We start from the raw sequence: 72,089 nt of genomic DNA, 5'->3' as shown, positions 1-72,089 counted from the left end.
GAATGGAATGGAACAACAGTATCAGAATACTTAGAAGAAATTTACGTTACTCTTAATAAAAAAGAAAAACTACGTTCAAACTTAATTGTTGTACATAGCTGCTGCGCACACTTTCAAAAACGCATTTCGTCTAGTATTCATAAGAAATTTTCAAAATATGTACAAAATAAAAGTCTTATATTAGAGTGTATGGGTGTATTGATATATTGTAATATTTTGGATGATTTAGATTATTGTTACGAAAAATTTATGACTCTATTATTAACATCTTCTTCGAAAGAGGCTCACAACAGTATTACTGACATCAATAGATTTCATATTTTGAAACATTTTGAGAATAAAATGCACGATATAAACTCAGATTTCGAAAGTAACGCTGACTTCTTGGATGAAAATTATAAACTTGAAGGTCGAATTTTTATTGATTCTCCGTTTTTTAAAAGATACGTATCAAAACTATGTGAACTAAAAAATAATGTTGAAAATAATAGTATAAAAGATAATAAATATTATGCTCCGGAAATAGCAGATTATATTACGAATCATTATATGCCTTTTGCTCCAATGTGGTCAGCGTTACTTTTGAAACTGATTACACCTGATACAGTGGGAGTGTCCCAGATGCGCACAGTAATAAACGGACACAGCAGGCTGAGTGAAACGGACACAGTAACAAACGGACACAGACCAAACGGACACAGTAATAAACGGACACAGTAACAAACGGACACAGTAATAAACGGACACAGACCAAATGCGCACAGAGCGAAACGGACACAGTGCGAAACGGACACAGACCAAATGCGCACAGACCAAATGCACACGGACCAAATGCGCACACTGCACATGCGCACACTGCACGTGTGCAAGGACCAAATGCAATCCATGTACATTGCAAGCAGAGTAAAGTCCACATTGGTTAGCGACTTGGACGGGGTGGGTGCGGGAGGGGGGCCGAAGGCCCTCCTTGCACCCCCCCCGTGTGTGTGTGTGTGTGTGTGTGTGTGTGTGTGTGCGCGCGCGCGCGCGCGCGTGCAAAGCATTCACTGCATCACATGGGTTTGCGACTTTCCGTGTATGCATTTGGTTCGTGCGCATGTGCAGTGTACGCATTTGGTCTGTGTCCGTTTCGCACTGTGTCCGTTTTGCTCTGTGCGCATTTGGTCTGTGTCCGTTTCGCACTGTGTCCGTTTCGCTCTGTGCGCATTTGGTCTGTGTCCGTTTGTTACTGTGTCCGTTTGTTACTGTGTCCGTTTCGCACTGTGTCCGTTTATTACTGTGTCCGTTTGGTCTGTGTCCGTTTGTTACTGTGTCCGTTTCACTTAGCTTGCTGTGTCCGTTTATTACTGTGCGCATCTGGGACTCACTCGATACAGTTAGATTAACTAATGCAAACATCGAAGGTTTTTTTAATATTGTTAAAAAAATGTGTTAAATGATGAAACAAATTTAAAAGTTGGACGGTTTGCTAAAAAAATAAAAGACTATACCGAACAAATATGCGCTGAATTAAAATTAAACATACCTATAAAACGCAGAAAACGTAATATTAAACATCGTAATGTGCAGGACATAAATGACACATTAATAGAAGAAACGTGGCAAAAAAAACAAAAATCTTTGTACAGTCACTTTGAAGGCTGTGTATTAGGACGTATAACTAAAAAATATAAGTTTCATACAAGTACGCCTATATCAAATAAAAGTACAAATATGATAGATTTGTCAGAATTTAATTTAAGCGAAAATTCAACTCATGCAAATGCGCTTGAAAATGGGTTATTTTTGGATATAAAATATTACATGAAATCACCAGATCCTACATTCACAATTGGACAGTATGGATCAATAAAAAGTGCGCCAGTAATAGGATTTGATACATATAATGTTATTGTAGAAGAATTTTGTACTTTAAAAAACACAAAATGGATTGACGGTAAAATTATTGATTGTTTTATAATCACATTATTAAATAGCATATCTGCTAATTTTATATATGTTCCTACTAATTATTCATACTACATGATAGGAGATTTCTATCAAATGTCTAAGAATGCACATTGGCGTATGTTTAATATAACAAATCCTATTGGCGGTATTATGTTAATACCTTATTTGTATACATCGCATTGGTATCTTTTAGTTGTGATTTAAACAAAAATACTATTCTGCACTTAGATCCAAAATTTGCAGAAAGTCCTGATAAGAAACGAGCAATTACAGCATTTAAAAATTATATAAAGGAAACCTCGTTAATAGATACAGATGGTAAAAATATATATCATAAACCATGGCGCGAAATAACATGCGATAATAGGCCTTTTCAGAAGGATTCATTTAACTGTGGGATATATGTAATATATTATATAGACTGTATAATTTGCGATTCGCCATTCGATGAAAACTTTAACTCTGCACAATATCAAATTAAAATTGCCGAAACTTTATTAACGTCATCCAGATGTATGAAGGAAGTTTGTCAATACTGTTTCAGCGATCGCAAAATACCATTAGTGATGTGTAATACTTGTCGACGTTGGGTACATCAACTTTGTCTGAGAAAGAAATTTAATGACATGACAAACTGGCAAGATCCGAATGCCAAGTACAGATGTTTATTGTGTAACAAAGGTTTTCGCCCTTGGATGCAATATGTAAAATAAAGCTTATGTAATCCCATGAAAGTTGAATTTTCGTATCTTTCCTTAATGTATCAATATACAATGCAAAATTCTCTTTTAAAATAGGTAAAAGCACGCGCCAAATACACGCGCAGTGTGCTTTGTTTCTTTGATGACGATTTCAATTTAGTATGCTATACAAATTTATGCTATACAAATTTATATATTAATTTATGCAAACTCTGCATCTATATTTGACAATATGTCGTTGAATATACTTTATTTATTACCAACTTTTTGTCAAAACAATCATATTCAGTATAGACAAAAAGTAATATCTTATTAAAAACATTTTAAAGTTATTGCAATGTGTGATACACGAGATACTTACTATGACACAACAAGCAGTACGCATTCTGCATCTGATCAAATCGACGCTAATATTGATTATATTGGAGAAGAAAACGGGCAATAACAAATTCACGTCTATTCATGATCAATGCAGAATCCAGACTTGAGGAACTTAGCTTGAACGAGAATAAGCAATGGCAGGCACCTAATCGCAGACTCTTTGTCTGCCTTGCTGCTACACTTGCTGCACAATAAAAAATTCTCATCGAATACATGCGTTTTTTTAGCGAAGGCAGAATTTCTTAAGTGATTTCGGGGTAGTTTTTTGAATATAAGGGTGTCTTTCGCAGGGTGTATTGTGTTCCTGTCTTTTGCATTTCGTGTGGGGCACTCAGAAGGACCTCTGTGTCAAAGGAAAAGTGTGCCAAATTATTTTTAGCAAAAGCAGAATTTCTTAAGTAATCTCGGGGTAAGTTTTTTGAATTTAAGGGTGTCTTCCGCAGGGTGTATCGTGTTCCTGTCTTTTGCATTTCGTGTGGGGCACTCAGAAAGACCTCTGTACCAAAGGAGAAGTATGCCAAATCATTTTTTAATAATCGCTCCAAGAACGTTCCAAACTTCAATCAGCTCGAAAAACGTCTAAGGGATGCTCTAAGGGTGACGTCCCATGGCGCGTATTGCGATACGCGCGTATCGGGCGTATCGAACTCTGCAATCAATCACAGATATTCCGTTGCTTACAGTACGTCGAAATATGTCTCTTATGTCCCATGAAGCGGATTACGCGGAAGCGGAACGAGCGGATCACCAATCATGGGACTGTTTCAACGGAATTTTTGAAAAGGTTCTATTAGAACGATCCCGTGATTAGTGATCCATTGATTCTGCTTCCGCGTAATCCGCTCCATGGGACATAAGAGCCACATTTCGGCGTATCGAACACACACACACACAAGCATGCGTGGCCATTTCTAACCTTTTCGTGCCCATAAGAAGTACACAAGAAGTGACAAGAAGGAGTAGCACGCGTAGTACTCATGAATCTGAAGAGGTTATAGTAAAAATAAATGAATATATACACCGCCCAGTGCACACGCTATGTAACAATATACGACTGTGCATATGTATGTGTGCGATCCGCTCGATTATGAATTTCCGCGGATCGTCAACGTATCAAAAACGGCGGATCGTCTGTTATTGGTCGAAATTTAATACGCACGATACGCGCGTTTCATAATATGCACCATGGGACGTCACCCTAAGAGTTTTATCTATATATACTTATTTGTAAAGTCACGTGATTTTTGAAAAGAATTTTAGAAGAAGGGAAAGCTGAGATTTAATATGTTGCGAGATGTTTAATTGAAAGAAATTTTTTAGGTATAATATTAAACGCAGAGTAGAGTATCCGAATGTTATACTTTTTTTTTATTTTTAAATATTTTTAATGTTTATAAAATCTAGCAGCTTGATATCGGCGCTCGCTAGTAGCCAAAAGGCGCTGCTTATACGATTAGTGTAGTGGGAGAAAAAGCAAACTGTAACTGGGGTAGAATATACCCCACACAGCACACTTTATCTTAGGGATGTCCTTGAGATGTCATTTTGGGATATCGCAATATCGTTAGATATCCATGGACCGTCTGCGATATCCAAGGGATATCCAAGGGATATCCAAGGGATGCACAAATGTCCACCGATTTGACATCCTGTAGATGTCTCAAACGATATCCAGAGAATGTCCAAGGGATTTCCTGAGATATCGTAATATACCCTAGTGAAAAAATTAGTCAGAACTTAAAAAAATTTTTTCAGGATTTCTGATAAATATTCCGATTTTTTATAAGAATTAAAACGTTTCTCGGAAAAACTTTAAAAATGATAAATTTTGATTAATTTAGAAAATTTTTGAATATTTCTAATTATTTTTAGAAGTTTCTAAGAATTGAAAAAAACTTGAACAAAATATAAAAAATTCTAATTATTTTTACGGTAATCTTGTAAAAGGAAGAAGACTATAACAACATGTTTTAGCCAAGTCACAGTCGTACCCGTTAAAGCATGTTTAATCTCTATATCTGAAAAAATGGTCACCCATCCAAGTGTCAACCATCGCCGACGTTGCTTGACTTCGAAGACCGTACGCATCCTAACGCCATGTGATAATCCATGAACACTTCTTGTCTATGCATACATATTTGTTATAGATCATTACAATATATGTTATCAGAAGGATGAAATATGTATAGTTAACTTATATTTTTATGAATAAATATGAAGTTTTAGTTTTTTATTCATTTTTACATATGCGTGCAAAATAGCATGTGGAATAACTTATTAAATAGTTTGTTTTTGCTCTGTTTGTATAAAATTAAAAAAAATTTTTAATGTCATTTTTTTATAATTTTTTAGTATTATTAATATATACCACATTATTTCGATAAGTATACTTTCTTTATGTTCTATTTTAATTTACGTTTCTTAGAGATTTAATTAACGCTTTTGTCACTCTTTTATTATATTATAATTCACTTTTCCTTTACACTTGATTTACGCTCTATTAATTGTAGAGATAAAAGATATGATGGGATTTTATCTGGATGTAATAGGATATGATATAATAGAATATCGTACAATATCTTATAATATTTTAAGATATTTTACGATATTTTAAGATATTTTTGTAGGATATCCCGGGAGCTACTCATTGAGATATCCGTGGGATCGCCTTCGTCTGTCTGGGATAATTTGGGATATCCTCAGGATAAAGTGTGCTGTGTGGGACGTAATATAATTTTTATTATTTAATTATTTATAATTTAAATTAAAATGCATATAAATATATAATCTAACTCAAATTATAAATAATCAAATAAAAATTACATTATATATGCAAAATAATAATAAAGTCTCTTTACCTATGTATGTACCTGAGCGACGGCGGCAACCCCTGAGCAGAAAGGACGTTCGAAAACATGTTGAGACAAGTTTCTCAATTGTTACAAAACAAATAAACAAAAGAATTTTAAAATTTATGACAGGATCAATTGTTAAAAAGAAATAAACAAAAGAATTTTAAAATTTATGACAGGTCATTTGTTATAAAGAAACAATAAATAAAGAAATTTTTTAATTTATGACAAGGTTATTTGTTACAGAGAAACAATAAACAAAGGAATTTTTTAATTTATGACAGGGTCATTTGCTACAAAAGAACAATAAACAAAAGAATTTGGAAATTTATGACAGGGTTATTTGTTACAAATAAACAATAAACAAAATAATTTGGAAATTTATGACAGGGTCATTTGTTACAAATAAACAATAAACAAAAGAATTTTGAAATTTATGACAGGATCAATTGTTACGAAGAACAATAAACAAAAGAAATTTTGAAATTTATTTGATAGGTACATAATTACCCCCACTTCTTCCCGCTTCCGGTGATCCCCCTTTCCCTTTCTCCCATTCTATTGTTTAAGTTAGAACTCGCCTAGTATAACTACTTAACAATTAAGTTGTTTTAATTGATCTAAAAAATTTTCAAATGGAAATGCCGAGAACATATCAAGACCAAATACATTAACATATCATCACAAAGATGTATTAAAATATGTACATTATATACTAAATATTGTTTTCTATATATTCGTTCACAATGAACTTTCTTAATAATTTATTAGCAGTTTTCATCCCAATTTTTTTGATCAAATAGTTAGAACAAAGAATTGAAATTGCACAATGAAATAATAAAAAATTTTCATAAACACTAATATCAAGAATATATTTAAGAACGAGAGGTCCCAAGTACAATAAAAATGTTTGGAACTCAGTGGCTTTCCATCTTGCTAAATCCTTAATAGCTCTGGACTTTCTATTAATTTCTGCAGATATATAACCTCATAATGACAATAATTGATCAGATAATATTTTCACCACTGCTGCTAAATCTAATTTTAAGATTACTCTCAGTCCAAGTGTTAAGAAGTTGTTGTGTTACGTCCGGTGGACTTAACGTTTTTCTTTTTGTTGTCCTTGTAAGGAAAACAATTAAGTAAGAGGAATCGTATTCTAACGGTCGCCAAAACCAAGAAATGTTTGCAGAGGATCGCTCTATCGTCACGCACAAGTTCATGAGATATAGCGACAATTTAAAATTTTATTCTTGAGGAATAATAAATACATAAAACAAAAGAAATAGTCATCAAACAAATGCATAGTTCCCCATTTGTAAACCATTTCGAGAGCGACCGATTAGATATGATTTAATTTTTTGGGGAAGTCTGGGGCAATGTCGAGTCTAGAATAGAAAAATAAATAATAACTTTATTACCGAACCATACTCTAACAATGCTCTGGATCGGTACCCGACGCTAAGCAAAGGAAAAGGGAAATATTAAAACTGAATGAAATTAAAGTCTTCAAACAAGGAACCTCCGGAAACTATAAAAATTTATTATTCAAAGCAAAAACGCTGTCCGCGCTTAATCAATAAAAGTATGTTTCTCACTAAAATCTACAAAAAGACATAAAGACCCTTTTTTTTGCTTGTTTGTTTGAGTGACCTAAAGATAAGAGGAGCGAAAATTATAAAAACCCCTCTCCTATACTCAAAACCCAAACCAAATCGGGCGGAGACGAGAAGAGATGGACCAATAGCTGATCATCTCTACAAAATAATAATTTCGCGAGTTCCCAAAGACAAGCTCCAAATTTGGTGGTTTTGAAAGGGCCCACCAATCCAAGAATGACACCGCCTACACCTCAACCCTTTCCTTCGGAAAATTGAGTATAAAATCGCGATCCCAAAGACCGCGAGCAGCTTTTTACTCTTGACCGCGTGCGAGTCCAAAAATTTTGTCGCGAGTTCGGCAATTCACGATTTTCACGATTGCTTGAGTGCGAGTCGGGACAAACATTAAGTGTCGAACAAAAAGCGAACCGCAAGTGAAGTGAGTGCACTTGTGTACTCCCGTGGCTTATCACTCTCCAGTTCCACCAGCCTGACGGACTGACTTGTTCCGGCCAACCGAGAACCGCCCGAGTACCCTGAGACCGGCACTCCGGATTACGCTCACCCCAGAGGAAACATCCCAGCAAGTAGTAAGTCATCTATTTAATTCATAATCGAGTCACTTCCTTTTTGTTGTTATTTCCTTCGAGTCATTTATCATTTTATTCACTTCGTAGTGAATAACAGACCGATCCGTCCAAAACGGAAACACTGGGCAGCCAGACGTTGGCGTCAAAGTCAGAATCGGCGGGCACGGGAGGAATTGAACCGCGTTTTTCAACAGCATCTCGAGTCGCATCTCCGTCCTCTCCTACCACCCCTTTCGAAGAACTTCGTGTTCCTCGACCCTCCTCTCCTACCACCCCCTTCGAAGAACTTTGTGTTCCTCGACCCTCCTCTCCTACCACCCCCTTCAAAGAACTTCGTGTTCCTCAACTCTCCTCTCTTACCACCCCCTTCGAAGAACTTCGTGTTCCTCGACTCTCCTCTCCTATCACCCCCTTTTAAAAACTTCGTGTTCCTCGACCCTCCCTTCTAACCAGTCTACCTCCTGCTTTTCCTATTTATTCCCCGATCAGCTCCCCCGAACCTGAAGAGATTCCACCTCCACCTTCTCCTGCACCATCAATAGAGTTTATAGACGAATTTGAGCGAGTCCCACCCCGGCCGCGTTACTATCATTATGATGGGACTCAAACATCTCTTATTGAATTATTAGAGCAGTTTCCAACTAAAATAGACCCCCTATTTCAATCTCTCCGCGATTTTACAATTAATCCAAACGCTATAGATCTAGAAGTTTTACTGGACATTTTACCTGCACTCGCTTCCACAGATCCCATTCTCGTTTTTACTCCTCACCATTACGGCCCCTTTGCCGTACCCTCAGATTTTTTTTACAATTTCTTCCCCCCTTCCACCGCTATTACAACGGAAATAGTGTAAATTATATATTAAATCTAAATCATGTCCGAATTATATTAGTTATCAAATATTTACTGTTATCATACTTTAAGTTACTATCGTGTAAAGTCTCTAGCATTTAAAAACCAAGCTTAACCTTGTACAGACACGGATAATCTAAGTGTAATAAATATGTATATACATTTGGACTCCATAAATTTAATACCAAAACCCGATTTTAATTGTAATTCTTTGCGCTGGATATTATAAAAACAAATACTGTCTTTCTTTTTATTTACTAAAATTTGCATTGTAACTTCATGACTAGTACTATGTTAAAATAAATATGATTGTTAAGTTTAAAATAGTTTCATTTATTTAAACTCATAAACGACCTCTATTCTATTCCCGATCAAAGTAAGCACCTGGTCCAGTCCTGAGTTAAAGTGATTAAATTCGCTGACTCAAAATTTGGACCTACGGGGGCACGGCCTGAAAACGGATTATAGCGAGCATTATTGGCACGTTGACCCGCATTTTCGCGTCATAATAATGCGTCCGACCGAGGCACCTTTTCTCGTTTATTGCGTGCCTACGGAACATTTTTAAAGTCCGTTACGTTCTTCCATGCCTTACCTGCGTTTGTTTCTCAAATTTTTCTAATGCATGAACAAAGTCAAATTTAACAAGGCTGGACGTAACAGTTGCATAACCCCTAAGCAAACAACATGCATATAATCAATCGGAAAATTGCTAACTAAGCCAATTTTTAAATCTGTTAAAGGTGAGATACCTAAATAACGAGTTTCATCTGTTTGTTCAGAAAATGTTAAATCAGTTCTTTTACTAGCATTGTTTTTAATTGGCAAAATTATTCGTCCATTTACATAAGATCCGTACTCCGTACACTTGTCACAAGAAGAATATCCATCATATGACTTGTGACATTTTATGTATGCTTTTGCAGGCGCGTCACAAACAAAACTATGAACTTCTCTATAGCAGAAAAATACCTTCATGGCTAATTCCATTATGCAATAAAAAATTTAAATCTGCAATAAAATCTTATAAAAACATTTCTAAAGTATTTAGTTTCGATTTACCACAAAAATTCCAATCACAAATGGCTTTATTTTTTTGTTTTATTTGATCTAAAATAGGCCAAAATTGACTTTTCGAGTTTTTAAACATAAGTAAACCGTTAATGTTAAAATTAATTTTCAAAGAATTATACAAATACCCAGCTAGTAAAATGATGCAAACTTTGCGCAAAGTTTGCCGCAAACTCGAGCAAACCTTTGCAACAAAGTTATAACAAGGTGTGTCCGCATTAATCTTAGCTTTTTCTGGCAAGGCTTGTTGTAAATAGTATGACGCAAATTTTATGCAAATAACAAGGTGAAATTTGCTAGTAAAGCATAACAACAAATTTGCAGCAAGAACAAGACAAACCTTGCTGCACACAATATGATAGTAAATTTATGGCAAGAATAGAGCAAACCTTGCTGTACATAGCATGATAGCAAATTTGTGGCAAAAACAGGACAAATCTTGTCGAAATTAAGATCAACAGAAATGAAATATTGGACTGATTAGTCCAATATCATTTGTGAATGGTGCAATCGTACTTGGTTCTCTATTCTCGACGAGCCCCTTTTATTAATCCAGTAGGTAAATCTTTTTCACGAGAAATGCGCCATCTCGAGATAGATAGTAAAGTCACCCAGAAATAAAGTTTGAAATCTAATAATGCAACCCTGTTATTTGCATAAAATGTGCGTCATATTATTTACGACAAGCCTTGTCAGCAAAAACTAAGCTGTTTACGGATACACATTGTCGCAATTTTGTTGCAAAAGTGTGCTCGGGAAGTTTTATTTTGTTCTTGCTACTAATTTGCCGTTATTCTGTGCTTAACAAGATTTCCTGTTTCTGCCATAAATTTATTGTCATGTCGTGTGGCAAGATTTGCTCTGTTATTTGCTTAAATTTTGCATTTTATCGTGTCGGAACAAATCTTGTAATTTCTTTACGTAATATTTATGTACAAGTCTTTCTCTGTTATTTGCAGCATCGTGTGATGAAAACTTTTGCCGTAAATTTGCTCGAAACTTTTAGAAGACAAAGCAACAGACAATTACTTGTCATAAAATTGTTGTCAAAATTGAAACAATCCTTGCTGTAAAGCTTTCACGATATGTGATTTTAACAGGCCTGGCTAGCTGGGTCACATATCGTGAAAGCTTTACAGGATTGTTTCAATTTTGACAACAATTTTATGACAAGTAATTGTCTGTTGCTTTGTTTTCTAAAAGTTTTGAGCAAATTTACGGCAAAAGTTTTCATTACACGATGCTGCAAATAACAGAGAAAGACTTGTACATAAATATTACGTATAGAAATTACAATTAAGATTTGTTCCGACACGATAAAATGCAAAATTTAAGCAAATAACAGAGCAAACCTTGCTACACGACATGACAATAAATTTATGGCAGAAACAGGAAATCTTGTTAAGCACAGAATAACGGCAAATTAGTAGCAAGAACAAAATAAAACTTGCCGAGCATACTTTCGCAACAAAATTGCGACAAGGTGTGTCCGTAAACAGCTTAGTTTTTGTTGGCAAGGCTTGTCGCAAATAGTATGACGCACATTTTATGCAAATAACAAGGTAAAATTGGCTAGTAAAACATAACAACAAATTTACAACAAGAACAAGGCAAACCTTGCTGTACACAATATGATAGCAAATTTGTGGCAAGAACACGACAAATCTTGTCGAAATTAAGATCAACAAAAATGAAATATTGGACTGATTAGTCCAATATCATATGTGAATGGTGCAATCGTACTTGGTTCTCTATTCTCGACGAGCCCCTTTTATTAATCCAGTAGGTAAATCTTTTTCATGAGAAATGCGCCATCTCAAGATAGATAGTAAAGTCATCCAGAATTAAAGTTTAAAACCCGATAACCCAGCTAGCCAGGTCTGTTAAAATTATATATCGTGAAAGCTTTACAGCAAGGATTGTTTCAATTTTGACAACAATTTTATGACAAGTAATTGTCTGTTGCTTTGTCTTCTAAAAGTTTCGGGCAAATTTACAGCAAAAGTTTTCATCACACGATACTGCAAATAACAGAGAAAGACTTGTACATAAATATTACGTAGAGAAATTACAAGATTTGTCCTGACACGTTAAAATGCAAAATTTAAGCAAATAACAGAGCAAACCTTGCTACACGACATGACAATAAATTTATGGCAGGAACAGGAAATCTTGTTAGGCACTGAATAACGGCAAATTAGTAGCAAGAACAAAATAAAACTTGCCAAGCACACTTTTGCAACAAAATTGCGACAAGGTGTGTCCGTAAACAGCTTAGTTTTTGTTGGCAAGGCTTGTCGCAAATAGTATGACGTATATATATTTTATGCAAATAACAGGGTTGCATTATCGGATTTTAAATTTTATTTCTGGGTGACTTTACTATCTATCTCGAGATGGCGCATTTCTCGTGAAAAAGATTTACCTACTGAATTAATAAAAGGAGCTCGTCGAGATTGTCGAGAACAGAGAACCAAGTACGATTGCACCATTCTCATATGATATTGGACTAATCAGTCCAATATTTCATTTTTGTTGATCTTAATTTCGACAAGATTTGTCCTCTTCTTGCCACAAATTTGCTATCATATTGTGCATGGCAAGGTTTGCCTTGTTTTTGCCACAAATTTGTTATCATGCTGTGTACAGCAAGGTTTGCTCTATTCTTGCCACAAATTTGCTATTATATTGTGTACAGCAAGGTTTGCCTTGTTTTTGTTTCAAATTTGTTGTTATGCTTTACTAGAAAATTTTACCCTGTTATTTGCATAAAATATGCGTCATACTATTTACAACAAGCCTTGCCAGCAAAAGCTAAGCTTAATGCGGACACACCTTGTCGTAATTTTGCTGCAAAGGTTTGTTCGAGTTTGCGGCAAACTTCGCGCAAAGTTTGCGTCATTTTGCTAGCTGGGAATGCAACCCTGTTATTTGCATAAAATGTGCGTAATACTATTTGCGACAAGTCTTGCCAGCAAAAACTAAGCTGTTTACGGACACACCTTATCGCAATTTTGTTGCAAAAGTGTGCTCGGCCAGTTTTATTTTGTTCTTGCTTCTAATTTGCAATTATTCTGTGCTTAACAAAATTTCCTGTTCTTGCCATAAATTTATTGTCATGTCGTGTAGCAAGGTTTGCTCTGTTATTTGCTTAAATTTTGCATTTTATCGGAGCAAACCTTGTAATTTCTCTACGTAATATTTATGTACAAGTCTTTCTGTTATTTGCAGCATCGTGTGATAAAAACTTTTGCCGTAAATTTGCTTGAAAGACTTTTAGAAGACAAAGTAACAGACAATTACTTGTCATAAAATTCCCAAATAGCCAAATGAAAAGGCAACGTGTTGTCATTTTGCTGTCACTTATTCCCTATTAATTTCATCAAACTAAAGCCGAGGTATTTCCTCAAACTGTCTGTTGTTCTGATATTATGTAAAATTTTTTGTTAGAATTCAACAAACTGACGACAAGTTGTCAACATGCACGCACAAATGCTGTCAATGTGATAAGTTTATTATTCCTCAATGCATGCACTTACAATTTTATAAACTCATGAAGGTTATTTGCCCTCCTGGTGCTAACTTTGTTCCACGTTAAATTACAATGACAGCAAATTGTGGGCAAGTTCACAACATACATGCAGTGCATTAATTTGCCCGATATACTCAATCTCGCTTGGCTATCTGGGTTGTTATCAAAATTGAAACAATCCTTGCTATAAAAAGCTCACGATATGTGATTTTAACAGGCCTGGCTAGCTGAGTAGGAGCCAATTTTCGATTTCTGCGAAAGGAGTGGATATAATTTGCCCACATTCAAAGTGGCCACGCGTAAATTTTACCATGTTCGAAATGGCCACGTGAAATATTGCACGGAGTTCAATTTGCCCACGTTCGAAACGGCCACGTTCGGAACGGGTTCGAAATGGCCACGTTCGGAATGGCCACGTTCAAATTGGCCACGTTCGAAACGGCCATGTTTGGAATAATTTTTTTCTTGTTTGCGTGGAAAGTTACAAACCCATATGGTGCATCCCTTTGTAACCGTGAATCCTGTGTGCCTATTGGCTGCGGATAGCCGCGGGATTCAGGGTCCGGGCGGCGGGCTCGAATAAGTGAGAAGACGGTGTGTTCGGTAATACTGGGTGTTTACGATAATGGCTATCCGAGTAATTTTCTCTAGGACCAAAATATATGATAAGCACAACCATCTACTATCATCATGATTCGTGACAACTCAATGCTGTCCGGTATAGCCAAATCATCACGAGCAAGCAGGGGCTGTAATCTCTTATGTATTTTTCGTGACCAGCGTTTGTTGCGCCACCGCTGTAAGCGAACCCGCCGAACCGAACTAAAATGCAATATGGCCGTCTAAAATCAACATGGCCGTAGTAATGAGTTCCGTTCAACAAGCAAAGTAAAGTGAAGCAAAGCTTACGAGCGAAGAAGGAGGTTATTTCTTACGAACGGAATAATTTAAAACTGATGGTATGTAATCGCAATTCCGCTTACAGAAACAGCTTTTTTCTCGCTGCGATTTAATTTGTGGTATGGTATAAAGAGACTTCTTTTTTTAGACACCAGTAGCTGTTCTTATGTGTACACCAGCCTTCGACACCATATAGAATAAAGATGCTGTCAGAGGAGTTAGATGAGGGAGCTACAACCAAGAAAAAGCAATCTGTGATCACATTACTTAGCTTCGACAAACGATGACCTAAGTTCAACTGATTGTAGGCTCTTACGTCCACGTGGAATCAGCTGCTCCTTTGCAACTTGCAACAGGCTAAGGCTGCGTTCCGATATTAATTGTCAGTACTGAAAATCTACAGTATATGTGACATAAACTATAGATTTTCAGTACTGGCAGTGAATATCGAAACGCAGCCTAAGTTACGAAGAAGCAGCTGATTCCACATGAACGTAAGAAAGAGGCTACAATCAGTTGAACTTTGGTCATCGTTTGTCGAAGCTAATGGGTGTCAAGACAAATCACTTGAATGCAAACTACTTTCCAGTATGTTGTAGCATAAGAAAGCAAGAAAATTGTATTGGAGGAGAAACAACGTGATTTAGAGAATAAGGTGCTCTGTCACATAGAATGTAATTCTATTATAAAAACATGTAATGGTTCCATAAAATAAATAAGTTCAAAAAATTTATTAAATATTAATTTGAATGTGTATGTATGTGCATGTGTGTACGTACGGGTCAATGGGCGGGAAGGGGAGTGAGGTGAAAGGGGAAAGAGCGGCCATATTGCATTTTAGTTCGGCTCGGCTGGTTCGCTTGCAGCGGCGGCGCCACAAACCCTGTTCACGAAAAAAGCATGGGAGATTACAGCCTCTGATGTGATGCAGTGAATATTTGGCACGCGCACACACACACACACACACACACACACGGGGGGGGCAAGGGGGGCCTTTGGCCCCCCTCCCGCACTCACCCCGTCCAAGTCGCTAATCTATGTAGACTTTACTCTGCTTGCAATGTACATGGATTGCATTTGGTCCGTGCGCACGTGCAATATGCGCATGTGCAGTGTGCGCATTTGGTCCGTGTGCATTTGGTCCGTGCGCATTTGGTCTGTGTCCGTTTCGCACTGTGTCCGTTTTGCTCTGTGCGCATTTGGTCTGTGTCCGTTTGTTACTGTGTCCGTTTATTACTGTGTCCGTTTGGTCTGTGTCCGTTTGTTACTGTGTCCGTTTCACTCAGCCTGCTGTGTCCGTTTATTACTGTGCGCATCTGGGACGCTCCCAATATTTTTTATTCATGTTTCTAAAAGTAATAATTTAAATTAAATTAAATTCTTTTTAATGCTGCCCAGCAAACACAAAGTAAGAGTAACGTAATATTAATGTTATTATTCCCCACTCAACAATATAACTGCTACGTACAAGGCATGTTACATTGATACGGATAGCCCGCTATCATTCTTGATAGAACATTCTGTTGGGCTCGGTTCAAGCCAAATCTGGATATCCTAGTGATATTTAAGTCAACAAAATTTTCTATATAGTAAATCCCTGTCCCTCTATTGATCCTCTTGAAGAAATCCTTTTCAATTTTATTGTATTCCATCTTCAAAATCCTCAAGACATCCATAAATGTGATTTATCTTCCATATATTCCCCTATCAACGCGCCATCCTTGGCTGTCAAATCTGCTTTTTCATTGCCAACAATGTTTTTGTGAGCCGGGCACCATGAGAAGCGTACTTTACCGCCCTGCTTATGTATGTTATTTATTAAGTCCCTGATGTCCTCCATCCAGTGATTGAGTTTTATAATCGTATTTTTATATATGTCCGAAGTGGAGCTAATTATATCTAAGTTGCTTTTTGAATCTGTACAAATGCTGATATATTTCCAACCGTAAGCTTGTGATATCTCTATGGCCTTGTAAATTGCCACCGATTCTGCTGTAAAAGAGCTAGTAAAATGGTTAAGTTTATATTTATAATATGCGTCGATATGTGGAATATATACTGCGCAGCCAACCAAATAGGTATTATTTTCCAGTTCCGTTCTGGAGCCGTCCGTAAATATCACTATCTCTTCCTCTTCAACTGAATGCTATTAGATTGTTAAAAGCATTATTGAGATTACATCAAAGCTAATCTACCAGATCTGAAATCAATTTCTATTTCCTCTTGAACAAATGGTCGTGAATAATGATACACCGGGTGAATCTTCCATCTATGGAGGTATTTTTCATATGGTTTGATGTATGGCCATCTTTTAACTAAAAACGGTATATATTTCTAACTGCCAAGTGTTTTGTTTGGGTTGCAATGTAGTTTTTGATTTTATTAATGATGATATTACTTTTGAGTTGTATTAGTTTACAAACATATCTGTCCATTTTGGCGTTTATGCGGCCAATTAAACTTTTTTGTTGACTGAATTTCCAGCAGACTCTATTCGGTGTAGACTTAGGCAGACCAATTGCTATTTTAAATGCTTGGCATAGGACTTTTTCTAAGATTTTTACGTAGCAGCATGCGGCACTTATATACCACATGCTTCCCTACTCGATCTGAGCCCCTATAGTCGAATTTACAAACTTTAGACAATATAACGAACGTATGCCCCATGATGGTCCAACTAGCCATTTTAATATGTTAATATATTTCATTGTTTTAGACTTAAGATATTCGATGTTTCTCCATCTTAAACCCGAATCCAGAACCAAGCCCAAATACTTTATCTCATTACTCATTTCAATTGACCTTGAATCCAGTACCAGACAGCCAGTATTCACAGTAGGCTTTTTCCTATTGAAGCTTTTTTCTTACACCAAAGCTTCTAGCTCATTTCTGCAAGCATTTTATTATTCTTTCATGTAATAAGATTAGTGCGTACTAGTTATTTGTACGTACAGAGTCTTTAAAACTTATGTGTTACAAATGAAATATACAAAGCGACTGCACAAAAATATAATTTTCTAGCTTTTTTTGTTTTTTACATAATATTATAAGTAGGCACTATTTGTTATTGTCTTATACTTTAATTCTGGAGAAGGATTTTTAATTCTATGAAATCAGTAAAAAAATAGGCCTAATTAAAAATAATAACGTTCAATCGGTAAAACAGACGACTCCAGCATCCCCTTAAAGATAAATAGAAGTGATTCAATCGCTTTAATAAGCAACATCTTAAGGAGAGCATTACTTATGCAATCCGGCCCCGGAGTACTTTCGATTTTTAAGTTATTAATAATTGTAAGAAGTTTGTACATGTTAAATTGTATTTCAAAATCTTTACGAGAAATTGAAGTTATTGGACTGTCAAAAGGTTGACTAACCCAGTCAGGCGCCATATTGTTTATTGTTCCATAGATTGTCGGTGTCACATGAGCCTTAGAAGGATTAACTGGATTTAGAAATGAACATTTCCTAAAGGAGTTAATGACTTGCCAAAAATTTCTGGTTTCCAGATTGGAGTTCAGATCATTTATTAGATTTCTAAAATTTTGATTTTTTTTTCTTTTATTGGTGAGTTTCCTAGTATCTTCTAAAGTTTTCCTATATTCCTGTAAATTATACCGGGAATGGCACTTTCTTAGATTTTCATAAGCGATTCTTCTTCTCTCCACAGCTTGTCTACACTCCTCGTCCCACCCTGGCTTGTCCTGAGTTTTCCTTTCTTTTCTGTGTGTTGGTGTAAATCTATATCGACACTTCCGTAGATTAAAACTCTTCTTCACGCCACCACCATCTATTAAGACAATTTCAGAACGAATTGCACTTCCAATTATCATTTCCTCCCATTGAGAGTATAACTCAACCCCCTTTCTATGTGTGTCAACCGGGGGAGTCACAGCCTCTGATGTGATTTCCATGAACATGTCTTTGTCCATACGAGAGGTGTCTATAAGCTTCCTTCTAGAATAATTACTGGAGAGGATTCAATGTTAGATTTTTTACTTTGAGAAAAATCACTAATCAAAAACGAAATTGGCATATGATCGCTGCCAGCCGAGTCTGAACCAACCGACCATGATGATACGGATAAAAATTGTCCAGAAACCAAAGTCAGGTCTGACACGCTTTCATAATTCGGATTAGCCGAAATTTTAGTATACGAGCCATCATTCAGAATCATGAATGGAGATCTAATTATAATCTCACTCAAAGATTTACCTACAGAGTTTGTACGAGAAGATCCCCATGCAGTGTTTTGCGCGTTAAAATCTCCGCAGATGCAGACATCGAACTCCGACATCATATTAGACAGAGCCGTAAAGATCTTGTTCCATGTGCTTTTGCTTACGTGATTAGAAGGAGGTCTATACAAAGAAACAAACATTATCTTCTTTCTGGATTTTTTCTTGTCCATGATAGATACCGCAGTGTACTCAATTCCCACATTGAGGGGCAAGTTAATGTTAAGAGATTTGGCATCCAAATTATTCTTGACCAGGATAGCCGTACCACCGCTTAACACATCAACGTTTCTATCCGTCCTAAAAATATTATAATTATTAAAAGAAATTTATTCCTCGGAGAAAGCCAGGTTTCTTGCAGGCATACTAAGTCATATTCTGTAATCAGGTTAGATAGCTCATGTTTTTTGCCGATAATGCCTCTAGAGTTCCACTAAAGGACTTTTATATCCATTTTTAATAATCAATATGTGAACCTTTTGCCCGTTAGTAGACTACAAAAATCTATTAATATTATTGAGTCATCAAAAATTGAGGCGGCAAAGTAAATAAAATTACCATATTTCGCAATTGTTAATGCTCCTGAATTATCCTCAAATATTTTTACAGATTCTTTTATCTCAACATTAAAGATTTCTTTTAACATATTTCTTACAAAATTAACTCAGTAACTGCCTCTGATAACGCTACGTATTCGGCGAAGGTTGATGATTTTGTTACAGAACTTTGTTTGTGCGATTTCCAATATATTACATTGTTGAACATTCTGATAACATATCCGGTTGTAGATTTTCTATCATTACAGTCTCCTGCCCAGTCGGCATCTACCATGCAATCTAGTATTTCAGCATTAATATTTTTGGTGTATATCAACTTTAATTGTTTAGTTTTGTATAAATATTTTAAAACTCGTAGCGCATACTTAAAATGGGTTTCATCATAACAATTTTGATATCTACTTAGATAGTTTACACTATAAGCAATGTCTGGTCTGGTACCCATGCTAACATATAATAGTTCGCCAATCAAATTTCTATACTTTATTTTCACATTTACTTCGTTCGCGGGCTCTAACTTTAAATTAACTTCCATAGGTGTATTGTACAGTTTCGCATGGTCTAAATTGTACTTTTGAGCTAAAGATTCTATGTACTTTTCTTGACTTAGGGTCATTATATTTCGTTCTGTATCAGACTCAATATTTATACCAATATAGTTCCTAACTTTTCCTATATCTTTCATCTTAAAACGATTTGACAATTTTAATTTAACATCATTAATCTTATTCTGATTCTTGCAACATATTAGCAAATCATCAACAAATAATAATACATAAGTTTGTTCTTTATCATTATTTTGTACGTACAAACAGTAGTCATAATTACTTCGCTTAAAATCTAACTTACTCATAAAATCATTAAAGCATTCGTACCATGCTCTTGGACTTTCTCTCAAACCGTATAAAGACTTTAACAACTTGTAGACTTTATTAGTACCACACTTGTATCCTTCTGGCTGATTTACATACACTTCAGAAATGACTTGACCATTTAAGAAAGCTGTCTCTACATCCATTTGATCTATCAATACATTATTTTGACAACAATACGAGAGTAGTATTTTCATTGTTTGCATTTTGGCTACAGGTGAATAAATATTTTCTATCTGATCCTTTTGCTGAAAACCTCTCACAACTAACCTAGCTTTATATGTTTTTTCATCTTTCTTTTTATAAATACATTTTACATCTATTACAGTTTTATCTTGTGGCCTATCAATTAATTTCCATGTTTTATTTTTTTTTAAACTTTCCATTTCAGAATTCATAGCCCTTTTCCAATTTTCAGATTCTTGAGATTCTATTGCCTCCTGAAATGTACTGGGTACAGTAGCATCGCAATAGTTTACATATATAAAATTAGTTACGTAGTCATCATTAAAATATTTACTGTTAGTTTTTTTATTTCGTGTAGAACGTCTGATTTCTGATTTGTCACGCATTGTTTTATAACCTACTTTATTACTTTTACATTTGGAATTTTTATTCTTAGAGTCTTCTGCGATTATTGTTCCTTTAAGTGGATCGAGTTTTTCACTGGAGTCAGATTCTAAACTTTGATAGTCATCTTCATCACTTTCACTGTCGCTCGCTTTATTACTACAATTGCTACTTATATCGTTCTCATCCTCGTCATTATTAGATAGACCTATACATTTTACCCCTTCTTCAATCACATCTACATGCCTTGCATTAATGATTCTGTTATTAATTAGAACTCTATATCCTGTTTCTGTATAGCCTAACAATACTCCTAATCTTGCTTTATCATCCCACTTAGATTTTCTTAATTGCTCTGGTATTCTAACAAATACTCTACTTCCATAGACTTTTAGGTACTTTACATTAGGTTTTTTATTAAAAAATATTTCGTACGGTGATTTTCTATCTATTGTGTTAGCTAAGGTTCGATTTTTTAGATACGCAGCAGCTTTCACAACTTCAGGCCAGAACATTCTATTTACTTTTGCTTCTTTTAGCAAACACCGAGCTGTATTCATAATAGACCTATTATATCGTTCCGCTACTCCATTTAATTCATGAACATAAGGTGGGCATGGAATGATGTAAATCCCCTTTTTTTTAATAAAGTTGTAAACATTAGTATTTAGATACTCTTTACCATTGTCGCAAACTACATTTTTAACTCTTTTTCCTGTCATATTTTCTACTAGGTTTACATAATCAATAAAGCAGTTATACACTTCGGACTTTGTTTTGATGCAATAAATTTTAGTTAACTTGCTGTAGTCATCTATAAACGTTAAAAAATATTTTTCACCGTTATTTCCTACTGTTGGGTAAGGCCCATTTACATCGGTATGTATAACTTCCAAAACAGCTTTTGTTTTACTTCTATTATTTTCAAAAGGTAAATTTGTCATTTTACTTTCTATGCAAATAGCGCATCTTATGTGCTCTGATTCTAATTCTTTAGGTAAACCAATCAATAATTCATTCTTACACAATTTGTTTAAATAGTAGAAATTTACATGGCCCAATGCACGATGCCATTTCTCTTTCAAAGTCATATTAAAATTTTTAACTGTATTGACACTGTTAGGATAAGTAACGTTGGAAAATTAACAAAAGGAAACTGAAAGAAAGAAACAGATTCATTTAACATAGAATTAAGGAGAATTTTAGTGATGATTTGAACATAGATTAACGCTTCGCGTCATACGACAGGTTTCGATGGTGTGTTCAATTAAGTTCAGGAGTTTTTCGGTCTGTTCCGCTGTGATGAAAAAACGTTGTCCGTGCACGTTCTTTTGTCACCAGCCAGGATGGGAGGATCGAGGACTCGGTCAAGGAAAGGGGGAAGAAAAGATGGCCGGCTATCCAAGGAGTTGACTAACATAAGGCCCGAGTGATGAAATTTATGCCGAGCTGGATCTGAAACGGAAACAGAAACTCCTCTCGCTCTTCTAGATCGGACGACAAGGGCGTCCGCGAGTCTCCCTTTATCGGATGTGACACTCGGAGTGTCCGTTCCCCGTCTCCGTTACGAATCGAGCCTCAATGGCCTCTACGAGTCTCCCTTCGTGAAATAATTCTCAACTGGTCCGAAACTTCCCGGACGACAAGACTTACGGATCCGGCGTCGAAATAACCCAAATTCGTTAACCCAAATCTTTAACTCGATCGCTTCGCACAAATGCAAACACAAAGAGGAACAGCACGCACATACGCACACACGACTCAAAAACCGACGAAATCGTATTCAAGCGAGCACCCACCGAGTCAACCGCCTCAATCGACAACAACGTCCACCCACCGCACGTGCGCGGGTATGTTCAGAGATTCATGACAGTCACACCACGCCGACTGCGTGATACTCGCGGTACACTCGACTGTACGCTCTGCTCTCTTCGTAGGTGTGGAGACGAATACAGATACAAGGCTCTTATTCCGTAACAGACACTTACCTCTTTATTTTGATTGTCTTTGATGAAACTTGTCATATGATACAAATTTCCTTCCTTTTTTGCTATAGCTATTAATTTTTTGTATTGATTATAAATTTTTGAATCATTACCATAAGAAACTATTTTGTTCTGTTGTGTAACTTTAGAATAACTAATTAAGTTTTGTTTCATATCCTTAACATAAAATACATTATACAACGTTATTTTGCTACTTTGATCTAAGACTTGAAATATTGCATTTATTCTACCTACTTTTGTCGCTTTTAGTATACGTCCGTCTCCTAATTTCACATCTACGCTTTTTTTTAATACTTCATACTCATCAAAAACAGAATCATCGTTAACTATGTGATCTGTACATCCGCTATCTAAAATCCAATTAATTTGATTTTGCCGGCTTGTGCTTGTTTTTTTGTTATCTAACTGTGAGGTGTTTACTTCCGTGGTGAATGCATTTCCTTGAGTGCTGTGCTGCCCTCGTTGACTCCATGAAGAATTCGATGCTCCTCTGTTGTTGTTTCTTCCTCGACCATAACCTCCTCGCTAATAGCCTCTTCCATAGCCTCGCTGATTGCCTCCTCTTTCTTGAGTGAAACCGCGACCTCGTACATGTCCCCTTAGCGCCGCTCCTTGGCTGCACTCTGCCTGTTTGTGTCCAGTCTTGCCGCACGCGTAACATTTTCCTCTCATGTCTGACGAAAAAACACTAGGGCCGGAATTCATAGTCGAATCTTATTCAAGTTCCAGCTTAAGCACGATCTTGAGACGTCAATGCTGTTATTTCATTGATTAAGTAAGTCTCAAGTCGGCTCGAAGCTAGACTTAAGACAATGCTTGAGCTTAAGATCGGTCTATGAATCCCGTCCTAAAACTTTGCTGGGTCTGATCCTGGTTGTTTTTTTCTTCAATGGATTTTAATTTAATTTTTGATTTTAGATACTCGACTGTTCGTTCTTGATTCGGTAAAACATCAATCAAATCTCCAATGTAACTGTGTGAAGATGGTAACGCTTTCAACATATAACGCAGTTTTTCCTGTTCTGTTATTGTTCCTCCTGCCGCTTTCAGTTCGTTTGTCGCCTTCTCAAACTCGTCGAAGAAAGACGTCACATCCGTAAAATCTTTCAATTTCACTCCTTCCAGCTTGTTTCGGCATACGATTTGCAACGCTGTTGATTCTTTCAAGTACATCTCGTCAAATTTTTTCATTATTTTGTACGCAGAGTTGAGATCTCCGACGTACTCAAGTTGCTTATTTGATATAGAGCTGTATAAAAAATTCGTTGCTTTAATGTCGGCGTGATTCCAATCGTCATCTTTATCCTCTTGCGTTTTTTCTCGCATAACTGGGTCTTTGCACTTCTTTAATTCAAAAAACTTCAGTATTCGCTTCTTCCAGTTAACATAGTCAGCACCATCGAAAATAGGGATTAATATATCATCTACTTTTACGTATGCCATGGTCCTGGTTTGCCTTTGCGTCGTACACGTGCAACAGACTTGAAACTTTTCTTTTACTCAACTTTCTCGATTTATATTAGCTACCTTATTTATTAGCAACCACGCTCTGCTACCATGTTGAGATAGATAAAAGAATGATCAGAATTAATTCCCTTATAATCCTTTATTGTAGCTTACAACATGCTTGAGTACGGACTGAGACAAAAACGACTAACTTAGAAAAGGGACCCGATTAAGACAAAGGGCGGAATTCATAGTCGTTTCTTGAGACTTGTCTTAAGCACAGCTCAGCCAAGATCGACTTGAGACCCAAGTTCATCTTAAGATAGCTTTACATTCATAGACGGATCTTATAAACTCGAGTTTGAACTTAAGATTGCCTTGACGAAGCTTATGCTTGAGCATCCAACTTCGGAAATATTCGGGATTTCTTGTGAATTTCTACAAATATACCAATAGCATTAAAGATACAAGTGCAGATATTTTACGCAGGTAATATGTTAAATAAATAATTGTATTAAAACTTTTTGCTTTTTTGTCAGAGGTTAGTATTTCCAATCTGACCTAAAAATTAATTGTAAAAATAAATCTGAATAAAAATAGAATTCCAATAAACATCAAATAACATTACATCTGATTATCATTTCTAAACAAATTAAGCAATATAACATATGTTGTACATAACATTATATTATATTATTGAGTGAGAAATTATAACATATTGACGTAATGTTGTTGTTATTTGATAATTATGCGAATTTATTTAAATGGAAAAATATAACCTTAAAATATAACCCTGTTTGTGTGAAAATTCTTTGTGATTACATTTTTTTGTTATTTTTATTTATAATAAATAATTCTTTCAGAATGGCAACGCTTAAGAGAACTATATATTCGGATTTAGAAAAGCAAGTATTCTTAGAAATTTTGAAAAAATACAAACACGTAATTGAATCAAAAAATACAAATACGTCTACGCTGAAAGACAAATCAAAAGCTTGGTCGATTATCACAGAACAATATAATAATTCTTCTTTAACTACTAAGGTATTAAAGTTTATTTTACAAATTTATATTTTATAATTTAAGTTCTATCTTTATCTCGACAAGAGATGAGATAGAATTTAAATTATAAAAAATGAGATAGAGATAAAGATAGTAATTTCTAATTAGCTAATTATGTTAGTCAGAGATGGTGAAATTAGCCCTTAGCTTAATAAAGTTTTTGTAATAGTTAATAAATTTATTTTTTATTGCTGCACTGATGAACTAGTTCATATGGCATAAGTTAGAATGAATTCCACCAGTTCATGAGTTCAACCAGTGCAACAATAATGTTTCTTATTGTTAATGTTTACAGAGAGACCCCAGATAGCCAAATAAAAGCAACGTGTTGTTATTTTGCTGTCACTTATTCCCTATTAATTTTATCAAACTAAAGCCAAGGTGTTTCTTCAAACTGTCTGTTGTTCTGACATCATATAAAATTCTACATTAGAATTCAACAAACTGACGGCAAGTTGTCAACATGCATGCACAATTGCTGTCAATGTGACAAGTTTATTATTCCTCAATGCATGCACTTATAATTTTATAAATTCATGAAGGTTATTTGCTCTCCTGATGTTAACTTTGTTCCACGTTAAATTACAATGACAGCAAATTGTGGGCAAGTTCACAACATACATGCAGTGCATTAATTTGCCCGATATGCTTAATCTTGCTTGGCTATCTGGGACGTACAACAGTTGAAAAAGTACTGGTCTAATTTAAAACAACAAACTAGAAATATATTAACTACTGAAAGACAATCACGATTCCTAACTGGAGGAGGACCACAGAAAAATATAAGTGAAGTTGATCCGAATATTCAGGATATTATTTTCAATTTAATGACAACGGCACCAACCATTTCTTCAAGCAATCTTTGCACACAGGAGTCCACAAGTAATTTAAATATCCTTAAATAATATACGTCTTTGTAACAAATTAAAGAAATTGTATTTGACAAAAGCAATAATTACATGGAATGTTTGTTTTTAGATCGACAAGAAAAAGTTTTGAAAGCAATCCAACAGAATTCTAAAAATATTGATGATATGATCATTAACGAAGTACATCCGAAAAACCAAGAAATATTAACTTCACCATCCATCGAAGTAGTATTTGATACAAGTAAGTTTAATAATTAATTTCTACAAATAAAGCTTTTCATATAATAATTGTATCACTAAAATAATTATTGTTGATTACATGTGTATAATTTTTTTTTAATATAGCGGGCGAAGAAATAAACAACAATATAGAAGTTGCATCAGACATTGATTCAACATCTATAGAGAGAGAATCCAACAGTCAGTCTAGTGGTATGTCAAATGATATTTAAATATTATTTTAAATAAAATGTACAGGTGTATGTGTTCTTTTTTAACAATGTATACAAAATTTTACTTTAGATATATTTATTGAAAAAGAAAATGAAGCCTTATTTGATTTAAAGAAAAATAATAAACGTATAAATGACAATTTGTCTTCTAATTTAAAGAAGCAAAAAACGGATAAAGTTACATTAATATGTAAAAAAGAAATAGAATTAGCAAATGTAAAAATCAGTCATAAAATAGAGATGCATAATATTAAGAAAAACCGAGAAGAGTTTATTAATAAAGTAACAAAGGAAAAGTTATTGTTAGAAAAAAAGGAGTTGCAAGAGAAATACAAGCTAGCAAAGTTTCGTGCTCAAAAAGAGATGTAAGTAATTTTTTCAAACAAAATAATTCTATTTTAAAATGTTGTTTAAATTTTAAGGGAGAACATTATGTCTCGGATGATATTTAATACTTAATTGCAAGCACACGCATAAGTGTTATTTAAAGAGATATTAAGTTTTACTTTGTTTTATTATTTTATTTTATTATTAAAATATAAAATTATTAATTACATATTAAGTTGATATGTATATGCTGACATAGATGATCTCGTTTTTTTTTTTAGTGTAATTATGTAATGTCAGTATGATATGTGATATGTAAATCAGTTTGATATGTGATATGTAAACCAGTTTGATATGTGATATGTAAACATAAAACCAAAAATAAGTTACATTGAAATAAATATCGCACAATGACAATTTTCATTTCCCCCACACGTTTAAAACGCATTACACCACTGGCTTCTCATTAAGTCATGTCTCTTTCTTCTTTTCGTCATCGCCACCTTTTAATGCCGCGAGCTTTTAGAATCTTTTCAACTTGCTCGCAATTCAATCTATTGTAAATGACATGTATCCATCTTCTTGATCTCACTGAGACTGAATGTAGTTTTGCAAAATCTTTATATCTTCTCTGTTTGTGTCGTAACTGACAATGGAACATTTTATCCAAGCCTAAATTTTATGAACTCTGCTCTGATTATTTCGTAACATGATAAACAATAAGTATGTACAAACTTGGGTAAAAATAGTGTCAAAATTTGGAATTTCCTTCTTCAAGTTTTTAACAAATTGCTCATTCTTGAGAATCGACATGAAATAATATTGGGTAATTCTAAAGACACAAAACAATTTATTATTGTTATATTATTTTTTCAAAAAATAGATACTTTGGATAAAATATTCTGACCTTGTCTTTCACAAACATCAATGCTGCCACCGCTGCATTCTCCATTGAACGCAGCTAATTTTATAATTGTCACCAGAGAGCACGGGCTCGAAGACAAATTGGCGAACTCGAGATGCGACGACACACCACAATGCGTCCAACATTTTCTTGACACCATCTACAAGCAAATTTTAGCAAGTGTTCGTCACATGAACTTGAAAATGTAGCTCGAAAAACATTATGAGATTAATATATTTAAAATAAAAGACAAAAACATACCGACTCAAATTATTACAAGAAATTTCAACTTATTAGAAGAAAAATGTATCGCAGTACAATACATTTTTCAAAAATAGTCGCATCTCCAATAAAGATCCAATTCTGTTCTTCGGGCACTCCAAAGGATAACAATCGATCCAATGTGTGTGAAACTGAACTTTCCCAAATCTATTTTTTCGTTGCCGGACAAAATTGTATTCAATACATTAACAAAATTGATCATCATGGAACAAGACGTTTTATCTTTACGACAGCTTATCAAATTAAGGGACCATCTTAACTCTGTAAGTATGTGGTATAAATGAAATTTCGGTTGTTTACACTAAAACGGAAACAACTTGACGTATTATGTCTTTGCTCGATTAAAAAAAGAATAAATTTCTTTAATTACCTTGTTGCCTATTATTGACGCAACGCGACGCCATTTTGCTCCACTCCGCTCCACTACTAATTAAATAATTGTCGAACTACATTTTGCCTAATAACATGACCATCACCAGGTTGCCAATGAGGTTCATCGTAGGGCAGCTCCTCATTATTTTCAATTGCTACATTAGGTTCTGGTTCCTCTGGGAGAACGTCCTTGTAATGTAGTGATAAATTATGCAAAACTGCACAAGCTGATACAACTCCAGTACATGTTAATAGTTTTAATGATAATCCTTTTGATAGACAAGGAAATCGTCTTTTCCATATTCCAAAAGTTCTTTCAACAACCATTTGTGTTCGTGATTGAATTTCATTATACCTGCAAATAAATTTTTTATAGCACATTAATTTTTATTGGTATATCTCCTATAATTTCTAGACATTTGCCGCAATTTTCTTTATTAATAATTTTATAATTATTTATTATTTATTAATTGGAATTTTACAAATCTGCTCGATCAAGTTTATTTCACAAATATATTTTTTGTCGTATTTTGTAAGAATTTGGAATATGTATTTTTTCATTTCTAAAGTCATAAATAAAGAGAATTGCAACAAGAAATCAAAAGCCTTAAAACTTATTAAATTCTGCTTTCTTAACCTGTGTTCTTCATCATTTTGTGGATTTCTGAACGGTGTTAGAAGAAATGTGAGAGAAGGATATCCTGAATCTCCAACTAACATTCCTGTTAGTTCACGTTGTTGAAACCGCATAAAAACTCGAGAATTTTGGAAAATTCGACTATCATGTTGACTTCCTGGCCATTCGGGGACAAGATCCAAAAATTCCGTTCGTGGTCCTACAATAGCCTTGAATACAAAACATTGTTACGTCCGGCGGGGCCAAGGATCGAATTGTTTGGTTTTATCTATTTAGTTTACTATGATTATTTCTTATTCTCTGCTCCGCCGAGCAGAAACGGAGAGAGATCGCGAGGAACAGCGGGTAAGAGAAAAAAAAAAGATAAATTCTGGCGGATTCTTTTATTTGACTGATTTAATTGAATTCCACTATAGAAATGGTGGCCTTGATGACCGTGTTAGCGGCGACCATCCTGTCATCAATAATAGTGGGCTTTTGGTAGCCGCGCGGTGAGAGTCCGTGAATGGTATTCCCGTGGATATAGGCAGGGCCCGGAACAGTCGTTGGCAGAAAGAGTTCACGCGGTGAAGGCAAGGGCTGAAGCGGGGGTGCCGTCAGGGCTACCGGCAGCGGTCGGTCGAAAACACGGGGGTCAAACTCCCCGTGTTCCACCAGCTCGGCATACAGCCGCCTCAGCTGGACCTTCCTACCGCCGCGCCTAGATCTTCCCATCTGCGGGGAAGAATGCCATTTCTTTGATTCTCTCAATTTATTTTATGTTTTCTACTCGGAAGTAAATTTCGCGATGGTTAACTCGTTGGTGAGAATTTAATTTCGCGTGTATGCTAGCGGGTGGCACGACCGATAGGTGCTTCGCGCGACGAATTCTAGCGCTGGGTTTACTAGGAAGCGTGGACAGAGTGCGGATCGAAGGACATATACCTCGCACCATGAATTTGGGTGGAGGCGCCTAGTAAAGTAGCGGCGCCGTATTCGGCGTCCGCTCCGGTGCTGTCGGTTTGTCGGAACGCGAACGCGCGCCGACTATCCCGCGCCCACGCTAAAGTCTTCCGACTTTCGCAGTGCCGGTTGATGGGGAAGGGTGTACACTTTACAGCGCGCACCTTAACGCACCGTTGGCTGGCTGTCCTCGAAGGGATAGGAGGGCGACAGGGAGAGATAAGCGAATGTGGCTGGCGATCCTCCCGATTGCCGCGAGAGAACGCAAACACGCTCACTCTGCGTGTGACGGGGGCCGCTGAGTTCCTTGCGGAACTACAGCTCAGCGCTAAGTTCGCCACTCTCACTGTCTGTGAGAGGAAGTAAAGTTTCCCGAGGGATCGAAGCACCACCACTGTCGCACAACACTCCACGCTGAGCGAACGGAACGCACACACAAAAAAAAAAAAAGAAAAAAGAAAGAAACCTGCTTGTCACGAATATAATTGCTTTAATTAGAACAAAAAAAAAGGAGAGAATTAGCACCTTTACACTCGTCGATTTCACACGTCGGTTGCACTCGCACGCACGCTCGATCGCGGTGATCGGAAATCGATATCTGTAATATACGGAACGTATTAATAGGGCGAGAGAGAAATTGCCTTCTCTGGTGTTATAATTTATTCGATAATTGAATGTATGCCAAGTTCTTTTGTTTGACACGAGAAAATATTCTAAGTCATTAAATCGAAAAATATTCTAAGTCTTTAAGTTGAAAATTATTCTAAGTTTTAAATCGAAAAATATTCTAAGTCTTTAAATTGAAAATTATTCTAAGTCTTTAAATTGAAAATTATTCTAAGTCTTTAAATTGACAGAATATTCTAAGTTCTTAACGCGAAAAAAATAGGAACTATGTCCAACGACCTTTCAGCGCGAGACGAGGAGGCAAAATCTCTAAATCTGCGCGAAATCTGCGCCTTTTATACTCCCAACCGAGGGAGTTCGGGGGTGAAGAGCGTGGAAAGGGGGGCAGTAAATCATCTAATGCCTGTCAATTTGGCAATTAGTGAATTACCGGATACGGCTCTATGGTCACCAGATGAAGTACCGCCTCCCCATTCACAATTTTTGGTCGCGGGGTGTGTGACTGTCCCACGTTCCCTGCAATCGCCTGCATTCTTCACTCGAGTTTTTACGAGTGAAGTTAGGATAGCGAGATTCTGGATCATGGAGGAGCAGCATGCTCCTCCGCGTGTTCGATCTCTTTTAAGGCGATGCTGGACTGCCTCTCAAACTTGATCGAGGTCGATAATGTAGAGTCATTCATGCACATCATTAATGAGATTTCGTATATATCTCTTTTATAAATTTGGAAATTCTTTTCCAGAATTAAAGTACACATATTAATATCCATCTGTGAATTGGACTTTATATCGAGGACAAAAATTTTTTTTTTTTTATTGCTCTATTTATCAACTTTTTACGCGTATATAACCTAAATTTTTGTTTTATAAATTCGTCTCAATTAGGCACTAAAATCTAATTTTCGAAACTCGACACTGTTTGTTCTCGTCGTCTACTAGTCTGTGAATACGAATTTCGTAGGTACAAACTGTAGATTTTTTATATTAAGCAAACATTGTTATGATGTGACAGCAAATTTACAATTTTTTCACGTTTTTGGAGGAAATTCCACTCCACAGACTGATAGCAATGCGTATTCTTTTATTCTGGAGAAGGATTTCCAAATCTATAAAAGAAATAAAAAGATATTGTTAAACAAAAATTACTATCTTTTTGTTGGTAAAACAGACAACTCCAGCATCCCCTTAATTCGCTTATCAATCAATTAAGGGCGTTGGGTCCCCAATATCCAACCCCGAACGGTCCCGCGTAGGCATGGCTACGTCGGCGCCAGCGGGAGCGTTCGCCAGTTTCTTTTTTAGTGGGTTAATTACCTTGTCCCGTTAATTGACCGATTTACGCGATTTCTACTAAATGCACAGGTTTGAGGCGCCTCAGGGGAAAGCTGGCTAGGGGGAGGATTACTCCCCTTTTCGTGTCTTAACGATCTTTAGCGCGGTTCATCAAAAGTTATATCTTTTAATTAGATTGTACGTGCCGATCGAGTGGCCCGCACGTTCGCAGCGCGTGATCGCTCGGGCCCGGCACCGAGAGCGCGTGAATCTGCCGGCGTGCGCGTTGTCCTGGCAACGCGTCATCGCAGGCCGCGATCCTTGCCTGGATCGTGACGGCCGGCTCAAAAATCTCAGCCGGACGTAACAACATACAAAACACAATAAAAACAAAACAAAAATAACAACAAAGCTAAATGTATGTAAATAACATTACATTTATTAACTTACTTGGACATTTAAAGAAAAATATCCTTTTCTATTTCTATACATTTCACCTATTCCTCCAAAGTAATTACTCGCTAATCTTACGTGGGTGCAATCTATTGCCCCACTAATGTTAGGAAGTCCAATAGCTCCATATCCATAGCCTAATTCTTTAAATAGATTTTTATTTTCTTCTATGGCTGCTTCATTTGTTGGAAATTTGACATAAGTATTTAGATAAGTTGCTAATATAGTAGTTACTTTAAATATAATCCTGCTAATTGTAGGTTGTGGTAAGTTCATGAGATCTCCACTTACTTTCTAAATCATAAAGTAATACAATTATTTCTATAGTTTTTTTTTAAATTAAAGACGTAGTATAAAGAATATATTACTTGAAAACTAGCAGTAGCATAATATCTCAGACAAATCAGCAGTTGAATAACTGGTTCGATTGGAAGACCTCATATTAGGTTTTGTTAAACTGTCCACAACTAAAGGTAGTAGTCCATACATAACAGACTCTTTAGAAAATCTGTATCTTATGTGGAATTCACGTTCATGATAAGCAGTAAATGGATTAATTGCATCTCGTACGTATCGTTTCTCCCGTATTATGCCAATATTATTATATTCTTCATCTGAAGAGGATTCTTCAGAATTACTCAATAAATTAATATCAAATATGCCATATAAATTTAATTCCATGATGTTCTAAAATGTACAGTAAATAATTATTAGTTTATTGCCTAAACTATACTTATCCTAAAAATTATATAACTCATAATATTTTTAGTCGTTGCCAAATCATAATTCCTTTACTAAGCATTTTTGTATATATTATTAACAAAATATTATCAATAATTTTTTATAAATTAGTTTAAGATATTACTTGTCAAATCCGATATACATTCGTAATGTGTCACAATAGCAGTTTTTTAGTTTAATTTTGTTGACTCTTTACTTAAGATTGAGCTGGACTAAAATTTGAGTATAAAATAATTTCGTATTAAACAATGTTTATGGAACAAGCTTATAAAATAATTATTTGCGTAATTATATAGCTATAAACTAGAAAGAAAACGAAAGAGTTTTACAAACGAAATCATAAGACAATGGCAAGTAGTAAAGATATCTTTAATATCAAAGACTAATAGACACGTACAATTAAAGATAATAATATAATTTTATTTACTTTTCCAAGTAAAACAAATATATGCAGAAACTAATGATAGTCATTAACTGAACACACAGTTCTCTATAATTAAAATGATATTATTGCACAATTTTACGTGTAATGTATTTTGCTTCTTCAACCATACATACCATTAATCTTTTTTTCTTCTAAGTAGTTTATTCAATGCCCAATTGTTTGTAATAACTTAATTTTTTATTATCAATTTTTTATATGACAATTTTTTAACTGGTGGCAGACAATTTCAATTTGCTTTAACTGTCAAAAAGAAAAATTATGAAAACGAAATCATAAACATGAGATAAAGCAAGCATTAGGCAATAATATATTTTTTAACCAAATAAGTAAAAATTGAAAATAATAAAGCTTGTAATACACAATTACGAAATAAAATATAAATTTCTTTATTAGAATCAGTGTTTGGAAAAACAAAATAATTGATTTTATTTCTCTAAAATTCCTCAATTGCTTTTAAGGGGCTACATACACCCAGAGACGTAAAAAATAGGCCTTTTTCTCGATTTTTTTTTTTCGAAACGTAATGTATGTAATTAATCCTAGTTTTCTTTATTTTAAAATACATTCTTAGAACATGTTTCAGAATAAATTTGAACTGAAAATATTTAAAAATGGCGGAGATATTGTCCTCGTCGCAAGACCTTGTTGAAAAAAGGTGCTTTGCGGTGCCAATTGCAGTTCGTACAGAACTTATCTGAAACAGACCAGCCTAGAATTTTCTTAAACTGAATGATATTATCTAGTCTTTATCGTAGCCGATTTTTAAAATATCGATTTTTGGCAAAATGGCAGCCGTTTAAAGAAAAAAAGCGATTTTTTAGGATAAAAATCGGTCGTTTATTTAACTTTAAAAAAAAAGTAAGGGCTCTAAAAAAAACCGCTACGATAAAGACTGCCTTTTTTTGTGTAGATTAAGCCCTCCAAATTTCAAGTAAATCGGTCCAGCCGTTTTCGAGATATTTTTGGCACGCGTTTTGAAAACATGATTTCGAGAAAAACGCGTTTAAAGTTTGACATTCGGTTAAAACGTAGATAATTTTTTTTCCAACTTACATAGAGTCATCCACTCCAGGGCCATACAGTGAACCCTCCCCAGATGTAATGGCATGAAAGGCTTCGATTCTAGCTTGCCGGCGTAATATTCTCGCGTAAGCTATCTGCTGCAAAGGATCAGAAGGCGCTCATCGCGCCGCAGCATTGTCAAACGCGCTTGGACCTTTCTCGCTATATCTCCGACAATTTTTAAGGAATCACTTTGAAACTTGCAAGGGATATTCTCAAGACCTTATACTTTACGAATATGCAAAAAACGAAAAATCCATTTTTTCAAAATTTCTGGGTGTATGTAGCCCCTTAACAAAACATTTGTGACTAACAGCAATGTGACAGTTTGATGATAAAAACGCTGTAAAAAATTGTTTTTTGAAAAACTAATTATGCCTTTTATTACCTTATTTTGCAAACTTCGTCTTTTTCTTTTTGGTTAATGGTTGATATACACCATGCGGAATGGTCTACTCGCAATATTGCATAGAACATAACCTGTATGTCAAGACTCAAGTCGACAATTCAGTGAACTTGACAAAGATGATCTCAAGACAAGTCTTAAGTAAGAATTGTGTATCAAATAATCTCAATTCGGTCTTAAGATTTATCTATGTAACGTTATTTGCTTACTTAAGACTGAGCTCAAGCTTGAACTTAAAAATCGTTCTTAAGCAAGAACCATGAATCGATCGTGGTCTTAAGAACGAGCTTAAGCCCATCTTGAGTTTCAAGAAACGTCTATGAATTCCGCCCAAAGACACGAAAAAGAACATAATAGAAGAAAAAACGCACGCACATCAATCGTAACTCACAGTCCCTCCAAACGCAATACAGATGGCTCTTCATGTACAAGAAAATTACAAATGTACATACACTCAACAGTGATAAATATCCTTGAGAGTTGGAATCGTACACGAATCCCGTGATTGTCTCCGCGAACCACGTTCCTTGGAATTAAGTATCGACCCAGATAGCCAAATGAAGGTAACGTGTTGTCATTTTGCTGTCACTTATTCCCTATTAATTTCATCAAACTAAAGCCAAAGTGTTTCCTCAAACTGTCTGTTGTTCTGACATCATGTAAAATTCTTTATTAAAATTCAACAAACTGACGGCAAGTTGTCAACATGCATGCACAATTTGCTGTCAATGTGACAAGTTTATTATTCCTCAATGCATGCACTTACAATTTCATAAACTCATGAAGGTTATTTATCCTCCTGATGCTAACTTTGTTTCACGTTAAATTACAATGACAGCAAATTGTAGGAAAGTTTCGACATACATGCAGTGCATTAATTTGCTCTATATGCTCAATCTCGCTTGGCTATCTGGGGAGGATGGTCGGGATGTTTGAGATCCTCTACGATCTCTTACGGAAAAAACACTCTAATTTTGAGAGTTTACACTCAAAATTGAGTGTTAATACTCGATTTTGGGAGTTTACTCCCAAATTTAGGTGTATACGCTCAAATCTTGAGTATTTACACTAAATTGAGTTTTTATACTCGAACATTGAGTGTGTATACTCAATGATTGAGTGTACCAAAGTTTAGATTTAAATACTGAATATTTGAAAGTATACTGTCAACATTTGGATATAACACTCAATAAATGAGTGTACACTTCCAACATAAAGTGTGAACACTGAAACGTTGAGGATGTACTTAATATTGAGTGTGCACTCTCAAACATTGGATTAGAAAATGTTAAATAAAAACAAAAGCAAGAAAAGCAAGTTCAACCGAGACTAAAATTAATCTGCATTGGTAGAAATGGACATAAAACGAATATCTAAAATAAACATTCAACTGTAGAGTGTTCAGCTGGCTTTGAGTATTAATTTGAGCATTACTTTCAACTTGGATGTTTGCCATCTAATTGAGTATTAATTTCAGTGTTATTGTTAAATTTAGAATTAACATTGAAATTAACACTCAATTAGATGGCGAACATTCAAGTTGAAAGTAATAACACTAATTAAAAGTAAATTAAAGAGCGAACACTCAAGTTAAGTGTTTACACTGAATTGAGTGTTTACCCCTTGTCCCAAATTATACTCAACTTGAGTATTTTATTAAGTGTTATTTTTAGTGTTTTTTCCGTAATGTCCCCATCTACAACAAATAGTACATCTTCTTACCTTGTTTATAAGAAAGCGCCCCGATTGACCACGTCCCAATTGACCACCGCTTTTCTAATTGGCGGTCCAACGGAAAAACTCTAAGCATTCATTGCTGCAAATGGTTGTGGCCAATTGTAACGTGGTCAATCGGGACGCTCCCGTTTATAAAAGGTAATATCCTACACAGCACAAAGCTCCGATTAAGCTCCCAGAGAGTTTATTTTGCTGAACTCCCGAGGAACTTACAAAATTTGATAAAACAAACTCCCAGGAAGTTCATATTTTTGAGCTTTCGGGGAGCTTACAAAATTTGAAGAAACAAATTCCCAGGGAATTAATGTTGCTGAGCTCCCGAGGAACTTACAGAATTTGACAAAACAAGCTCCCAGGGAGTTCATATTTTTGAGCTTTCGGAAAGCTTATAAAATTTGACAAAACAAACTTCACAGTTTATTCCGCTGTTTTTAACTGTTATATTAATTGGTTTATTTCTTTCTTACGACCGTTGCTGCAACTCTGATGGTTTGTTCGCGTCGTCATGCCCCAACATGCTCCTACTCACTTCGACGCACTCTAATAAGCTGGCGTCATCGGAATCAACGTATTAGGGTGCTGTCCCATGGCAGCCGGAATTCGGAAAACGGAATCTCGGAAAAAAGTAATAGAGAGGGGATCAGCCAATCAGAAATTTCGCGCGTTTCTTTTAGTAGGCAGTCAGGCACGTTCAAAAAACACAACAAAGATTGATTTACAAGGTTGACGAGATTAACTTTTTATTTTATTTGACAATATTTTCTAAAATCTTTTTCACTACGAGTAAAAACATATCAGTGGTAAATTAATTTGATTATTTTATTTACTGTAATTATAATTTTTTGTAAGATACGTATTTCATTAAAAGAAATTATAATAAGATATTTTTGTAAATATAAAATAAGCTTCCATATAGACAAAAAGATATCTTTTAGATTTCTAAAAGACATCTTGCGATTTCTTGCGATATCTCGCATTTTTTACGAAAAGATATCTTTTCGCGATCTAAAAGATGTCTTATGCAACAGTTTGAGATATCTTTTAGATATCTGGCGATGTCTAAAAGACATCTTGAAGAAATCTAAAAGATATCTTAAAGATATCTAAAAGATGTCCTTTAGAAATCCAAAACATCTATATGAGACATCTTAAAGATGTCTTTTATACGTCTTGGAGACCTTTTCTAGAATTCTTTTTAGACATTTATAAAGGTTTATACATTTATGCGAAGGCTCAGAGAGCTTTCTCCGAGAAGAGGTGCAAAGACCCGTGGAATTCTCTCCATCAGAATACAAAAAATTTATTACGTAGGCTCTAAGAGGACTTACTACGATTGCTATCATAAGTTAATCCATCACCGTAAGTGATCTTCTTATATAGCTCTCAGAATGTAAATTTCATCACGAGAAAGACAGCATCGCGTCGTCGCTTATAGCGGCGATTCCGCGAACTACATCACGACTGCGGATGCACGCGTGTGCACATTGTATTGTGGCGGATGTTTCACCGCTACATGAACTACTAAATTATGATTTAAAATGCCTTTTTTTAAATGTTGAGTAATAAATATATAAAGACGTTTATAGATATCTTAAAGTAATTTTAGAATTGGTCTTCAAGATATATGTATAAAATATGTACATCTTTAACCTCTAGATCAATCCTTTTTTGGCTGACTTTTTACATTTTAATACTAAAACATTTTTGTCTTTGTCAATGAAATGAACTACGAAGAAGATAACATCACTCTAACGCCTAATATTATTAGGCTTTTAGTTCGAGAAAAGTGATTATTTTTTTGTTGTATTTGAACTTTATATTACTATTTATTGTTAAAATAATTGTTTAGCGTCATTTGCAATAAGAATGTTGAAAAATATTTATATAAAAATATGATTATGTTGCACTTTATGAAGTATGAGACGGTATATAAAGTATCATTAAAGTAACATGTCAAATTATTTCGAAATAAATACATATATTATGTTAAAAGAAGTAATTTTAGCTAAATGAATATATACCCTAAGAGCACAGTTGACAGGAAGTCGACTAAATGTCGACTTCTAAATAGTCGACTTCTAGAAGTTGAGAAAAAGGGGTGTACTTCCGAAAAGCCCATACCTCCGATTTTTTTTATACTCTGGATTCTTACGTATTTCGACGTGCTGATTACGAATATAATAGTGAAAATTGGCGCAAATTTGATTTTCATGGCGAAAACCTTGAAAAAACCATAAAAATTATGGTTTTTTCCATTTATCTCCGTAAATAATGAAAATTTTGAAAAATACTTCAGATAAAAGTTATAGATCTCATCGAAATACATATTTTATGTTCTATTGATTTTCGCTGTAAAAACAATAGTTTTTGAGAAAAACGACGTTAAATGTTCAAAACTTTATATAACTCATGTAACACAATTCGAGTTTTATTAGTTAATTTTATTAGTTTATACTGGAAGGAAGTGAGCTTTGCTCATGTGTTTTCTGTACCATTGGAATTTTCCATGCGAAGCATGATCCACCCATTTTTAGGTATAAGTTTTTGACCATCACTAGCACCAAAATGGTCTTGATAGTGGGGAGGGGACGGGGTCCACATACAGTAATGGTTTGTGACTTTCCACGCGGAGCTCCCTACTCCGGCTAACCCCCACTTTCAGCCATCTGAGGCCCCTACCCGGAGCGGGGGCGTAGCCCCCGCGGAGGGGGGGGCCGACTACTTCCACCTAGTAAATTCTGCCACCTGCGAGTGAGAGTATAAAAATAAACTGGGAGTAGTCGACCTCTTTCTCTTTTCCACGCATAGCGAGGTCCACTCACACTCTCCCCCTGCCTCGGGGCGCTGCTAGTTTTTCTCAAAAACTATTGTTTTTACGGCAAAAATCAATAGAACATAAAATGTGTATTTCGATGAGATCTATAACTTTTATCTAAAATATTTTTCAAAATTCTCATTATTTAGGGAAATAAATAGAAAAAACCATGATTTTTATGATTTTTTCGCCAGGTTTTCGCCATGAAAATCAAATTTGCGCCAATTTTCACTATCATATTCGTAATCAGCACGTCGAAATACGTAAGAATCTAGAGTATAAAAAAAATCGGTGGTATGGGCTTTTCGGAAGTTTATCTAGAAAAAGTCACGGGCTGCGTTCAGGAAGCGCATATATCCTGTGTACCCTTACGGAAAAGACACTCTAATTTTGAGAATTTATACTCAAAATTGAATGTTAATACTCAATTTCGGCAGTTTATTCCCAAATTTAGGTGTATACGCTCAAATCTTGAGTATTTACACTAAAGATTGAGTGTTTATACTCGAACATTGAGTGTGTACATCCAATGATTGAGTGTTCATACCAAAGTTTGGATTTAAATATTGAATATTTGAAAGAATACTCTCAACATTTGGATATGACACTCAATAAATGAGTGTATACTTCCAACATAAAGTGTGAACACTGAAACGTTGGAGATGTACATTCAACATCTATCGGTTGAAGGTATACACTTAATATTGAGTGTGCACTCTCAAACATTGGATTAGAAAATGTTAAATAAAAACAAAAGCAAGAAAAGCAAGTTTAACCGAAACATTCAACTATAGAGTGTTCAGCTGGCTTTGAGTATTAATTTGAGTATTACTTTCTACTTGGATGTTTGCCATGTAATTGAGTGTTAATTTCAGTGTTATTCTTAAATTTAGGATTAACATTGAAATTAACACTCAATTAGATGGCAAACATTCAAATTGAGAGTAATAATACTCTAATTAAAAGTAAATTAAAGAGCAAACACTCAAGTTGAGTGTTTACACTGAATTGAATGTTTACCCCTTGTCCCAAATTATGCTCAAATTGAGTATTTTTTACAGTGTTATTTTTAGTGTTTTTTCCGTAAGGGTATTATCAGCGCTGTTGCTCAATCTGCGTCATTCATTAGACGTAAAAGATTTCGTGCTTGGGCCGACAAGAAAAAGAGGATTGGCGTAGTTACTAATGCATCGGAAAACGAAACGTCTGCCAAATTATTTATTGAGTTATCATAAATCGCAGATAACTTAATTAGGAATAAGAATATCACCACCATAATGATTTGTTTGAAACAGGAAGTTCAGAATCACGATAATAAAGCAGCAAATTACGTCTATTTCTTCGATGTTTTGGGAATTATTCCGAAAACTTTTCCTTATATTTGACAGAACGAGTTAAACATCTTCTCATAACCTTAAAAATATACTTCCATCCATAGGAGTTCGGTTGTGGCTGCCATACGAGACGGACGTACTTTGTGATTGTCCCGCCTAGTTATCCGAACTTTCCTCCCCTTCCACAGTGTCTATAGATTGGTTGTTCTGTGTTTGGTGCTGTTTTTCTTCACTTATTCGGGGGGTTGTTGTGTAATTAATTATATTTTACGCGCTCCTTTTAGAGGGGGAGCTTTGTTCGATTAGCCTTAACAAATAATTATGGCTGAGCCTGTTGAAGGGCAGCCTACGCGTGATAGCCCGTGTGTCTCTAACGATGTAACTCCGGAGAATGCTCACAAGAAAATGAAAATTAGTGTCTCGGAGCAGGCCTTTGATTCTGCCATCAAGGAATTTATGGAAAAGGAGCATCCGGCTACAACAGAATGGAGTACCGTGAAGGACCGTAAAAGTGTTTCTTCAAGAAAACACAGGGACGAGGAGATTAACAGAAGGCGCAAGATATTGACTTATTCTCATGAAAATATTTCGAAAGATGCCATGGATATAGAATTAAGTAATGCTGCTAATAGTAATGACAACCGGCCCCGCGACTTTTTAGGCTGCGATCCAGTAAGCGCTACCAAATGCTCCGAACGCTATGCTCTAAGTGCTATCAAAAGAGCGGTCCACGAACGCTACGAGTGCTACAATTGCTATGCAAGTGGACCAGGCTGTAGCAGTGGTAGCGCGTAATTTCAATTTAAAATGGAACGTAATATACCGATGATAATTGCAATAGCTAGTAATATGGATATTTTTGATATTCCAACATTTGAAGATGATGTAGATGATTTGATATATGCATGCATAAAATCATTAATTGAAAAAAGTAAAAGAAATAGGGAAAATATTCCCTATATTATCTAAAATTGAAGGTTACGTGGAAAAAATTGTCCCGTTACTTAATTCAATGGAGTTTAAAAGCCATTTTAGGTAAAATCATTTCTATTATTTTCTTTTATTACAATTTATTCCTTTTATATATTTCTTTTATTACATATTCCTCTTATTATAATTTCTATTATTTCCTATCCTCTATACTGTAACCTAAAAAGCATTTCTTTACTTTTTAGACTGTTACCAGAGACATTTGAGTTTATCTTAGGACTGATTGCAGAGCCATTAAAAAGGACTGCAAATGGTAACGAAATGATATTACCAGAAAAGCAATTTTTAATAGCTTTGTGGCGTATGGCAACACTAGATTCTTACAGGTATGAATCATACTCTGTAATATATATTAATATATGACTATCACCCAGATAGCCAAATAAAGGCAACGTGTTGTTATTTTGCTGTCACTTATTCCCTATTAATTTTATCAGACTAAGGGCCACCGCACAAACTTTTCCATAACGCGTTACGTTACGTTAAGTACTCCATACAAACCTAAGTTGTACTTAAAATTTAACTTAAATCAACGCACAAAGAAATCCTTAACGTAAGAACTTAAGAACTTACGTTAAGGATTTCTTTGTGCGTTGATTTAAGTTAAATTTTAAGTACAACTTAGGTTCGTATGGAGTACTTAACGTAACGTAACGCGTTATGGAAGTTTGTGCGGTGGCCCTAAAGCCAAGGTGTTTCCTCAAACTGTTTGTTGTTCTGACATCATGTAAAATTCTACATTAGAATTCAACAAACTGACGGCAAGTTGTCAACATGCATGCACAATTGCTGTCAATGTGACAAGTTTATTATTCCTCAATGCATGCACTTATAATTTTATAAACTCATGAAGGTTATTTGCTCTCCTGATGTTAACTTCGTTCCACGTTAAATTACAATGACAGCAAATTATGGGCAAGTTCACAACATACATGCAGTGCATTAATTTACCCGATATGCTTAATCTCGCTTGGCTATCTGGGCAATTTAAATTATATATGTATATACGAATCCTACGTTTCTAACATTTACATGTATGTACGTGTAAACAGATGTATATGATCAAACTACAACCAAAAGCAAATATATTTAAAAAATACAAAAATAAATGTAAAAAAAATTTTTTTCTGCTACCAGTAACAGTACAAAGCTTGGCTGGAGTAATATTCTTTTCTATACTAATGTAATAAATGAATTTTCAGATCAATACACAATAGATTTGGCGTAGGAAAAGCCACAGCCATAAGAGCGGTACGACGAGTTACTCAAGCATTATGTGGTCTTGCTTCAAAATTTATACAATGGCCGACAGGAGAAAGGATTGAAGAAATTAAGCAAGGTTTTTCTTACGTTGGTGCCTTTTCAGGAACTATTGGAGCAATAGATAGCACACATATTAATATATCAGCTCCTAAGAAGAATCCAGAGGCTTATATTAATAGAAAAGGACATTATTCTATCAAAACCCAGGTTCATAATTTTATAGTTTGTACTGTGTTACTAATAGTAAAAAAGTAGAAATATTTTTAAAATTTATTCCTATATGTTTAAGTATAATTGCTTTTAATTGTAGGTAGTTTGTGATCATATGCGCGTGTTTACACATGTAAATGTTGGACACGTAGGATCCGTACATGATGCTCGTGTACTCAGGTTATCAGCTTTGCAAGACTATATTGCAGACCCATCAAAGTTTCCCAATAATAGCCATTTAATAGAAGATGCTGCTTATCCCTTTTCGAAACAGTTGATGGTACCATATACGGATAATGGCCATCTTACACAGCATCAAAAGAATTTTAATTTCTGTCTTTCTTCTTCTCGTATGGTTGTGGAAAGAGTTATTGGGTTGCTTAAAGAACGCTGGAGAAGTCTTCTTCATTATTTGGCGACAACAAGTGTCGAGCGCATTGCTTATCATGTTCTAGCATGCTGTGTTACATAACATATGTCTGATGAAAAATGATGAAATAGAAGAAATTATTTTAGATAATAAAGTTGTGTTTCCTGAAACGCGAGCGGAAAATGCAGAACATAATAGAGATGAAGCAGAGGCTAAGAGAAATCTTATATGTGCAACACTTCGTATGAGATATGTGTGAAGAATAGTGATGTGACCAAAATACTACAGTATATATGTATAGGCGTGGTTCAACATTATAAATTAATAATTAAAGTTACAGTATATAATCACAAGGGTGACCTCCTTTTGGACACGTAACGATTGGACACCGCTCGATTGGACACGCACGATTGGACACGCACGATTGGACACGGCTCGATTGGACACCGCACGATTGGACACCACACGATTGGACACCGCACGATTGGACACCGCACGATTGGACACCGCATTATTGGACACCGCACGATTGGACACCGCATTATTGGACACCGCACGATTGGACACCGCATTATTGGACACCGCATTATTGGACACCGCACGATTGGACACAGCACGATTGGACACCGCATTATTGGACACCGCAGTCTTCTAGTGAATAACATTTATATATCATATGACAGATTATCTAAGCTTAGAAATATCTGGCAGAAAAAAGCTTCGATTTGCCAGAAAAAAAATTGAATTTTAAATATCTATATACGTATTTTTAGGAGCATCTCGTTTTGCGTGGAAAGTTTCAAACCTATGTGGTGCAGAAAATGCTCGCACGCACACACACACACACACACACACACGGGGGGGTGCAAGGGGGGCCTTCGGCCCCCCTCCCGCACCCACCCCGTCCAAGTCGCTAACCCATGCAAACTGTATTAGAAATCTGCATACACACACGTAAATGTGTGTGTGTGTCCAATTGTACGGTGTCCAATAATGCGGTGTCCAATAATGCGGTGTCCAATAATGCGGTGTCCAATAATGCGGTGTCCAATCGTGCGGTGTCCAATAATGCGGTGTCCAATAATGCGGTGTCCAATCGTGCGGTGTCCAATCGTGCGGTGTCCAATCGTGCGGTGTCCAATAATGCGGTGTCCAATCGTGCGGTGTCCAATCGTGCGGTGTCCAATCGTGCGGTGTCCAATCGTGCGTGTCCAATCGTGCGTGTCCAATCGAGCGGTGTCCAATCGTTACGTGTCCAAACGGGATACTCCCTAATCACAATTTAGAGTTGAATTTTTTAACTACAAACATACAAAATATTTTTGTACTTTCTGGATAAAACGCTTTTTGACGTTACATATAATAATTTCGAGTGAGTCCCAGATGCGCACAATAACAAATGGACACCACCAATCAAATTCTATAAATTCATCCTAACCCTAACCAACCCAGCAATCTGATTGGTAGTGTCTGTTTGTTACTGTGCGCATCTGGGACGCTCCCATAATTTCAAATACATATAAATCGAATCTGAGTTAAATAATATTTTTTATAATCAAAACATTGTATTGACACATAAAATGTTCTAACACTAATATCTTAAAAACAAAAGAGTAAAATGGAAATTGTTTTAAGCTTAATTCTTACAAACAATAATTATAATTAAGTATAATACTGTGTAGTATAATAAAAACTATAATCTATAATTAAATTTAAAATATAAAAACAAAAATTGTTTTTGCAATAAAACCATATAAAACATTAAAGGTCATAATACGCCCATTCAATATTATTATTAAGTAATACTGCACAAAGAACTTAAAATCTAATCACAATGTTTTTACTTGGAATGGAAAAAGAGCTTTGTATTCTTTCATTACATTAAAAAGAAATATAAGCCTTGTTCGTTTTGTCTGTTCTGGGTCTACTCGGAGCAAACCCAATCTAACAGGTCTGTTGTAGCGTTTCGTAGCGCTAAGTGAACCAGTTGTAGCGCAACTGCAAACGCTTCGTAGTGTTTGTAGAGTTTACTGGACCGCAGCCTTAATAAACCATGCGGCTCCGGGAAATAAAAATAGTAATAATGACGACGAAGCAAAATCAATGCCTCGAGATAATATTAATGACAACGTGGCGTCCGACATACTGTCACGTGATACAATTGTGCCCAGTGCGCCCTCAGATACACAACATAATAGAGAAATATATACGGTTATCGGTACACATTTGAAAAAATGTACACAATACGTGCAGCCCACGATCACAAGGTATGATAGCAGTTTTTGAGGGAAAACAAAAATCACTTTAAAGCTTTCTCCTGATCAAACGTCTTCGAGAAAAGGTAAAAACCTTATTAAAATTTGGATGTTGTTATCAGAATATCATATTAGCCCGACGACGATAGATAGTTGAATCACTTTACCGCAGAAGCTGAATTTAAAGATTATATCGATGCGAATTTAGCCTTGAAAAAGATCGAAAAAATTCCGGAACCAAAAAAATTAAAATCCTTTATAGAACAACGGGCCATGATTAGTAGGGGCGTCATATTTGATTGGCCTTCGTCGATAGAAGACTTGTGGTCGGTAATTCAGGATAGAACAGGTATCATTGGAGTTGAGTGTATGTATCGACGTAAATGGATTAGTGAGGAGAAAAGGTCGGTTCTAGCAGAAACGGATAATATCATCGTTACCTTCAAGGGAGCTGGTGTTAAAGACCTAACAATTTTTACTAACAACATTGGTCTTAAGGTTAGACCGTTTGTTCCTCAGACTAGGCAGTGTTTTAATTGTTATAGGTTTGGCCATACCAAGATTTCGTGTAAGAGTGAGACTCGATGCATTTGAAAAGTATTTACTAATGAACACTCTGATTTCCCGTCCAGCAAATTTATTTCCTCGAAGAGGTCAAGAGACCAACCGTCTCGTATCGTTGAATTAATGATACCCGAACTTCCCGTAATTTAATCGGAAAAGGTGATCACGAGGTATTCAATCTTTCCAGGATGACGTATCACGTGATTGCGGTCACCTACTATATAACGGTTACGTCGCCTACTATATAACGATTATTGCCCAAGCTTTTCGTGATGCGATACAGGCCCTTGTACTTCGGTTTTAACTTGGAGTTCTCATCAGGTTTTAAGCGTAGATCCCTTATCAGAACGTAATCTCCCACCTGGTAAACCGTAGGCCTATGAGACGCCCGATCTTTGTACTCTTTATTATACTGTTTAACTCGCCTCGTCGCATGGTGTAGAGCTATTTCTTGGTCGGTTAATTTGTCTGTGTCGGTTATGTCCAGATTCGAATCAGCGGCTGCGTAGGCCTTGACAAATTCCGATAAATCACAGTCTGCATGATTCCTTTGATCAAACCCGAACATGAGCTTGGCGGGTGTTGATTTTATGCTGGAATGATATGTATTATTAATGACATACTACATCATGCCCAACCGCTGCTTCCAATCCCGACTATTATCTACAAGCTTAGTTAATGAACTTTTTAGGAATTTGTTTACACGTTCGGCCATGCCGTTGGCCCATGGCGAGGCAACAGCCACCTTGCGGTGTTTTACATTCCACCTGCCAACGAAGTCTACAAACTCACCAGAGGTGTATGCCGTACCCCTGTCGGAGACCACACACGCCGGCTTACCGAAGGTTTCGAATATATACTGTAAGTGATTAACGGTTTCTTTTGTACCGGTAGAACGAGTTGGCATCAGCCAGGTAAAACGCATGAAAGCATCCACTATTACATGCTTATACTTATCCGTCGTCTCCTCTAGAGGACCAAAGTGATCCACGTGCAGAACTTCAAGAGCCTCCTTTGGTGGATCATACAAAGAAGTCTCAAACTCCAGCCGGTGCGTGCTACCATCTGACATAAGGCAGGTCAGACAATTTTTCACGTGTTCATTAATTTTCTTTCTCATATGGGGGAACCAGAATTTTTTCCGGATCCCCTCATATGTTTTGGCCACTCCGCAATGGGCCATATCGTCATGATGGGCACGTAAAACCGGGCCCACCATGCCCTCAGGTACCACGAATACCCATTCACCCTCGCATTCTCTGTAAAGTAAACCATCTATTAGTTCAAACTTTTCTCTGGGGTTACCTAATTCGATATCTTTGCAGTTCTCGGCCAACTGCGCAGCGGCTAGCTGCCGGAATTCCAACTCCCTCTCGAGTGGCAGTGCACTTACGTATGCGACGTTTCTGCTCAACGCATCAACGTGGCTTATGCGATTGCCCGGACGATGCGCAATCTTAAAGTTATAATTTTGCAAGGTAAGGACCCAGCGTGCAATCCTTGGGTTGAGGTTGGCTTTGTTCACCGCATAGACCAGTGCGTTACAGTCAGTGACTATTGTAAATACTACCCCATATAAATATATGTGGAATCTTTTCACAGCGCGTACCATTGCTAACGTTTCCAGCTCGTAGCTGTGATAGTTTCTCTCGGCCTGATTTGTAGTTTGACTGAAATACGCCACCGGGCCCCAATTACTATCTTTACGCCTCTGCATCAGGATTGCACCTAGGCCCAAAACACTCGCATCTGTATGCAGCTCCGTTTCCGCTGCCGGATCGTACAGTTATAGCACGGGAGAAGCCGTAAGCTCTCGCTTCAATAACTCGAATGCTTGCTCGCACGCCTCGTCGAACTTGAAAGTGGTTTCTTTTTTTAATAATTCATGCAACGGTCTACTTTTTCTCGCAAAGTCCCGAATAAATTTGCGGAAATAACCCGCTAGGCCCAAAAACTGTCGTACTTGGTGTACGTTAATCGGCTTCTTGAACTTCCTGACAGTGGGACTTCCTCAGTGTGCCGGGGGCTCAAAGTAATCCCGTCCCCGCTCACGACGTACCCCAGGAATTCTACCGATTTCCGCAGAAATAAGCATTTCTGGTAATTCAATTCAAACTCGTACTTTTTCAAAATCTCTAAAACTTTCTCTAATGTTTCTAAATTATCCTCGACTGATTCAGACACAATTAGGATGTCGTCAACATACACAAGAACTTGTTCCGATCTGATAAGCGGGTCTAAAATTTGTATCAGACGTTTTTGAAACTCCGCCGGCGCGCCGCGGCGCTTCGGAGTACCCGAACGGAAGTTTTACATATTCAAATTGCCCGTCCGGTGTGGCAAACGAGAAATACTTCGCGTGCTCGTCCTTTACGCGTATTTGGTGGAACCCGTCTTTCAAATCCAATAACGTAAAAACCGACTTATTGGATAGGCGCGACAAGCATTCCTCAATTAAAGGGAACGGGTACTTTTGCCTTTCAATTCTGCTATTCAACGGTCTAAGGTCCACACATAGACGAATTCTCCCGTCCTTCTTTTTCACAGGTATTACTCGCGCGCAATAGGGCGACACGCTCGGCCGTATTATACCGCGTTTCAATAAATCGTCTGTAATTTCTCGAAGCTGAAGACGCTCGGCATAGGCGAATCTCCTAGGGGCATACGCAAACACGGACGGATCCTTGAGCCTGACCTCGACCGCGTAGTCATCATCGGTTGTAACTATGGGCTTCTTTCCCACGCCTAACACCACGTCTTTCAACATCTGCTTCCCACTTTCAAAATCGATTTTCACGTCCGACAATATTGACTCTAAAGATTCCACGGCCTCGTCACTCTCCACGCACAAAGGTAGTTGATCGAACAATTTTGTACGAACGTCACGATCGCTAGTCGACGGTTTGTATACAAAAGTTAGACCTTCGCGGTCAATAAACTCGCGTCCCACAATAATATCTCGAACACGCTTCCTTTCAGCACGTACAGCGTGATGTTCAAAAGTCGGTCGACTAACTGTTTCAAACTAATTTCTACGTTAACTGTTCCCGCGATATTTAACGGTATATTTTGAAGGTTTCTAAACGCTCTCGTAGCCGGTTCCAATTCTACACCGCTCGGTTTTATCTCGCGCTCGAACGCTTCTACCTTAATGAAGGAAACGGGACTATCCGTGTCCACTAACGCAGACAACTCACAATTTACGCCGTTTATTCTAGACACCTGCACGAACGGGGCGCTGACTGATAATTCTCGACCCTGCATCTCCACAACCGCTACCGTTTCTTCCACCGAGACGTCTTCGGTCACGCTGGCAGCCGTCCGCGCTGTAGATGCCTTAGCCTCGTCCCTCTGCTCGTTCTTCCGCTTCAATTCAGGACACTCCGTCGAGCGATGCCTTTTCTGCTTGCAGTAGAAACAGGATACCTCTCCTTTGCAGTCGAAGTGGGTGTGCCCTCTCTTTCCGCAATTTTTACAAACGTCCGGTTTCCGTTCTCCGTGATCGCCGCTCCTTGCTGGTATTCCGCGTCTCTTCTTCTCTTTGGCGGCGACCGCTATTTCCTTCATTTTCTGGAGGAATCCTTCCAGCGAATTGCTGGCTATTAGCGTTGCAGTAGCTCTGAGCAAGCTCGACGGTATTCCACCAATCAACAAATGAATCTTGTTCTTCGGCTGTAGATCCAGCCGGTGCATCATTGATAGCTTGTCTAAGGCATAATCGCTGAACGACTCCTTAGCCATATTCCACCGACGTGCCTCCACCTTCTGTATAATCTCTGTGTAAGGCACCTCCCGGTCAAAGAATTTCAACAGTTCCTGCTTGAGGCTACTCTACGTATCCATGGCGGGCCCGGTCTGCCCCTCATACCAACGTTTCGCACCCCGCGTCAGCTTGGTCGATGCCGCGAGTAGTACGATGCCGTCCGCCGCGCCATGCACCTGGGCAGCCCTGTCAGCTCTCCTTATCCACAATTTTACATTTTCTTCTTCCGACCCACTATACTCCGGTATTTGGGTCGCTAACCACCTCACCTGGTCGCCAGCTTGCACGCCATGTGCCAAGATCGACGCGTGGCCGGCCGAAAGCGTGGAACCGCTTGGTTTCGAATACATCGGTTCCGCTGGAAGCCCTTCTGTTGGGCGCTCCTCTCTCGTCCTCTCTCTCTCTCAGTTGCGCTCGTGCGCGGAGTCTCTCTCATTGTCACTGTGGGCGGATTGCCAAGCCGCTGGAACAGCTGCTCGAACATCTGTTGTTGCATCCTTACTACATTTTCTTGCAACTTCATCATCCTTTCTTTTTGATGGAGCAGCACTTGCTGCTGCTGTCTAGTTAATTCCGTCGTCAATCCCATAAGGGCCTGTTGCAGAAACGAGGCTGTAACCGCCTGCTCTGCTACTCCCGCCGTGGGGGTCGAAGGTCCCGACGGCCTCCTCTCTCTCGACCCCGCTGCTACTCCGCTGCCAGCGAAGTCCGCTGATGGGCCATGCCTCTCGAAATGCACTAAAAGCGCCTTAATAATTTCTTCGCGGTCTCCTTCCACCGGTACACGATAAAGTTGAGCCTCCGTCCGGAGCTGCTCCGTCGTGAATTTCTTCAACGCCGCGCGATCCATTTTCGTTGCTCGAAAACCTCGCGCCAACTCATGTGCTCTCACTCAACGATCACGTGCACCGCACTCACTTAGTGTACGGGCTAGATAATAGAACTCGTTTCGAACGCAAATATAAAACTTTATTCTTATAATACAGTCTATTCGCGGGAGAATAAGCGTTAGCTCCGATCGCCGTGGAGTCACGACACCAAGTGTTCGTCGGAAATCGCCCGGTACCGACTCCGAATTTGTTTTTCGACCTTCATCGAATATCGATCGATTTTCGTTCCCTTTGGTCGACGCAAATATCGACCAGTGTCATCGACATTCCGCCCACCAATTAATCACAGATTAATTCTAATCGTCACTACTGGGCAATTTACATAATTTTGTAATTGATCGCTTTACAATATTGCCGCTCGTCTTAACCGTAACAACCCGAACTCTTCCGTCAGTGCCTGGATGGAGGTCGAGGACCCTTCCCATTTTCCATTGCAGGGGCGGTGCATTTTCATCTACGATCAGGACTATATCGTCCTTAGCTAAATTTTTTCTTTCCTTAGTCCATTTGCATTTGCCCTGCAATGAAGTTAAGTACTCGACGCTCCATCGCTTCCAGAAATGCTGTGCGATCCGCTGAATCAATTGCCATCGTTTCAATCTATTTACAGGAGCATCAGTCAAATCGATGTCCGGCAAATTCGTCAACGGTTCGCCGATTAAAAAGTGCGCAGGTGTCAATGGCTGCATATCGTTTGGGTGAGAAGAGAGCTGACTTAACGGTCTCGAATTCATACATGCTTCGACTTGAACCAATACAGTGTTAAGCTCCTCATAAGTGAGCCGAGTTTCACCAACAATTCTTTTCAAGTGATATTTACACGATTTCACTCCCGCCTCCCATAGTCCGCCCATGTGAGGGGCATGAGGCGGGATGAAATGCCATTGAATATTTCTAGACGTACAATATTCATTTACCGACTCGCACATTTCGCCTCTGATCGCCTTATATAATTCGCCTAGCTCTCTTCTCGCGCCCACGAAATTTGTCGCATTATCGCTATATATTTTTTGTGGATGACCTCGCCTTCCCACAAATCGACGCAACGCACCGATAAATGCATCCGTAGTTAGATCGCCTATCGCTTCTAAATGAACTGCCTTCGTCGAGAAGCATATAAATACAGCAATGTATGATTTGTTAGTTTTCTGTCCTCGCCCTCTGCTCATTAGCGTAGTGAGTGGGCCCGCGTAATCTACGCCTACCACGGTGAACGCCCGTCGACAAACCACCCTGTCCGACGGCAGCGACCCCATAATTTGATTTAATGGTTTAGGATTGACTCGAAAACAGGTGGTACACTCACGAACCACCTTGCGGGCCAAATTGCGCCCGTTTAAAGGCCAGTACTGCTCCCGAATCGAAAAGAGCAGCGCTTGTGGGCCCGCGTGCAGCATCCTCCGATGCTCCCGCTCCAGCAACAGAACCGTAAATCGACTTCTCGCGGGCAATAGAATGGGATGCTTTTTATTGTAATTTACCATAGCCGCCTTCTGCAACCTGCCGCCCACCCTGAGGACTCCGTTTTCATCCACAAATGGGCTCAAACCGACTAACGCGCTTCCTGCCTCGAGGCCCCGGTTCCCAGACAAACAACGCATTTCTCTCTCGAAAAACTGACCTTGACAATGCTTGACTAATTTTACACGCGCCGACTTCAATTCCTCCACCGATATACTCGCATAATTTCTATCGATTGTCCCGCTTCTTGCGTTTGATATAAACCGATAACACCATGCTATGATTCTCTCGATTCTTATCAATAGCGAGAACCTACTCAAAATTTCATCTATTATAGAACTAGATGTTGCCTGATTCACGCATACCTGTATTTCTCTTTTATGCTCGGATCCAATAATTTCTAATTCCTGATCGGATGGTTCCGGAAATCGAGGGCGATGCTGCCAACGCGCAGCAATCTCCGAAAGCCACGGCGGGCCCGACCACCACAATGAACTTGTGTCCGGATTATTGCAACCGGTGCCACGAGAAATCAAGTCAGCCGGATTCTCTTTGCCTGCTACGTGTCTCCAATGATCGGCCGACAAAATCGCCTGTATTTTCGCAACTCTGTTAGCCACAAACGTTTTTTGTCGACCCGCGTCTCCTGCTATCCAGGCAAGGACAATCGTCGAATCGCTCCACGCGTATACGCCATGAAACGTAATCGGCAAGGAATCTAGAATTAATTGAATTAAATCGACCAATATTACCGCTCCACATAGCTCGAGTCGCGGAATTGTCAATTTTTTCACCGGCGCCACACGAGATTTTGCGCACAACAATCTTGAGACGACTCGGTTTGCTTCATCTATCGCCTGTACATACGCGCACGCGCCGTATGCTCGCTCGGAGGCATCGCAGAACGCGTGTAAATTGACGCGCACCGGACTCGCGATCCCCACCACTCGCCTCGGAACCTTTACCACACAAAACCTTGTTAATTCTTCCATGTAATCGAGCCATGCCTTCTGCAAATCGATTGGTAACTCGTCATCCCATCCAAGACTTGACTGCCACGTACTTTGCATAATAGATTTTGCTTTGACCACCAGCGGGCTCGCTAGTCCCAATGGATCAAATAACTTTGAAATAGATGATAATAATTGTCGCTTAGTTCGTGCATCAGGCATGGCAGTCGATTTAAAATGAAAATTGTCAGTCTGAGGCGCCCATCGAATGCCCAGGGTTTTATCATCGTCCCGCTCATCCGTTATCGTCTGAAACTCGGCAACCTCACCGCTCGCATCGAACAATTCCTTAGCTCTACTCGATCGCCACTTGTGTAATTCAAATTGCCCTAACTTTAACAATGCAACCATTTCTGCTATCAAACATTTCGCTTCCGCAATGTCGTTCACGCCCGTCAACACATCGTCCACATATAAATCCTGCAGCAACGCTTGTGCCGCTCGCGGATATCGCGCCGCGTTCTCGCTCGCTAATTGTCGCACGCTTCTTATCGCTAAAAATGGCGCGCACGATTGACCATATGTAACGGTATTTAAACGATACTCCTGTATCGTATCGTCTGGTGAAAATCGCCACAAAACTCGTTGACAATCCCGATCGCGATCATGGACGAGAATCTGCCTGTACATTTTTTGCAAATCAGCTGTTATTACTATAGGGTGTATCCGAAATCGTAATATTATTTTAATTAAAGAATCTTGCAAAATTGCTCCGACCATCAACGTATCGTTTAATGATACGCCTGATTTCGTTTTACAGGAGGCATCGAATACAACACGTATTTTCTTGTCAGAATCTCGATACACTCCGTGGTGAGGCAAATAAACAACATGCGAGCTCATTGTTGACATCGGCGGAGCAACTGTCATGTGCCTTAGGTCAATGTACTCTCGCATGAACCCGACGTATGACCGTCTAAACGATTCGTTACTTCTGAATTTTCGCTCTAAATACATTAGCCGCTTTTCGGCAATAGATCTCGATTCACCCAGTTTATGCTTGTTTTTACGAAAGGGCAATTGAACAACAAATCTACCATCTCTATCTCGAGCATGGGTCTCCTGAAAAAACTTCTCGCACGCTTGTTCCTCCTCGGTCAATACCACGTCGCGACTCGAACAATCTTCGATCTCCCAAAACTTGACTATCGATCTGTCCAACGACAATTGCGCGCTTAGACACACGTGGAGATTTACTCCATTATTTGCTACGCATTGTACCGGAGCCGGACCCGAAATGATCCAGCCGAGTTTCGTGTCATGCAGTGATGGCAAACTCGCGCCGAGCTCGATCTTTTGAGGTTCTAATAGACTCAAGAAAAACTCTCCTCCTATCAGTATATCTACCTGACTCGGACGGAAATATGTATTGTCAGCCAACTTCAAATTGTTTGTCACGGATAGATTCTTTGTGTCGACCGCGACAGCAGGCACATTTCGTGTAATTTGTGGTACGATCAAACAAAAAACAGATAATTGGTAGTCCGTTACACGTGACTCGACTGTGACTCGACAACCCTTTGTTACTTTATATGTTAAATTGTTTATTCCCGTGATTGCCTCTTGAACGTTCTCAGGGTTTACATTCAGCCTTGAACAAGCTGCCGCGGTTATGAAATTGGCCTCACTAGCACTATCGAGTAAAACGCGAACCGACTGCCGCATCCCGCCAGAACCCGTAGCATTTACTATGGCGGTCGCCATTAAAATCTGACTCGGACGCGTGCCGCCCGACGCATGATGCACAGACAGATTCACGCTCGATCCTTCGCTTTGATTATTCTCGCTTCTAACGGATTTTGATTCGGAATTCGCGGATCGCTCTACAATAGAGTTATTCTCCTCCACGTGGCACAATGTGTTGTGCCGCCTACCGCATGTCCTACAAGAACTCGCCTTACAATTTCCGACTAAATGATCATTTCTCAAGCAATTAAAGCAAAGTTTCAATTTCTTTATGAGATCGATTCGTTCTCGCGCGGTCAGATTTACAAATTTATCGCATGAATATATGAGATGAGCTCCCTTACATACATAGCATCGTCCCGAACCTGTCACCGTAGCTAGGCTAATTGCTGCATTCGTCGAATTGACCTTGAGTTGTCCCGCCGAACTTGCAGAGTCGAGTCGCCCAAAGGCCCTGGCATTACCCGCGGCGCCGCTCCTTCCGGCCTTCCTTCTATTACTCTTAACTTCCTCGGAAATCGACTGACCCTGGCTCGACTCATTTAGCCGTTCGAGCATCTGCACTCGCCGCTGCAAAAATTTGAACAACATATCAATTGTTATTTCTTGTTTTTGCTCCGTGGTCTCCTCCCAATGACGACGTGTGGCCTTGTCCAGCCTCTCCTCGATCATAAAAATAACGAAGGCATCACCCCAGGGTTCAACATCCGAATCTCTCGCCTTTACGATTCGTAAATGTTTTCGGTATACATCGATCAATTCCTGGATTGCCACGGCCGATTCCTGTTCGACCTTCGGTGCGTCAAACAAACATTGTATGTGTCGTCGTCTCAACGCTTTCTCGTCCTCGTAACGGGCTTTCAACAACGACCACGCTATCTCATAATTTTCAGCTGAAATCTCGATGGACTCCACGACCTTTGCGGCTCTCCCTGTTAATGCTCCGTTTAGATATTGGTGCTTTTCCAATGGTGATAAATCACTGTCGTGAATTAACGTTGTAAAGGAATCAGAGAATCGCTTCCACTCGTGCATTTCGCCCGAAAAACTTGGAAGTTTTATCGTCGGCAGTTTGACCTTGTGTTCTACGTTGGATGTTCCCCGCGATGCGCTTGAAGATCCTAAACTCCTTAACACTTCGGTCTGTTGCTCCAGTATGCGCACCATTGCATCGTTAGCGTCTGTCGCCGTGCTTGTAGTCGGCCTTAGAATTGCAATCTTTTTTGTTAAAAATGCCTTGAGATCGATGTACCGGGCTTCGAATTCGTCGTCCTCTCGCTGATCCTCCGCTGGAAACTCTTCTTCTTCAACGGCGACCAGTAATTGTTGCTGAATCTCTTCGAATTCCTTGTGAATTTTCTCCAGCCTGTCGGCGTGAATCGTCAATGTTTCAAATTCCGGCGATATTTGCTTATGGAGCACTCTCTCCGCGAATTTCACGATATTTGTTTGCTTGGCCTTTATATATCGTCTTCTCTTTCGTAACTCCTTGCATTGTTCCTCGCTCATGACGAATGCTTGATTTGTACCTCTCGAATTGTCTCAAAAAGATCCGATCGCTCTGCTTGCCGTTCTATTACCTCTCAATGCTCTGCGCGACGCTCCTTGCCAAGTATCACGCACAATTGTAACACAATAGACAAAATCCGGCTCGAAGGACCATGTACGGGCTAGATAATAGAACTCGTTTCGAACGCAAATATAAAACTTTATTCTTATAATACAGTCTATTCGCGGGAGAATAAGCGTTAGCTCCGATCGCCGTGGAGTCACGACACCAAGTGTTCGTCGGAAATCGCCCGGTACCGACTCCGAATTTGTTTTTCGACCTTCATCGAATATCGATCGATTTTCGTTCCCTTTGGTCGACGCAAATATCGACCAGTGTCATCGACACTTAGACTAATACAGGCGAGCACGCTAGCTCAGATCCGACTTCTGAGATGAAAAGTATTTACTAATGAACACTCTGATTTCCCGTCCAGCAAATTTATTTCCTTGAAGAGGTCAAGAGACCAACCGTCTCGTATCGTTGAATTAATGACACCCGAACTTCCCGCAATTTAATCGGAAAAGGTGATCACAAGGTATTCAATCTTTCCAGGATGACGTATCACGTGATTGCGGTCATCGGTAAGGTTCTTCGGACTTAGAGCGCGTACACAAGGACCTTAGCACAGGATACTAGGATTCTAGGATATAGGTAAGTATTCTCTCAAACAAACTACACTAGCTATCTTGACTAACACTGATTTAATATATCTACTCAATTCTACAGAGATCAAGTGACTCCCGAGAACCGCCTTCGACTTGACGTGTTCCCTACCCGCAGGAGAGTGCCGGTACGACGCGCTTTCCCGGAGCCCGCTGGTCCCGTCGCATGATCTTTCGGCGGATATCCGGTACGCTAGCGCCTAACTTGGCGCGCAACGCCGCTACTCGCGGACCGACGCTGGTACTAGGCTACTATATTCTAGGGATTTAATATCCCGATTTTACACATTGTTTGCGGAGATAAAGCCCACGGAGAATGTAACGAACCAGTCAAGTGTCGTAATTGTGGTGGTCAGCACAAATCTACCCAGGTAGCAAGGTGACGTTAATACGACGTCAATAATTCGTCATTTAAGGTCGCAGACGTCATGTTACCAAATTAAGACGTAATAGTAACGTCATTTTTTGACCTATTAATTACGTCAGTCATTTATCCATCCTACAACGTATTTCCGACGTCATATTTTTGACTAATTAATAACGTCAGTTAATTGATCATTTTACGACGTATTAATAAGATTTTATTAGTGACTAATTACTGACGTTAACTATAATTCTTTGTAATAATTGACGATTTAACCTCAAATGACAAATTATTGAGGTCTAGTGGACGACACCTTGCTACCTATAACTATTAATCATTATTTAAAGATTGGTTAATAAACAACATTATTAAAATTAATATAATATTTTATATAATTAATACTATCAATATTTTAGAATCATCCCAGGTAACACATAATATTTATGATAAATATTTATTAATATTTATTAATATTTATTTTTTCAAAATATTATAAAAATATTTTACACATATTTTATATATACGAAGAAAAAAATCTTTATTCAACATATTAAAATATAGATTAAATATTTTATATAATATTTATGGTAAATAAAAGATAAAGATTTGTATAAGTAATATTTTGTAAATATATTTATAAATATTTCATAAATATTTTTATAATATTTATGATAAATCTTTATGATTTGTCAAATCTAAGACCACAAAAATATTTATAAAATATTTGGATAAATATTTATAAAATATTTAAATAAATATTATAAATATTTTATAAATATTTTGTAAATATTGCGTTTTATCTGAGGTATAATTTAGCTTTATCAAAAGAACAGAGCAAAAACATATTTCTATAAGTTATTCCACATGTTATTTTGCATATGTAAAAATCAGGAAAAAAACTGTAAATTTATATTTATTTATAAAAATATTAGTTAACTACAAGTTTCATGTTTCTCGCATCTATTGAACTGATCTATAACAAATATGTATTCATGATTATTAAGTGTTCATGGATCATCACAAAGGGCTAGATAGCGTACGATCTTCGAAGTCAAGCAACGTCGACGGCGGTTCAGAGTTGGATGGGTGAGCGGAAGTTAGGCAATTCCAAATGTGACTATGGTGTGGTGGATCGTGATGCTTGTTGAGAAACAACGTAGATTTTTTTTACATTATAATTATGTTATTTCGATATTTTCATAATGCAAGTACTGCATATATAGGACATGTACCCGAAATATTTTCTAAAACGTCAAAATAATAGCTTTTACTACCTGGGATAGTCATAAAAATGACGTTAAAATGTCGTCTTTATTAAATGTAATCTAAAAACCTATGTTTTGTCATAAAAATAACAATAAAATACCGTCAAATGTACGATACTAGCTTCTTGAAAATGACGTCAATAATATAAAAATAATGACGTATTTTTGACGTCAATATATGACATCGTTAAGATGAGACAAATGTACGTCAGTTTTACGACATTTAGACGTCATTTTATCTCGACATTATGACGTCTGGTTCGTCATAAAATGACCAAAAAATGCCGTCAATTAGGCGTCACCTTGCTACCTGGGTACGTTTAAGCAATGCCCTGTTTTTCCAAGAAATAAGAACATTAATGTTGTAATGGCGTATAAAAACATTTCTTTTTATAGTGCTAGGCGCCTGATTGAGGAGGTGAGCAGATCTTCTACGTCCCCTCGGGATGTGGTTGTGAACCAGGAGAATTGGCCGAATCTGTGTCCCATTGTAAATACATCTTACTCAGAGATGGTAAAACATGATGCCCCCCCCCCCCCCGAGAGGGATCGGTTGTCCGGCCCTATTGTTACAGCTTGGTCGGGGGAAGTGGCGACCCCTCGTCATCGACATACTGATTATATTAAGTTAAGGAGACCCCGTGGTGACGGGCCTTCTTTTAATTATTATAGACAATTTGATCTGTGTGCTGGAGAAATTAATAAGGAGAGGCGGAGTCTTGCATTGGTGGCACCCATGGCACCGCGCGCGGCTCCTCCGGAGGAGAGGGAGATTATGTTGTCTCGCGAGGACCGTGAGCCCCGGGACTAGCGAGCTGTTCGGAAAGCGGTATCAGATATGCTCCAACTGATACGCAGGAATCCACAGATACGGGAGATTTTTCTTAACAATATGAACTATTATGTTCAGGATAGGGATAAGTCAGCCACAGAAGATTTATAATACCTACGATTGTTGGAATTTAGCAAATTCAAGGTAATCTTTTTCCTTTGTTTAATAACACTTAAATGTAAAATAGAGTAAATGTAAAATAACATTATTAATAAATAAAAAGCAAGAAATAAGAGGAACATTAAAATTCTCTTAATATCTTTTATCGTTATGTGTAGTTATGACGCATACATAAAATTTAACAAATTACTTGAAATAAAATATTTTCTTAATGCAAATTCATAAATTATTACTTTTCGTAAATTAACTAATCAATATAAAAAATTACTGAATATATAAATAATTATTTAATATAATGTATTTACAGGCTCTTTCTTTTCGTATTGTCGAATAAGAAACGAAAGTCAATAAAAAGAATATACAAATTTAATCAACATTATTATTATTATGGAAAAGTTATTATTGAAGAATATTTTACTCGAAAACATGTTTCATGTTTGATTCTTCTAGTATAGTTTATCGTCTTTATCTAATAACAGTGATGACGACGATGAAGAATTACAAAATATCTTGTTCAGTAACAACCACAGATGAAAAGAGAAACGTACCAAAAAATTATTTGAAACACATTGGGTGTTTACGATAATAGCTATCCGAGTAATTTTCTCTAGGACCAAAATATATGATAAGCACAGCCATCTACTACCATCATGATTCGTGACAACTCAATGCTGTCTGGTATAGCCAAATCAACATCACGAGCAAGTTGCGAGTTGCGAGTTCCGTGAGTTTGTAGCAGGTAACCTAAAAAGTACGATATAAATATTATAAATAATTTGATTGATTATTACAATTAAAAATACTATGTTTTTAATGTATGGTAAGATTATTCCCAGGCAGGCCTGCCAGATTTCCAGATCTGGTACCACGTTTTGGCCGTGGAGGGGGTAACTTATACCACAAGAGGTTGAGAGTTGACACAGCCAGGTTTTAGATGTTCTTCAGCGCCCTCATGATATTAACGACGTGGACATGTACTACGTAACCAATGTTCACGTTAGGGCCAAGGAGTAACGCGTATCTGTATAATGTTGGTCCCGTTCCGTGCTATTGTGCACGAAATGTCCTTGCGATAACACAAAGTTATCATGCAAAATAATCTCGAAGATCCATGATCGGATGGATCCTTGCACGCTTTTATTATCACTTTGTTCGATTTTATTATTGTCTCGCTCGTTAACATAATTACGTTATAAGACCGGCATATTTTTAAAATAGAAATCAAATTTTATATTTTTTTATACATTAAATGTGTGTGTGTGTGTGTGTGTGTGTGTGTGTGTGTGTGTGTGTGTGTGTGTGTGTGTGTGTGTGTGTGTGTGTGTGTGTGTGTGTGTGTGTGTGCGTGTGCGTATATTAATATCACAATTACATTAATATATAATCTAAAACAAATTATTCATAAATAATTCTGTGATTTAATGCAAATAGAAAAGTGACAATTTTTTAAATTAACTCTTACTGATTGTTATTATTTTGTAAATAAAATGTTGTAAAATTGTATTCAGTCTATTAGTTATATTCTTGTTGTGCTCTCTATTAGAATTAGGAATATATACAGTATTAAAATAAAATAATATATATATATATATATAAAATATATATATATATTGACGATTATTTAACAACACGTTGCGATGACTTGGTTAGGTGGTGTGAATGCGAGCGGACGCATGGTGTGTGAGTGAGATTAATTATATTGTATTTTAGAGAATAGAGGTAAGATAGAGGCGACAATTAGTGTCAGGAGGATAGCGAGATAGGCGAGAGCAAAGGGTAATTGGAGGAAGCATTGAGAGGTAAGGCGTTATTGTAATAGATAGAGGAAAACAGACGGATAGGTTAGGAGGTTAGGAAGCACGGGTAGGAAAGAGCGGGAAAATGTCCAGGGAGATAAGAGAGAGAGGAGTAAAAGGTAGGAGTATAGAAGATGGACAGAGGAAATTGGTGATGGATGGTAATAAACAGGGAAAAAGAGTGAGTTTTAAGGAACAGGAGAACGTAGGTAAAGAGAATTTAGATAGGGATGGATTAGCTAAGCTAAGGAAGGAAGTAAAAGCAATGGCATTAGAAATGAAAGAATTTAAGGATGAGATAAGACAGGAATTGAGAGTTTTAAAGGTAGAACAGGAATTATGGGAGAAAAGAATGAAGGAATTAGAGGTTAAATGCATAGGGGTGGAAAAAGATATAATAGAGTTAGGAGAAATAGTAAAGAGAGGAGAAGTAGAAGGGGGGAGGGCTAGTAGGGCAGAAGATAGCGACAGCATAGGAAGTGTTGCAGTAGGAAGAAGGAGAAGTGAGAGTAGAGAAAGTAGATACAGTAGAGCGAGCTCAGGATATAGTTTTGAGAATAGTATCGGAGGGCTGAGTGACAGAGAGGTAGGAAAATTAAAGAAATGGGTAGAGGATAGGGAAAAGGAGGAGAGGAGAAAGAACATAGTAATTAGAGGTCTACGAAAGGAAGATTTAGATAGGATACAAGAAGGATGGATAGAGGAGATGATCAGAGAAAAGCTAGGATTGGAAATTAGGGTGACAAAGTGGTGGATAAGCGGGTCGGTGATAATAGGAAGTCTTGAAACTGAGGATATGAAAAAGGACATAATGCGTAATAAGAACAAACTTAGGGGAGAACGGCTATTTATTGAGCAGGATTTGACATGGGAAGAAAGGAATACACAAAGAGACATAGCAAGGTGGGTTAAAGAAGAGAAGGAAAGAGGTAGAATTGTAAAAATAGGCAGGGTAAAAATTAATGGAATATGGCTTAAGTGGGAGAATGTGTTGACAGACAGAAGAGTAGACTTGCCCAGAAGGAAGTTAGGAGAAGGGATAGTTACAGGTGATTTAAGATTAGGTAGAGAGGATACTGGTGCTAGTGCGGATAGAAATAAAGAGGAGGTGAATACGAAGGTAGGAATTAGTGTAGGAGATAAGGAAAACTAAGTGAGTGCCAAGAAGGGAGGGAAAAGAGAGAGAATAGAAGTAAATTTAGAGTTAATGGTAAAGGCAATGGTAAATATAATAGGATATGTAAGAAGAAATGCAAGAGTAAGGTTAGTAATAATGTAGGACATAGGACTCATTTGGATAGAAATATGATATTCTGGAACGTAGCAGGCTTAGGAAGACAGGACAGGGACTTTTGGGAATTTGTGAAAGAATATGATTACATAGGACTAAGTGAAACTTGGGTAGAGGAAAAGGGTTGGAATAATATAAAGGATATGCTTCCTGGATCTCATACCTGGGAATGTTGTTTCGCAGAGAGGAACAAAATGAGAGGCAGAGCCAAAGAAGGATTCATTATAGGTAAAAAGAAGGATTGGGGGAGAGAGGATAGGAAATTGATAGATAGGAGTGGTGATGGGTGGATAGCTACTAGGATAGAGAAAGCATTTAGAAAAAAAAGCATGTGGATAATTACAGTTTATAACCAAGGTAGATGGGAAGATATTAAAAGTAAAATACTAGAGATGGTAGAAAGGAATAGGAATGATATGTTTTTAATAGGTGGAGATTTTAATATAAGAATTGGAGAGTTAGGTATAGAAGAAGAGGCTTTAGGGTTAGGTAGGAAAAGTAAGGATAAGACAATAGGAAATAATGGGAGAGATTTAGTAGAGTTTGTAAATGACATAGGTGGCTATATATTGAACGGAGTGTTTGAAGGTGACAGGGAAGGAGAGTATACGTACATTGGAGCTAGAGGTAATACGGTCATAGATTATGTAATTGCATGTGAAAATTGTATTGATAGGATAATGAGTTTTAGAGTAGTGGATAGAGTGGACTCGGATCACATGCCCCTGACAGTGAAGATGGACTCAGAAGAGGAATGGATTGAGGAGGATTTACAAGATTTAGAAGTAAGGAGGACAAAAACTCTATGGGATTTGGAATCGAGACACCTGTACGAGGAAAAAACCGAGGAAGCTGAATGGTCGGAAAATTTGGAAAATGACTCGGTGGAAGAAATCTGGAAAAATCTAAAGGAGACGATTCTGGAGGCGATGGTGAAAAAAGAAATAAGATGGAAGAGAAGGAAAATAGGACTAATAGAAGGAAAGAATGGTGGAACAAGAGTTGCTCCAGGGAAAAGAGAAAAGTTCATAGAGCTCTGAAAAGCTGAAAAAAAGGTAAAATTACGAGGGATGTCTACCTGGAGTGCAAGAGCAATTTAAAAGAGTTCCTGGATAATAGATATGCTATTTGGAAAGAAGAAGAAGAACTGGAGCTGAAAAACTTGAGGAATGCAACTGAGGTGTGGAAGTATATAAACAAAAGAAAAGGAAGGAGAAAGAAGATAAAAAATAATATAGGAAAGAGTGAATGGGAAAGGCATTTCATGAATTTGTTGGAGGGCTCGGACAGGAGAGGAATTGAAGTTACTCCTGAAGAGGTGGAGACAGAGGAGGGAAATGAGAATGAGGAGGGAGTGCTGATCAACGAAGAGTTAATAGGAAGAGCAGTTGACAAACTGAAAAATAAAAAGGCACCAGGATTGGATGGAATCCCTTTGGAGGCATGGAAATACGGAGGAGCTGCTATTAGGAAAGGACTAACGGTATTAATAAAGAAGATCTGGCTAGGAGATAGTATACCAGAAGATTGGAAGACAAGTGTGATCCTACCTCTATATAAAAAGGGGGATCAGGAAAAAATGGAAAATTACAGAGGTATTTCCCTTCTCTGCTCTGCTTATAAGATTTACGCAACGGTCTTAAGAGGATCCCTGGAGGAGGAATCAATGAAGCTGAAAGCGCTGCCAGAAAGTCAAGGTGGTTTTAGAGAAGGAAGAGGAACGATGGATAACATCTTCATTTTGAATCACGTGGTACAAAGAGAGAAACTGAAGGAGGATAAGAAGGTGTTCGCTTTATTCGTGGACTTGAAAGCGGCTTTCGATAATATAAAAAGGGAAAAATTATGGCATATCCTAGAAGAAATCGGTATAAAGAAGCAAACAACTAGAAGACTTAAAAAGGTGTATGAGGAGACGAAGGCGGTAGTGAAAACAGAAGACGGTGTAACGAAGGAATTCCACACGTGCAAAGGAGTTAGACAGGGATGTGTGATGAGTCCACTTCTTTTTGACTTATACATTGCGGACATTGATAAGTATATGAGTAAAAGAGGAATAGGTGGTATTAAATTAGGAAGTGATAGGATATGGTCGTTAGCGTACGCAGATGACATGGTGTTATTAGCGAAAAATAGAGTTGGATTAATGGACATGATGGATACGCTTAGAAGATTCCTAAAAGAGAAAGGTTTAGAACTTAATATAGATAAAACAAAGGTCATGATATTTAACAGAAATGGAAAGGAAAAGATTGGTAAATGGTCATGGGAAGGTAGAGAATTAGAAGAGGTTAGTTCGTTTAAATACTTAGGTTTCGTGTTTAATAGAAAGGGGGATTATAGAAATCATGTAAAGGACTTGAGTATTAAGGGTAGACTGGCCGCGAATAGGGTATGGGGCTTAGGAGAAAGAATTTGTAAGAACGATTTTAGTAGGAGATGGATGTTATTTTGCTACTTGATTAAAAGCGTTATGTCTTACGGGGTAGAAATTTGGGGCTGGGAAGAAAAGAAAGAATTAGAAAAGGTAATGTTAGATTATGTAAGATGGGTCTTCAATATAGATTTTTGCACGCCAAGGTATATTATGATGCTAGAGCTAGGCTTAGATAAATTAAGAATTAAATGGGGCATAAGGGCTAGAAGGTTTGAGGAAAAAATTAAAGCTATGGAAGATTACAGATGGGTTAAACTTTGTTGGAAGGAAAAAAGGAAATTTGGTTGGAATGATCTATATGGGAAAGAGAGAGAAAGATATTACAACAGGAATGGATGGAGTTCGCAAGCTTTAGAAGGCTTAGATGGAGATGTAGCTAGGAGAATTGGCAAGGAGTTAGAAGCAAGAGATAAAGATGTACAGGTACAGGAATTGGAAAGTAAATTAAGCGAGGCGAGATATAATAAGAGGTATGCAGTGATATTGGATAAGAAAATACGGAAGCCAAAGTATTTAAGTAGGAAACACGTAGATAACGGTAAGATTGGTATAGGAATAAGAATGTTAGCTAGATTTAAATGCGGCAACATGGAAGAAGATAACAAATATTGGTTAAGCGAGGTAGATAGAGAATGCGTATTTTGTTGCAATGGTAAAGATAATTTAAATCATTTTGTGGATGAATGTGAGATTACGAGGGCATGGTTTGTAACCTTAGGCAGAAATAGGAGAGAAAGAATAGATAAGCTACTATGTGATGATCTGGACGATGTAAAAAAGAAGGTGTTGTTAAAATTTTGGTTTGAGAAGAAAAAAGCGTTTAAAGCGTGTAAAGAAAAGATTAGATAATGTGGTAGATAAGGAATTTTGTATAAGTAAATTAAGAAATAGTTTGTATGTAATCAACTGTGATGAAACCGTGATATTAGGTTAAGAATGTAAATCTTATTAAGTTAGGAGTTAGGTTGCAATGAATGGACGGATGAAAGAATGAATGGGTTAGAAGTTTTACGTAAACCAAGTCCCCTTCTTGGCATGTAATTGCTGAAGTAATAAATATTATAACAACACGTTGCAGAATGTCAATGATAACGACTCGTAAACGACTAAATGCACAATTTCCAAACATTTATTAAATAAAGAAATAAAGAAAAGAAAGAAAGTATAAATGATAGAAATCCACTCTTGGCCAATGTGTACATCTTTTCCTCAAAAAAATTATCTGTTAATTTAAAAAGATTTACGATTTGTGCGAAAATAGAAGATTAAATTATGTTATATCTGTTTTAATTAATAAATTAATTAATTTTTTTACTCTTTACGGAATGGAACCAACATTCTACATATATGTGTTACTCCTTGATTCTAATGTGAATTGGTTACGTAGTAAATGTCCATGTCGTTGATGTCATGAGGGCGCTGAAGGGCACCTAAAACATGACTGTGTCAGCTCTCAACTTTTTCTAGTATATGCTGGTACCAAATCTGGAAATCTGGCAGGCCTGTTCCCAGGTAGCAAGCCCACGTCATTTTGACGTCCCAAAATGGTCATATCTGGTCATATGTCGTCAAAATGACCATTTTTTTACATGACCTAAAATTGACGTCATAATGACGTCATTTCGAAGTCATATTTCAGTCATGATCTGACGATTATTTTCCCAGACAGCACATATCCAAAATCGGGACATAAAGACGTCATTAAGACGTATTTTAGACACGGTCTAAAGCGGTGTCTATACAATGAGATTTAAGGCGTAAGGCATAAACATATTATATAAGCATATTATATTCAACTTTATAAGAACTTTCTTAAGAAAACATTTAGATATCTTGGAAATAATTTCAAAATGGTCAAATTAACCATTTAAACGCTTCAAAGTCTTAATGCTAAATAGATCGCAATTTCCATCAAATTATAAAGGTTATGGGAAAAGTTAAATTTAACAATGAAATTAATAAGTAAATAAGTTAATGCTATTTATTTTTAATATGTTTTGCAAAATTTAATTGCTTTTATAAAAAATAATATAATTGCGACAGTTTATAACATATAGGTATATGTAGACAATAACAAGTACCCATATCGATGATTCAAACTGGCGTAGCAGATAGAGTACAAGGTTTGTAATCCTAAGATCCCGGGTTCAAAACTTACCAGCGGCAAGTAAGAGTAAAATAAAATAATATAATTTAAATTTAATTAATTAATAAAAATTTGTCCCAAATTTAGTATGTACTGTTGATAAGAATAATAAAAAAAAAGAAATTTTTATTTTATTTTTTTATCTCTAGTTGCAGTTTAAAGATATCCGATTTAAGAAATCTTTTAGATATTAGTTTCATGATATCTTTCTGTTCTCAAAAAACGACGCATTGGTTAACATTCTGACATTATATGTTATCTTTTAGAAGTCTTTTTATGTTATCATTTTCAGAAACAGGATATCTTTTAGAGATCTTTTTGACAACATATTGTTCACGTCATTCTATGACGTCAAAATACGGTACATTTCATGACGTCAGGAATTTGTGACATTCGACCGTCATTTAACGTCATAAGGGCGTCATTTCGTGACGTCAAGAATAGTCAGTAAATGACCATTTTGGGATGTCAAAATGACGTGAGCTTGCTACCTGGGAGTTGTTACAAGAAAGAAAAATATTTATACTTAAATTTTTATTTTACTTGTAATTTAAAAAATATTAATAATGATTTATTTAGTAATTTTACATCATTTATCTCATTTGTTTCAAAGTGTTAACACCATCTGTTTAATAAAAGATGACTCTTCTAATATATATGTTAGTTATTAATAATAAATAATAACATTTATTGAGAATCAATGTTTAATTAAAATATTATATTAGGTTTTGAAATAATACCGTTATGATAGAAACTTGATAGACAGAAAAAATATTTGTAAATAAAATAATCTCTTTAATATTACTTTAGACAATACTTTAAAAATACATGATTGTGTTACATATAATTACTATTTTAATAAAGTTAATAATCTTATCATACATTGAAAACAGAGTATTTTTAATTGTAATAATCAATCAAATTATTTATAATATTTATATCGTACTTTTTAGATTACCTGCTACAAACTCACGGCCGAACTCGCAACTCGCAACTTGCTCGTGATGTTGATTTGGCTATACCAGACAGCATTGAGTTGTCACAAATCATGATGGTAGTAGATGGCTGTGCTTATCATATATTTCGGTCCTAGAGAAAATTACTCGGATAGCCATTATCGTAAACACCCATTGGTTGCGTTCAGCAGACACAATTGTTGAGTGAGCGCTCAGTAATTCTTTAATATGATTGGTTAATACCTTTAGATCTAACCAATCATATTAAAAAATCACTGAGCCCTTACTCAACAATTGTGTCTGCTGAACGCGGCCATTGTAGCAATTAAGTTAATTATCGAACTATTATTCGCATACGGTTGTACCTTCTATTTTTGCTACCTGGGCATAGACGGCAACCATACATTATAATAAAAAATATTAATAAAATTTAATGTTCTTTTTATTTTTTGCTTTTTATTTATTAATATAAATGTTAAACTTTATTTTATATTTAAGTATTATTAAACAAAGAAAAAACATTACCTTGGATTGACTGATAAATTTTAGTTATATAAAACATATGCATACGTTATCGCGCCTGACATAATATTTCATTGCTATTTGCACTAAATGCCATTTGATCAGTCTCCAACTACTCCCAGCTCCCAGCTGGGAGAAAACAAATGCAGCGTTGGAAATTCTCAATACTACCAACTTAACTTTTTTTCCAGCACCAGCGAAAGCTATTTTCAAACGCGCTCTATAACCCCCCCCCCTTCCATCCATAATTTCCGCGTTTTCGATCTGGGGCCCTATTCTGTACCGGCTACTGACAACTATCGGCGTCGTTGTGCAGGCTTTTTGCCATATAAAATATCTGTGCAACGACACCGATAGTTGTCGGTAGGCAGTACAGAATAGATCCCCTGCATAGAAAGTAACTAAAATCTGACGTTTAAAGTTGCCGGAAAGTCAACTTTTTGTTATGACGGGAAATCGACTTTTAGTCGACGTCATTCGCCGACTATAAGCCGACTTAAAGTCGACTTTTGTCCTTAAAAAGGTCGACTTCAGGCCAAGTCAAGTTTCGATGAAGTCGACTTTTTGCTTTTAGGGTAGTGTTTTCGGTAAATTTAATTATAAACCTAATATAAGGCTTCTGACCAGGAAGAGGTTAAGATATCTTGTATAGATCTTTCATTTAGATATCTTTAACATGTCTAATTCGAAAATTTTTAAGACCTCTTTTAAGATGTCTTTTAGATGTCTTTTAGATATTTTTTAGAAATTCTATGAAGATATCTTCGACAAAATCTTTTTAGATATCTTTTAGATATCTTTTAAAAATGTCTTGAAGATATCTTGAATAAGATGTCTTTTCGATTTCTACAAAATATCAATGTTTAACAGCCCGATGGATTTCCGTCCTAAGTTCCGCCGCACTTGTTATCTCGCTAACTTGGTTAGGTTACTCCATCACACTGTTTATTCTACCATATTGGTTTTGCATTCTCGCACACATCTGATTGGCTAATCTCCTACTAAATTACCGAACGACTGCGCATCTTCGGGAATGCTTCACCTTTCTAATTCCACCATGGGTATTCTCACGTCCGCCATTTTTCTTCAAACTAGCAAGTAACTAGCATAATGTTTTATATATATAATACATCGCAATAACTTTTAGCCCGGATCTACAATAGGTGTAGTAAGCCTTATGCCATAAGAAATTGACCAATTATAATCGAATATGAGAAGAATAATTGAATATAATTGATTAATTTCTTATGGCATACAGAAGACACATTGAAAAAGAAGTAGCACATCAGAAAATTGAATTAGAAGCTTTAATTTATATCGCAGATTATGTTGCACATCGTTTTCGCTTTTCTCATTCTTATCTTGATTTACCTACGAAGACAATGGAACCACTTGATAGGCATGATTGATTATCGTACATATCAAAGGGTAATTGTATTTATCCCTCGGAGGGTTTTCAAATAGTTGCTAAAATTATGGAAGAAGTGTTCATAAAATTTCATAGTAATAGTCAAGTAAAGAAAGTGGGATATTTGATAAAGTTACTGATTGCGTCCGTTCGAAGATTGATTGCAATTTATATTCAAAACAAATAATTCATTGTCTAGTCAGAACTCGAACTTATATACGTTTAAGAAATTTAAGAATAAAAGAAAAAAATGTATTAGGAAAAATAAAAAATATGAAAAAAATAAAGCCCATAAAAAACAAAGTTTTATAATAATTTTATTGTTTTTTGGATATTATATTTTTATTTATTTTATTTTTTTATACAATGTTATATTTATTTACAAACTAAAATTTTATAATAGTTTTATCCTTTCTTTTTTTATATAATATGATATTTATAGGTATAAAAAAATATATTAGACGTAAATATATAAAAATAATGAATATTAACTTATAAATAAAGTTTTTTATTTCGTATCGCACAAATTTTCTTTAAAATTCGCGGCCTGCATTGGTGCATGCATCTAATTGGTCGAAATAGAAACGACAGCCATTATGCGCAATGCTTCACTTTTCTAATTCCACTATGAGAATACCTTTGAGTATGTATACATGGAGGAGGAATTGCTATGGTTTCGTGTAGACCGAAAGTGTATCCAAGATCTGGGGCCCGATTCTTGAAATCATTTGCAAGAGAAACGTATACGCAAATATTCGCTCTAACAGAAAGTTGTAAGTTTATTGGTTAATAGCCATACGATAGCCAATAAATTTCTAACTTTTCTGTAAGAACAGAATTTGCGAATACGTTTCTCTTGCGAATAAATTCAAGAATTGAGCTCCTGTGCGAGAGAGAAAGGTATATCATGATACTCGCTTTCTGTGCGCATGCGTCAAACGCTATATGTACAATGGCTTAGTTTACATCGTGCATTTGATACGCGTATCAGGTACCATATTCGTATCAAATTCGTACTAAATATTTAGTACGCACGATGTAAACGCTGCCGGATCAATTTGGTACGAGCGTATCAAGTAGGAGTATCGTACTAAACTGATACGCGTACCAAGTGATACAAATGTCGATGTAAACGCATAAAACGCATTTTAGAGAGAATTTAGCAATTGAGCATAACCTCAGTGCTAAAATCTAAAAACCGGTGTGAAAATGTCTTAGTAGGAGACATCAACATGAATTAAATTTGTATTATATTTTTTACAGTACATGCTTAGTACATTCGATGTAAACGCGCCCGTACTAAGGCTTTGGTGCGCACCAAACTTAATACGCGTACTAAGGTTTTGACGATGTAAACTAAGCCAATGGCTGGCATTGTATGTTTCACACACACATACAATTCGTAATTAAGTACAA

General features: G+C 37.0%; 3 protein-coding genes and 2 long non-coding RNA genes across 5 annotated transcripts; 2 read left to right on the top strand and 3 right to left on the bottom strand.

The window, feature by feature from the left end:
* The first annotated feature begins 14,259 nt into the window (after positions 1 to 14,259).
* On the top strand, positions 14,260 to 15,162 carry LOC118647001. Its single transcript, XR_004964336.1, has 2 exons — positions 14,260 to 14,492; positions 14,582 to 15,162. It is a non-coding gene; the product is annotated as an uncharacterized LOC118647001 (long non-coding RNA).
* Positions 15,163 to 25,800: 10,638 nt separating this feature from the next.
* Positions 25,801 to 30,469, top strand: LOC118646998. The gene is made up of 4 exons (XM_036291035.1): positions 25,801 to 26,066; positions 26,163 to 26,294; positions 26,399 to 26,485; positions 26,576 to 30,469. The coding sequence occupies exons 1-4, from the start codon at positions 26,012 to 26,014 to the stop codon at positions 26,872 to 26,874; spliced, it is 573 nt and encodes a 190-aa protein (XP_036146928.1). The 5' UTR covers positions 25,801 to 26,011; the 3' UTR covers positions 26,875 to 30,469.
* LOC118646999 (putative nuclease HARBI1) lies at positions 27,022 to 29,169 on the bottom strand. The gene is made up of 2 exons (XM_036291036.1): positions 29,028 to 29,169; positions 27,022 to 28,745 (listed from the first exon to the last, which is right to left on the bottom strand). The coding sequence occupies exons 1-2, from the start codon at positions 29,138 to 29,140 to the stop codon at positions 28,445 to 28,447; spliced, it is 414 nt and encodes a 137-aa protein (XP_036146929.1). The 5' UTR covers positions 29,141 to 29,169; the 3' UTR covers positions 27,022 to 28,444.
* A 1,157-nt stretch (positions 30,470 to 31,626) lies between the features above and the next one.
* Positions 31,627 to 35,568, bottom strand: LOC118646996. The gene is made up of 4 exons (XR_004964335.1): positions 34,957 to 35,568; positions 33,620 to 33,746; positions 32,689 to 33,007; positions 31,627 to 32,614 (listed from the first exon to the last, which is right to left on the bottom strand). It is a non-coding gene; the product is annotated as an uncharacterized LOC118646996 (long non-coding RNA).
* Positions 35,569 to 51,461: 15,893 nt separating this feature from the next.
* LOC118647191 lies at positions 51,462 to 56,831 on the bottom strand. Its single transcript, XM_036291584.1, has one exon. The coding sequence runs from the start codon at positions 56,829 to 56,831 to the stop codon at positions 51,462 to 51,464; it is 5,370 nt and encodes a 1,789-aa protein (XP_036147477.1).
* Positions 56,832 to 72,089: the final 15,258 nt, after the last annotated feature.

Source organism: Monomorium pharaonis, chromosome 8 (assembly GCF_013373865.1).
Source record: "Monomorium pharaonis isolate MP-MQ-018 chromosome 8, ASM1337386v2, whole genome shotgun sequence".
NCBI classification, from domain to species: Eukaryota; Metazoa; Arthropoda; class Insecta; order Hymenoptera; family Formicidae; genus Monomorium; species Monomorium pharaonis.
The sequence above is the reverse complement of the archived record's forward strand: the minus strand, read 5'-3'. Positions and strand labels throughout refer to the sequence as shown.

Bases quoted from the DNA above. Each gene is read 5' to 3' on its own strand.
- LOC118647191 (XM_036291584.1), bottom strand. From the start codon at position 56,831: ATGAGCGAGGAACAATGCAAGGAGTTACGAAAGAGAAGACGATATATA.
- LOC118646998 (XM_036291035.1), top strand. From the start codon at position 26,012: ATGACAACGGCACCAACCATTTCTTCAAGCAATCTTTGCACACAGGAG. The intron at 26,067-26,162 runs GTAATTTAAATA...GTTTGTTTTTAG, and splicing joins TTGCACACAGGAGTCCACAA to ATCGACAAGAAAAAGTTTTG. The intron at 26,486-26,575 runs GTATGTCAAATG...ATTTTACTTTAG, and splicing joins ATCCAACAGTCAGTCTAGTG to ATATATTTATTGAAAAAGAA.
- LOC118646999 (XM_036291036.1), bottom strand. From the start codon at position 29,140: ATGCGGTTTCAACAACGTGAACTAACAGGAATGTTAGTTGGAGATTCA. The intron at 28,746-29,027 runs GTTAAGAAAGCA...ATTTATTTGCAG, and splicing joins CAAAATGATGAAGAACACAG to GTATAATGAAATTCAATCAC.